General features: G+C 37.9%; 2 protein-coding genes across 2 annotated transcripts; one reads left to right on the top strand and one right to left on the bottom strand.

Annotated features, from left to right (window-relative positions):
* Window positions 1-12,959: 12,959 nt before the first annotated feature.
* LOC122004455 lies at window positions 12,960-35,411 on the top strand. The gene is made up of 7 exons (XM_042559342.1): window positions 12,960-13,168; window positions 14,071-14,415; window positions 31,218-31,305; window positions 31,394-31,447; window positions 34,487-34,556; window positions 34,643-34,721; window positions 35,247-35,411. The coding sequence occupies exons 1-6, from the start codon at window positions 12,960-12,962 to the stop codon at window positions 34,714-34,716; spliced, it is 840 nt and encodes a 279-aa protein (XP_042415276.1). The 3' UTR covers window positions 34,717-34,721; window positions 35,247-35,411.
* Window positions 35,412-36,496: 1,085 nt separating this feature from the next.
* Window positions 36,497-62,277, bottom strand: LOC122006050 (GPCR-type G protein COLD1). The gene is made up of 13 exons (XM_042561374.1): window positions 62,039-62,277; window positions 61,539-61,639; window positions 58,844-58,951; window positions 57,791-57,911; window positions 54,395-54,524; window positions 44,571-44,649; window positions 43,274-43,362; window positions 41,137-41,229; window positions 39,276-39,302; window positions 39,062-39,148; window positions 37,624-37,695; window positions 37,140-37,270; window positions 36,497-36,876 (listed from the first exon to the last, which is right to left on the bottom strand). The coding sequence occupies exons 1-13, from the start codon at window positions 62,254-62,256 to the stop codon at window positions 36,723-36,725; spliced, it is 1,410 nt and encodes a 469-aa protein (XP_042417308.1). The 5' UTR covers window positions 62,257-62,277; the 3' UTR covers window positions 36,497-36,722.
* Between the last annotated feature and the right edge of the window lie 9,812 nt (window positions 62,278-72,089).

The following is a 72,089-nucleotide window of genomic DNA, read 5'->3' as shown; positions in this document are numbered from 1 at the left end:
CTGCTGGGGTGTTCTTTGGCGCTGTGATGCCTTGTTAATTTCTTCGGGGTGGTTCATTTGGCCATTGATAATATCGATGATTGGGAGATGATGAGCACTGATGGAATCCTTGGTTGGTTGCCTGACGCTTCTCCTGATTGTAATGATAAGTTGATAATAATCCTAAGTATTGTGCATTTCTAATCAATGATGGTTGCAAAACTTTGGATCCCACTTGGCGGACTCGGGAAATTGCGTCTAACCATCCCCCACATGTTGCATCACATGAGGTCGAAGCTCATGAACAAGCGGCTGAGGGCCCACTTAGGACCCTATGTGTGGTAGGAAAGGAGGAGGTGCTCGGCTCTCAGGAGTGACTATTGGCACGGCTGTGGCGACCTCCTTGTCCCGCACAGATTGGGTTTCTTCTAGATTAATATACTTGGTCGCTCGTCCAAGTAGATGATCAAAGTCCCTTGGGGGCTTCTTTATTAGTGATCGAAAAAAACTCACTATCTATGAGCCCTTGAGAAAAGACGCCCACCAGAATCTCAGGGGTGCCCGAGGGAACATCCATGGTTACCTGATTAAATTTTTTAATGTAGGTCCTTAGTGTCTCATTTTGTCCCTGTTTGAGCAAGAATAAGCTCAACGTAGTTTTATGGTACCGGGGAATGCACCTGAAGTGATGAAGGAAAGCTTTACAGAAATCCGAAGCGATAGATAGACTCGGCCGGGAGCCGGTTGAACCATCTCTACTCCGAGTCTGAGTGTGTGGTGAGGAACACTCGACACTTCACTTCATCTGTGTGTTGGTGGAGGATGATAGTATTTTTTAACTTAAGGAGGTGGTCTTCTGGGTCAGTTGTCCTTCCATGTTCTCTGATTACTAGGGGTCAAAAGTGGTTCAACAACTTGTCCTCCAGTATTTCTTGAGAGAATGATATGCTGATCTAGGGGAACTGCTAATCATTAGAGTGTTCCCCTTTTGAACATCCTGAGTAGGGAAGAGGGTCCTTGAGACCTTTCTACTCGGCCAACCCTTCGAAGGGTATATGGAACAAGGCCTAATGATGTGGTCTCGAAGACGGGGGTATAGCCGGTAAGATGTTCAGTTATGCAAGTACTTGCACAAATCCCATTGGGGGAAGAGGAGTCGACTGAAATCCAGTTGGCCCTTCCCTCCACGTCCTTTGCTTAGCATGTTGCCCCGTTACGAATGTTGAACCCCGTGGTTGTTTTGATGTGATCAACCAAGTTAGGTTAGGTCTTGCTTGTTATTTGATCCCTGTGTCTAAGTGTGCAGGAGCTTAGGAGCGCAGGAAGTCGAGCGGAAGACGCGGCTAGCGAGACGGATGGCACGGAGAGAGAGCTGACGAGCTCGATGCGTCTGAGGGATGAGGTGACCGCGGAAGAGTACACCGGTGTTGGTTAGTCCAAGGAAAACGTACCGGTTCCACTGTACAAAATTTTTTTGTACAAGTGTCGAACCTTTCCTTAAATAACCTATTGTGTTCTTTAGAAGTTAAATTAGGAATCGCAGACGAAACTTAACATCATTGATTCCAAATTTAACTTATCTGTTCTTAATGATTTAGATTTGAATCGCAAGCGGAACTTAACACTATTGATTCAAATCCACCTATGTTATTAATTTCATTAAATATTAATTACCAAAATTGGCTTCCAGGACTGCATGGCGAGGCACATGACCTTCTTGGATATGGGAGCAACCACCACCGCCTAAACAAAGCCTTTTAAGGAAAGCTAATATTTAATTTCCTTAAATAACTCTAGGTTTAACCAAAAAGAACAATCGAATCACAAATTCGAAAAATAAAACAAAAGAAACACAAATTCAAAACAAATCCGAAAACTCTAGAATCATATGCCTCTTGTGTTTGGTATTTCCAAAAATAACTATACAAAAAAAACTAGTATGATGCGGAAAACAATTACTAGTTATACCTTTCTTTGTAAGCAAATAACCTCTTGATCTTCTACCGTATTCCTCTTCTAACCTCGGACGTTGTGTGGGCAACGATCTTCCGAGATGAGAACCACCAAGCACCTTCTTCTTCCTTCTAGGTTTCGGCCACCACAATTCTCCAAGAGAAGTAGAGGTCCGTCCACCACCACCAAGCTCCAAGGGATGCATGAAACAAAACCTCCTTTCTCTCCTTCTTCTCCTAGCTAGAACCGGCCACCATCAAGAGCTCCAAGAGGGGTTGCCGCCGGCCACAAGAAGAAGAGAAGAGGGAGAAGCTAGGGCCGACCACCAAAGAGGAAAAGAGAGGAAGAATAGAATAGAGTCGTTAGCCATGAAGGCACCTCTACCCCTTCTTTTATAATCCTTGGTCTTGGCAAATAAGGAAATTTAATTAAAAACTTCCTTAATTCTTTTGCCATGAAAAGGAAAAAATTTATTTAATTAAAAACAATTTTCCTTTTCATTATTACATGGTCGGCCATTTATTTCCCCAAAACAAGGAGAGTTTTAATTAAAATAAAAATTAAAACTTCCTAATTTGTTTCCGGAAATTTATAAAAAAATTCACCAATAATTTTTTCCTTCATGGTGGATTATAAAAAGGAAATTTTATAAATTAAAATCATTCTTTTAAACATGTGGATAATTTTCAAAAAGGAAAGTTATCTCTAAAAATTAAAATCTCCTTTCAATCTACAAATAAGGAAAGATATCAAATCTCTTCTTAATCTTTTGTAGAAACTTATAAAAGAGATATTTAATTTTTAAACTCTCTTTTAAATCATGAACATGGTTAAAAAAGGAAAGTTTTCTCAAAATTAAAATCCACCTTTCAATATACAAATAAGGAAAGATTTCAAATCTTTTCTTAATCTTTTGTAGGAAGCTATAAAAGGAAAGATTTAAATTTCAAACTCTCTTTTAAAACCATGATATCCACATAAGAAATAATTTTAATAAAAAACCCTTTTTAATATGATGTGGTCGGCCACCTAAGCTTGGGCTCCAAGCAATTGGCCGACCACCTTAAGGCTCAACCTTTAGGCTTGGCCGACCCTAAGCTTGAGCTTCAAGCTTGGCTTGGTCGGCCCTTATAGGTTGAGTAAGAAGGTGGGTATGTTGTGGGTATAAATCTCTATATACAAGAGGCTACGAAAGGGACCGAGAGGAGGAATTAGTTTTGGTCTCCCGATGAAATTAAGCTTCCCGTGTTCGCCCCGAACACACAACTTAATTCCATCAATAATAATTCATTCCAATAAAGAATTATTATTGAACTACCGCACCAATCCCAAATTACATTTTGGGCTCCTTCTTATTATGGGTGTGTTAGTCTCCCTGTGTTTAAGATGCCGAATGTCCACTAATTAAATGAGTTACTAACAACTCACTTAATTAATATCTTAGTTCAAGAGTAGTACCACTCAACCTTATCATCATGTCGGACTAAGTCCACCTGCAGGGTTTAACATGACAATCCTTATGAGATTCTCTTGGGGACATTATCAACCTAGATCACTAGGACACAGTTTCCTTCTATAATCAATAATACACAATATAATTGATATCATTTCCCAACTTATCGGGCTTATTGATTTATCGAACTAAATCTCACCCATTGATAAATTAAAGAAATAAATATCAAATATATGTGCTTGTTATTATATTAGGATTAAGAGCACACATTTCCATAATAACTGAGGTCTTTATTCCTTTATAAAGTCAGTATAGAAAGAAATGACCTCTAATGGTCATACTCAATACACTCTAAGTGTACTAGTGTAATTATATAGTTAAGATAAACTAATACCTAATTACACTACGACCTTCCAATGGTTTGTTCCTTTCCATCTTAGTCGTGAGCTACTGTCTATAATTTATAAGGTGCTGATAACATGATCCTCTGTGTGTGACACCACACACCATGTTATCTACAATATAAATTAATTGAACAACTACATTTATCATAAATGTAGACATTTGACCAATGTGATTCTTATTTCTAGATAAATATTTATACCAAAAGCTAGGCTTTTAGTATACACTCTAACAATCTCCCACTTATACTAAAAGACTAAGCTGTCATATCTGTTGTCATATATCTGATTCTCAACCCTTCAACATGTCCATCAAAAGTTCTTGCCTTAAGGGCCTTAGTGAAAGGATCTATAGGTCATCATCTGATACAATCTAGGCGACAACAACTTCTCCTCGTTTATACGATTTCTCGTATTGGGTGGTACTTGCGCTCTATTGTGTTTACTTGCCTTATGAACTCATGGTTTCTTCGAGTTTATTATTGCACCACTATTATTACAATAAATTGTAATAATATTTGAACAAACCAGAAATCATATCTAAGTCCATCTTGATGTTACTGAGTCATTCAACTTCTATGGCTGCCTCTGAGGCTGCCACATACTCAACTTCCATAGTGGAGTCTGAAAAGCACCTATGCTTAACACTCCTCCATAGTTATGGCTTTACCTTTTAAAGTAAACACAAAACCCCGAGGTCGACTTACTATTGTCCCTATCCGATTGGAAATCAAAATCCGTACAACCCACAGGAACCAAATTATCCGCCTTGTAAGCTAGCATATAATCTCTAGTGCCCCTAAGGTACTTCAATATATGCTTTACTGCAGTCCAATGTCCTTGTCCAGGGTTACTTTGATATCTGCTGACTATGCCCTTGGCAAAACAGATTTCTGATCTCGTGCATAGCATACATTAGGCTTCCGACAGCCGAAGCATAAGGAACTGCCTTCATTTCCTCTATCTCCTTTGATGTCTACGGAGACATCTCTTTAGATAAAGTTACTCCATGCTAAAAAAGGTAAGAAACCTTTCTTGGAGTTTTGCATGCTTAAAACGAGCAAGGATTGTTTCGATATATGAAGCTTGGGATAAGTTAAATATATTCTTTTCTTGTGATCCCTTTGATCTCAAGAATATAAGCATTCTCCCAAGTCCTTCATATCGAATTATTTGGACAACCATACCCTTATTTCTGACAACACTTTGATATTGTTTCCAACTACCAAAAATATTATCTACGTATAGTACAAGAAATATCACCACGTTTCCTTCACACTTCTTGTATACACAAAACTCATTCGGTTATAAAATAAATCCATAGGTCTGGATTACTTTATTAAACTAGATGTACCAAGACTTTGAAACTTTACTTCAGTCCATAGACTGATTGAGCTTACACACAAGATGTTCTTTGCTCTTTGCAATGAATCCTTCTGATTGCTATATATGGATGTTTTCTTCAAGACTTCCATTAAGGAAAGTTGTCTTGACATCCACTTGCTAAATCTTATAGATAAAAGAATCCGGATAGACTTAAGCATGGTTACCGGTAAAAAAGTTTCCTTTTTCAACAAGCCTTGCTTTGAAAGTTTCTACCTTCCTGTCTATCCCTCTTTTCATATTATAGACTTATTTTCACCCAATGACTTTTACACCATTTGGTGATTTTATAAGCTCACAGACTCTATTAGAATACATATATTCTAGTTATGTATTCTTTGCAAAGATGCTGCATCTTTATCTTGGAGTGTTTCGTCATATGTCCGGAGATCAGGTTCATGTCCACCAGGGATCGAGTCTAAAGACTTTCCCAAAACATGAATCTTTTAGGTTGCCTAACAACCCTCCCACTACGACAAGACACTTTCTGTAATTGTGTATCATTTGTGATACGTGTTGCAGTTTCTTGTGATATTTCATCTTGTACAATTGGTACTAGGTTAGACATGTCCTTAAATTTCCTTAAGAACAATTTTTACTCATGGGCTTGTGGTTCATAGTATAGTCCTTTTCTAAAATCGGGCATTGGTGCCAACAATGACCTTCCGATTTTAAGGACTATAAATCTCCTTTCGTTTCTCTATGATAACTCACAAACAAGTGAACTTCTGCCCAACTTATCAGTGTCTCTCATGTGCTAGACCACCCAAATCCGAATATGCTTCAGACTAGGCTTACGCCTATTCTGCAATTCTATGGGAGTAGAGAGTTCTGACTTAGAAGATACTATGTTCACTTCCGTTTCCAGTGTATATTCTTAAAACGAATTTGGTAATTTTCTGAATAACCCATCATCGATCTATTTATTTCATAAGAGTCTCATACCTTCTTTCCACTACACCATTCTATTGGGGTGTACCAGGTGCAGTTAGTTGAGATTGAATCCCTTCTTCTGATAAGTGACTCCTAAATTCTCCCAAGAGGTACTCGCCACTACGATATTACCATAGTGACTTGATACTTTTACTTTTACGTTTCTCCGCATCAGTCTTGTACTCTTTGAACTAATCAAAGTACTTAGTCTTGCGGTGCATCAAGTAAATGTATCTATATCTCAAATAGTTGTTTATAAAATAGACAAAATTTTCGAACCTACCTCTTGTCTGGATAGTCATAGGACCACACAAATCAGAATGAACCAATTCCGACACATCCTCAGCTCTATACCCCTTAGACTTTAACAGCTTCTTGGTTATTTTTCCTTCCAAGTAAGACCCGCAGGATTGGAAAGATTTCCACTACCAATGAACCTAAGAGTCCATTGGTTTTTATCCTTTGAATCCTACTCAAGTTAATATAACCTAGCCTTAGACTGCCAAGGATGTGATTGGTTCATTTCCGAAGGTTCCTTTCTCTTATTAAAGTTAGAAGATGTGTTATTAATTTCCATTTATTGCATTGTGGGAGTTATTGGATTTATAAATTGTCAACCAACGTACCAGAACAGATATCTTTCCTATTTTTTTGATAACAAGTTTATTATCAAAATAGATAGAATATCTATTCTTTGATAATTTAAAAATCGAAATCAAATTCTTTCTAAACTTGGTATGTAAACATAATTTCTTAAAACCCATATTTTATTCCTACCAGAGGATAAGCATCTCCCACTGCAATAGCTACCACTTTTGTAGCAGTGGCCATATAGACGATGACTTCCCTTCTTATAGTTATCGAGTTCCCTAGAACCTCTGCAATGAATTGCAGATATGATCAGTGGCTCCCGTATCTACACACCAAGTACCGATAGATAACACCATTAATCATGTATTAACTAATGAATGAAATACACCTATTTTGTTCTTAGTTCTAAGAGGACAGTCTACCTAAATGTCCAAGTCCTATTTCCAATCATTACAATTGGGACTACTAAGTCTATTATATAGTATAACAACTAGGGGATTGACAAATATTTTAAATCCTAAGAATCACAAAAATATTTGGTCAAGACCAACACCTTAAAATCCCCATGAATTTTGTATGCCACGATAGTGTGGACGTATACAAAATCAAAGAGGAGATTTTATTCATTAATTTTATTATCTCGTCATCCTAACTTTATGACAAATAAAATTAATAGTTGGTCTTTTAAATATTTGGTCAAAAACTTTGAATTTGAAATAATATTGATTCCTCAAAACAATATCATTTAAATTCACCAACACCTCAAACACCGTGAATTTTACATGCCACGATAGTGTGGACGTATACAAATTCAAGCATTTGTAAGAGGAGGATTTTACCCATTAATTATCTTGTCAATAAGTCTTTATGACAAATAAAATTACCTCATACACCGTGAATTTTGTATGCCACGATAGTGTGGACGTATACAAAACCAAACATTTGTAAGAGGAGTTTTAATTTTATTATCTTGTCTACCTATCTTTATGACAAATTAATAGTTGGTTTTCTTTGATCACACAAATAATAGCAGTGACTCCGATGGGAAGGATACTATTAGACGTGCCTAAGTGTATACCATTACTTGACACTAAGTCCATTAATAAGATTATGCCCCTTCCGATGGGGAAGATCACACGCTCTTAATTAATTTCCTATAGTCATCCTAAATGGAAGTTTGATCTAGTGATCCGCAAACAAACTCATTCGATATGGAGGAAGACACTCAGAGCCAACACGCAAGTTTGTTTGCATCACTTACAAACCAGTAATGGAGACCGTGAAATTTATTAAAATAAATCCCTCTCCCACTTAGTTATTTAAAGTGAGGAATTTTAAGTTATCCTAGCATACATCACATGCATACACACACATCACAGTAAATAAAAGCAATAAATATGGAAATTATTTTCCAACTATTATGGTCTTTTCCTATTACTGTCCTCCATGTGCTCCAACCCTAGCTGCTGACATCTTTAGCCACCGTCATCGGGTCAAGTTGTCGCATCCATCTTGCTTCTTATTCCGCTGCGCCTCTGGTGCTCCAAAAGTACCACGCCTCACAAGAATCCGATTCGCGACAAAAATAGAATTTTACATATATCGATCCTATATTCCACGAGGAAATGTACATGTAATCTAGATCGAAAATAAAATTCTAAAATCCTAGGGCTAATGTAGCTCCTGCTGTATTAGTTACATACAATCATGCACACACAAAATAATGCCCTTGAAATGCCCAAGGGTCCAATCACACACAACATCTATAAGCCATAATAGTTGGAGCCCGCAACCACAAAGTTAGCGCATCCTACTATTATCCTGCCTAAATTATGTATGACATGTGTATAACCTAATTTGAAAACCAAACACACAGAGGCAAACCCTAGCTTTGATACCAATTGTTGGTTAGTCCTAGGAAAACGTACCGGTTCCACTGTACAAAATTTTTTTTTACAAGTGTCGAACATTTCCTTAAATAACCTATTGTGTTCTTTAGAAGTTAAATTAGGAATTGCAGACGGAACTTAACATCATTGATTCCAAATTTAACTTATCTGTTCTTAATGATTTAGATTTGAATCGCAAGCGGAACTTAACACTATTGATTCAAATCCACCTATGTTATTAATTCCATTAAATATTAATTTCCAAAATTGGCTTCCAGGACTACATGGCGTGACACATGACCTTCTTGGATATGGGAGCAACTACCACCGCCTAGACAAAGCCTTTTAAGGAAAGCTAATATTTAATTTCCTTAAATAACTCTAGGTTTAACCAAAAAGAACAATCAAATCACAAATTCAAAAAATAAAAAAAAAGAAATAAAAATTCGAAATAAATCCGAAAACTCTAGAATCATATGCCTCTTGTGTTTGGTATTTCCAAAAAATAACTATACAAAAAAAACTAGTATGATGCGGAAAACAATTACTAGTTATACCTTTCTTTGTAAGCAAATAACCTCTTGATCTTCTACCGTATTCTTCTTCTAACCTCGGACGTTGTGTGGGCAACGATCTTCCGAGATGAGAACCACCAAGCACCTTCTAGGTTTCGGCCACCACAATTCTCCAAGAGAAGTAGAGGTCCGTCCACCACCACCAAGCTCCAAGGGATGCATGAAACAAAACCTCCTTTCTCTCCTTCTTCTCCTAGATAGAACCGGCCACCATCAAGAGCTCCAAGAGGGGTTGCCGCCAGCCACAAGAAGAAGAGAAGAGGGAGAAGCTAGGGCCGACCACCAAGGAGGAAAAGAGAGGAAGAATAGAATAGAGTCGTTAGCCATGAAGGCACCTCTACCCCTTCTTTTATAATCCTTGGTCTTGGCAAATAAGGAAATTTAATTAAAAACTTCCTTAATTCTTTTGCCATGAAAAGGAAAAAATTTATTTAATTAAAAACAATTTTCCTTTTCATTATTACATGGTCGGCCATTTATTTCCCCAAAACAAGGAGAGTTTTAATTAAAACAAAAATTAAAACTTCCTAATTTGTTTCCGGAAATTTATAAAAAAATTCTCCAATAATTTTTTCCTTCATGGTGGATTATAAAAAGGAAATTTTATAAATTAAAATCATTCTTTTAAACATGTGGATAATTTTCAAAAAGGAAAGTTATCTCTCAAAATTAAAATCTCCTTTCAATCTACAAATAAGGAAAGATATCAAATCTCTTCTTAATCTTTTGTAGAAACTTATAAAAGAGATATTTAATTTTTAAACTCTCTTTTAAATCATGAACATGGTTAAAAAAGGAAAGTTTTCTCAAAATTAAAATCCACCTTTCAATCTACAAATAAGGAAATATTTCAAATCTTTTCTTAATCTTTTGTAGGAAGCTATAAAAGGAAAGATTTAAATTTCAAACTCTCTTTTAAAACTATGATATCCACATAAGAAATAATTTTAATAAAAAACCCTTTTTAATATGATGTGGCCGGCCACCTAAGCTTGGGCTCCAAGCAATTGGCCGACCACCTTAAGGCTCAACCTTTAGGCTTGGCCGACCCTAAGCTTGAGCTTCAAGCTTGGCTTGGTCGGCCCTTATAGGTTGAGTAAGAAGGTGGGTATGTTGTGGGTATAAATGTCTATATACAAGAGGCTACGATAGGGACCGAGAGGAGGAATTAGTTTTGGTCTCCCGATGAAATTAAGCTTCCCGTGTTCGCCCCGAACACACAACTTAATTCCATCAATAATAATTCATTCCAATAAAGAATTATTATTGAACTACCGCACCAATCCCAAATTACATTTTGGGCTCCTTCTTATTATGAGTGTGTTAGTCTCCCTGTGTTTAAGATGTCGAATGTCCACTAATTAAATGAGTTACTGACAACTCACTTAATTAATATCTTAGTTCAAGAGTAGTACCACTCAATCTTATCGTCATGTCGGACTAAGTCCACCTGCAGGGTTTAACATGACAATCCTTATGAGCTCCTCTTGGGGACATTATCGACCTAGATCACTAGGACACAGTTTCCTTCTATAATCAACAATACACACTATAATTGATATCATTTCCCAACTTATCAGGCTTATTGATTTATCGAACTAAATCTCACCCATTGATAAATTAAAGAAATAAATATCAAATATATGTGCTTGTTATTATATTAGGATTAAGAGCACACACTTCCATAATAACTGAGGTCTTTGTTCCTTTATAAAGTCAATATAGAAAGAAACGACCTCTAATGGTCATACTCAATACACTCTAAGTGTACTAGTGTAATTATATAGTTAAGATAAACTAATACCTAATTACACTACGACCTTCCAATGGTTTGTTCCTTTCCATCTTAGTCGTGAGCTACTGTTTATAATTTATAAGGTGCTGATAACATGATCCTCTGTGTGTGACACCACACACAATGTTATCTACAATATAAATTAATTGAACAACTACATTTATCATAAATGTAGACATTTGACCAATGTGATTTTTATTTCTAGATAAATGTTTATACCAAAAGCTAGGCTTTGAGTATACACTATAACAACCGGTAAATGAGAAGAACGTACGCGGCGTTCGAGGGACGAGAAATCGGGAAGGAAGGATGCTCGAGGAGAAGATTGGAAGTTGGGTTCGGGTGAGCCCTATTCCGGATAGCGGAGATCACCCAAGCAAACGGAGCTGGAGCAGAAGAGACCCGGACCAAGCCGAGCTGAAATGGAGCAAAAGGCCCGGACGAAATGTCAACCTGATTGACTTCACAGTCCGGGCGCTCGGATCCATTCCAGGCGCTCGGACCTCCGGGCACCCGGGATGCCTTCTTATCTTAATCGCGATCAAACCGCGATATATTCGTTGGGGGATAAAATTTTGTCCCCCCAGGGGCTCCTGGAATCGTTCAGGGCGCCCTGACCAAGGCTACAAATATAGCTTTGGTCCAGATCTAATCAAGAAATCACACAAACAACTCTGTATTTCTTTCTTGCAATAGCTTTGAGCTTCTAGTGTGTAAAAGGCTTCTCCGCCTTCAGAGAATGAGAATCCTCAGAGCTTTTCTACTGCCTTGGATTAATAACCTTTTTGGTTGTAACCAAGTAAATAGCTGAGTCTTTCCTTTTCTGTCAATTTACTTTTATTACTATTGTATATTTTAGAGTTGAAAGAATCGAGGAGGGTGTACTTTTATTTTGGTAGGCAATTCACCCCCTCTTCCCGGCCCCAGCTGCGGCAACAATTGGTATCAGACCCTGGACTGCCAGAAGGTTTAACCGCCGACTGTGCAAAAGAGCTATGATCTGATTGAGCCATGTGAGTACAATATTGACCTCGAACAAATAAAGGGGGGCTCCTATGTTCGGATCAAGAGGACCAGACACCAAGCAGGAAGTCCTAGTTGCGACTAGGCAAGGAAGTCCTAGTAGGTCGGGTGGACCGAGGGGCAGAAAGACCTGGTGGGTCGAGGATCGGACGTGGGAAGCCTGTGGTCCTTTGTTAGATGGTAGAAATCCTAGTGAGTGAAGTTGAGCCTTAGTGAGTGAAGCTATATGGAGGAAGTCCTGGTGAGTGAATCCAGGCCATGGAAGTTCTAGTGAGTGAAGCTAGGAAACCCTAGAGAGGTGACCATAGGTAATGTGTGACCGACTGGTTTTATCTATGGTGAGTGAAGCCGCACGCGTTCGACCGGACCAGCGAATCTTGAAATATATTGACACTATTTTACTTTACTACTTTATCTATTGTACTAAATCAGTGTGTAGAAGTTGACAAGTCTGAGGAAGTCCAGATAAGTCAACGGACCGACCAGATATCTGACGAGAAGTCCAAATAAGTCAACGGGCCGACCGAATATCTAGCAGGAAGCCCAGTTGGGTCTACGAACCGGACAACTGCAAGTTGGTAAGCTAAGGTAAGTCACTGGAGGAGAGTGACCTTGTGAGGACGCATTTCGGTTATGGGGACAATAGGCGTTGGTCCATGTTAGGTCTATTTCGGATCCCTAATCTGAGACATTGACTAGTTCTTGGTCTTGGGAGGACATGAACTAATTAATACTGCTCATTATTATTATACTAACATTTGTCTTGCAGGTTATTATTTTATTTTTTGGACTAACGTTGTTTTACAGGACAAAGGAGCACATTTTCCTTCGGATGAACAGTGTCTGAAGACGCCTTCAAGCTTGATGGAAGGCGTCTTCGTACTGTTCATAGAAGGTGCCTTCCGTAGAATGAAGTTTTGGACGTTGTCGCGGATAAGTGTCGGGTTGTTCGGGATCGAGTTTCCTAGGTTGGAGGCGCCTTCAATGGCCTTGGAAGGCACCTTCTATGCTCTTTATAAGCCTGCTCGCCCAAAGCTTCAAAATATAACTCACATACAAGCTTCTATGCATCCAATTGAGGTTCCGACTACTCCGGCCTATTACTGTGACTATGCTATTACGCTGTTGTACCTGACTACTGCCGAGGAACCGATTAACACCGAGATAAAGCTTGCAATCTTCGAAGGTGTTGGGTAATGAATTGTAATTAATTTTTAATTATTTGCAATAGGACAATTGCAAGGTATTGTACTTGTTCCGTCTTTCTGTGTATTCAATTTCTTCTTTCGGAGGTACTGGAAAAGGCTTTTAATGGATTACCCATCGATAGGTCCGCAGACCTGGGTTTTGGAGTATGAGTCGTTGAAGACTTCGAACCAAGTAAAACCGCTGGTGTTTTTTTGTGTTCTCATTTCACTTTAATTTTCAGTTGCGTGCTTAATTTTTGAAAAGAACGTTATTTTTAAAGACACGTGATTCACCCCCAAGTGCATCTCGATCCAACAAAACGCTCCCGTTGCTCCCTCCTCTACACACATAAAAAGAGAGTAACACAAAACGTTAGAGTGAGAATCAAAGAAGATGTATCCGGTGCAGACATTCCGACACTTAAATCAGTACGATGATCGAGTAAAAAGTAAAGAAGATGAACAATATATACTTGAGCGTAAAATATAATGTGTAATCAAGTGTATCCTTGCCAACGGAGAAAATTTCCCTATTTTTATATCATCTCATAATCTTCGTAATAATAAAATGACAAGAAATATTATTTATCAGAAGATATCGAATAATAGAAGGAATAAAGTTTTTATTCGAGAAATCTTCCAATATAAGAAATTTGTCGGTTTAAAAAAGATATAAGATGCCAGCGATATATACATACTAATTTTGATCTTAAACCTAAGTTTCTATCAAAATTCTTCAGAAAAAATCCATCTACATTTTCCGAATTAATTAAATGTATTGGATCCATCTACATTTTCGTATTAACGTTTTGTGTATATATATATCCGCGTAATTTTGTTTATTCTTAAATCGAAATTTTCTCCAAGTGATCACTTGTTTTTTCCGTTTTATTTTCATAAAATTAAATATTCCTCGCCGAATCCGTCCCTCGCAGAAGCCCTAGCCGCCCTCGCGATTCTCCTCGCCGCGAGCTCCCTCGTCGTGACGAGCTCTCACAGGCGCCCTCCCTCGGCGAAACGAGCTCTCGTTCTCCCCGCCCTCCTGCGAATCTCGGCCCTCTCTTGCCGTGCCCTCCCTCGTCGCGCCCGAAGCTCCCTGCAACGAAGCTCCCCACGACGTCGGCCCTCGCCGCGCCCTCCCTCGAGCCTCCCTCACTTGCAGCGACGAAGCTAGGGTTTCCCCGCGCCTCCCTCGCCGCGACGCGCAACGTCGACGCTCGCCGCGCCCTCCCTCTAGCCGTCCTCACTTGCCGGTAAAAGCTAATCATTTTTAGAAATTGCATGACTACTTGCTTTTTCTGTTGTTTTGATCTGTGTTATACCGGCAGATAACACAGTTCTATTGTTTCTGATCGGATTGTATTGCTTGTGTTGCATATTTCAATTCTCTATGAATGCTTATCTGTGTTATAGCTTCGTACATGCTTTTTCCGGTTAATCATTTTTATAAATTGCATGATTAATCATTGTTAAAATTCCTTAGCAAAACATGATTTGTTTCTATTGTTTTTCTTCTGTGTTATACCTGTATCTACGACAAATCATCTGGTAGATGAATTAGTCTGAAAATCTGGAGTCATATAGGACTAGGAATACTTTTGCCCTTATATTTTTCCGAGTTAGTTCTCTAAGACCAAATATAATTAGTCTTAGATGAATGTAATTGTGTCTTCATTGTAGAAGCACTCTTGCTGATTATTAGGTCATAAGATTTAGTCTTTCTTCTCCTCCATTAGGAAGATGAAGAGGTTGTTTTCTATGACAGAGAAAAAGTGATGCAAGGATAGTAATCCTTGATTATATAGTCTCCTTGGATTAGGTGAATTTAATTGTTCATTTGAGAATATTGTTAAGTTTCTTTCTATATCTACAAAATCTTCTAATTGATAAGTAAAGATACTATTACGTCTTCTAGTTATAATGTTATCTAACCGGGAAGTCATATTTGTTTTTGTTTGTCCTCTCACTGTTAGTGAGGGGCATGCAAATGGTTCAGCTTGAGTTATTGTGAGACTCTTACTAGTCACGTAAGAAACTTATAATTATTTTGGGGTTGTCTTGGGACAATCTTACCAAGTGATAACTTTCTTAAATATTTGTTAATGTTGTCCAATGCTTCCCTCCAATCAGTTGTTTGGATATTCTTTTGTAGATAGTTTTCTATTGGTAATAGCATATTTTCTAGTAAAGTTGTTATATAATGCAAAGTAAATAATGCTAGTATAGTATTATTTTGTTGAACTAAAACTTTGTCTCATTTTCTAGTTAGTTCAATACTACAATATCTATTTTCTTTTGTCTTAGCAAATTGTTTAGAGAAATCTAGGGCTTCTTCGTAATGAGTATTCTCGTTGTGCAGTTTGTTCATTTAAATTTGATTTCCTTAACTGTAGTATGTAAGAGTTTCAGTTTGTTTTCTATCTGAGTTTTATGTATTGTAATTGGATCTTTAATATGAAGTAAAACAGTCTTGGACTAGAGTTCAAAATTTTATATTTACTTTCTTCAATAAGTTTTGAAAGACTAAAGATTTCTTTCTTGGTAGGAATACTAAGTAGATTAAGTTGACTAAATCTTCTGTTTAAAGAATCTTGTGATTCTTTTAGGAAGTCTATGTTTCTTTAAGTCACTTATTATTAGAGTTTGTTGGACTAAAGTATTGGATACTTATTCCATTAAGTTTTAGTCTGTTGTTGGTGAAATTCTACGGTAGTATATTGAGGAGTAAATCTTTGATGGTGTTTAAGTGGGGATCATCATTATGTAAATAATGGGCATATTTCCAAGATTTGATATAGTTCACATAAGTCTATAAAAATTGTTTACATAAGTTTAGAAAAATTTGAAAAGTTAATTTTTCTACCATACTGCGAACATATATTGAAATGCCTTCTAGAATAGTATTGGGGAATCCAGTATCAATTCTGAAGTTTCCTGTTCTGAAGTAGTGATTGCTTTTGGCTTTAAGTTGGGCCAAAGTTAAGTAATTGGGCCTATGGGTGAGGCCTAAAGGTTGTTTGCTTGTTTTTTCATCAGCAATTACTTGCACATGAGTTTTGTCTAACAGAATTTTGTCTGACTAAAGCTTTCCGTCTGCCTTAAGTAAAGTTCTTATAAAGAAATTATGGCCTATTGCTGCCCTAGCATAAGTAAATATTTCATCTAAGGAGTAAAAGCCTTTATAGGATGATTTTTCACATCCTTATATGACTATTTTGAATTTTTCCCAGTCATAGGAAATTCCTGCTTGTGTTCCACAAAAGACTACATAGCACGAAAATTTTATAATGACAATTTTATAGTTGAAACTTCACGGGAATTGTAGGAATATTCCAAATATTGTCTAGAAGGCAATTCTATATACTGTCAAGTTTTTCTCTAAAGAAAAAATAGAATTGAACCTCATGTCTAGTAAATTGTTGTAGTTCCTGATTCCCAAATCTCATTATTTTCATTGCGAACACTCTTACCTTCGTCGGTCTATCCATAGATCCTGTAATATTTAAGTGATGTTAATATAAAAGTCTAGATAAAGCATCTACAAAAGAATTATTTATTCTCTTTAGATATATTCCCAATGAATTTTTAATCCTTTGTTTATGATAGTGTTTGTAAATTGAAGTCATAATTTTGTTCTTAAATTTTTCCTTAAACCATTTGTTAGTTCTAATCGTACTGTTTTTGCTTGTTGTAGATAAAAAAACATAAATACATTAAGGTAATAAATTACTATTAGAATTTTGAAATCTAGGAAAGTTAAGTGACTTTTTTCTTTATATTTTTCTTAAGTGTATCTACATAGAGCTTCACGTGTTTTTGGATTATAATTTCAAGTTTTTCTTAATAACACTTTCCATCTTGAGTCGCACCCATCAATTTCAATTACCATGTAATTAATATCTAGTGGAAAATTAGAACTGGAATAGTTTTAATTAAAAAAAAAAGGGCAAGCCGGTGCACGAAACTCCCGCCATGCGGGGTCCCTGGGGAAGGATCATTGTACGCAATCTTACATTGTGGTCCATTGATTTGTCCTATACTTTTAAGGTAATGTCGAGCATAATTAAGGAGTTCTAAAAATGCTCTAAGAGTTTTTGTTTCTAGAAAGTAAGAATTTTGAAAGTAATATAAGATTGAAGTGAAAATTTTTCTTGTCCGATTTCTGCTTCTAAGAATTATGTGTTTAGTGGCTAGTTACATCTTCTTGCAAGATACTATAAGGCCATGTTTTTTAAATAAGTTGAAGATTATGTGGAGATGCATGTAGTGTTCATTTTTGTTTTTGATAAAATTAGAATGTCGTCAATATACACATATGTGAATAAAAAGACATCTCTAAAAATATTATCTATTTTTCTTTGAAAGGTTTGAAGTGCTATCTCAAGTCCAAATGGTATGAGTAGTCATTCGAAGGTTGTTCATTCTATAGAATTAGGGTGCATTTTCACTTGTCAAAATTTTGATTTCATGTCGAATTTTGAGTAGTGATATGGATATAGGTGAATGGCCTAGGAGAAATTAAGAGGGGAAGAAGGGGCATTTTGATCTTTTCACTGTGTAGGGTGTGTAGGGTTTTAAGGAGAAGGAGGCACTGTTGAGAAGGGGGCTTCCTTCGTTTTCTTCGGTCCACCACCACCACAAACACGGGGAGAAGGGGAACACGACCTCCGTTGCTCATCGGACTACCTACGCCGCCGTCACCACCTTCTCCTTTGTCACCGCCATCGCCGCCTTCTCCTTTGTCGCCAGCAAGCCACCACTCCCTTCTCTCTCTCTCTCTCTCTCTCTCACTCTCACTCTCACTCCATCCTCTTCAGCGTTTTTGGTCACCGTCACCAAGGGATGCACACCTCAACGACCCTCCCCTCGTCGCCGGCGGCAACTGCGTCTGAACCGTCTTCTTCATTCTCTTTTGTCGTCGCCACCATGAGGAAAGCATGCCTCAGCCACCTCGCCACCTCCCCTCTTGTCGGCAGCACATGTACTTGCTCCCCTCCCATCAACAGACCTTCAAAGCCTCATTCCCCTCATCGTCACACGCTCACCTCGATGTCGACGGTTCTCATTCCCTTCTTTCTTCCTCCCCACATGTACTTCACAGGGCCTCTCTCGAACAAGCTTCATCCCTTCTTTCTTCCTCCCAGCGCTGTTGCCTCCGGGGAAAAAGGGGGTTACAGACTCCTTCAACGCGTGCAGCTAGATTGGCGGCATCGCTAGCAGCCCCAGCAAGTAACCCATGTGTCGGCAACCCCCTTTTCCCTCATGTGTGCCACCGACTCCCCTTCGTCGATTTCCTCGCTCCATAACCAACAACCACCTTCCAACGACAGCCATCGGTTGACCCATCGCCTTGGTCGACCCATTGCCTCGGTCTGACATCGATCCAACGCCCTTGCCCTTAGGCCCGATGTCGGTCTAGCCCCTGATCCATGTCGTTCATGCGTTGTTGATGCGTTCCAACCTCCCCCGAGCTATTGTCGTAATGCACCTCGCTAGTGTGTTCCAGTTTCGTGCCAATGTGGTGTTCCGGCCTTCATGCAGTTATTTTATTTCTGCCTGTGTGCCGTTGTCATAGCCCGACCTGCGTGCCACTATCATCTTCCGGCCTGCGTGTCGATATTATAACCCAGCCTGCGTGTCGATGTCATATTCCGATCTACGTGTTGCTGCTAGGTCCCGGCCTACGTATCGTCTTCCGGATCCAAGTCGCATTCGGCTCTGCGCCGCCAAACCCAGCTCCACATCCGCCTCCCGTTCATCTTTCCAGTTCAGGATAACTCGAGCAACGTCCCGACTAGCTCACCGATCCACCCGAGGGCGTTCTCTGGACCAGGGTACGTTCTCCATTCTTATTCTATACGCATTTCATTATTATACGTCTTAGCCTATTTCTTATATATTCGTTGGATCTGCCTCGAGCATTAAGGCACCAGAGACCGGAGTGACCCGGTCGTTGGCTGCAGGTCGTATTGAGTAGAGGATTTTTGACGACTTGGTCAACATAGAAGTCGTCTCAGCGTACCACCCCCCTTCGGGACATCACGATTCGATCAATTTCCATCCACCTCACTCGGTGGTTCGTCTGACTCAGTTTTCGGACGAATCTTCTTCACCTGTTTTGGAACGTGAAGATGGGCGACGTCGGAAGGTTCTCGACCATTATCATAATCCCGGAGGATCCTGACAAACATATTATCTTCTCCTCTTGCTTCATGAATATTCGGAAATCGAGGGATTGACTTTGAGCTTTAGCTGGCCAACAGGTTAGTTTTTCTATTATATTTTTCCCCCCACTCCACGGATATTTGAGAGTCGAGGGATCGAGACAGATTCTCAGCCGATTGGCACGACTCCTCGATCAGGTACATTATTGGCTCTGCTCCCTTTTTACGGTTATAGGATCTGTTATAGCTCCTTGATAAGAGAGTAAGATCCTAGTTCCTTGATCAAAGACTAGGACCTTAGATTTTTGATCGGGCACTAAGGGCATAGTTCCCCGATCAGACATTAGGGGCATAGTTCCCCGATCAGACATTAGGAGCATAGTTCCCCGATCAGACACTAGGGACACAGTTCCCTGATCAGAGACTCGTAGTACAACTTCCCGATCAAGATCTAGGGGCTTCGCTCTTTGATTTTAAGGCCTTACTCTCCGATCAGGGACTAGGGGTCCAACTCTTCGGTCAGGTGCATTATAGGCTCTGCACCCTTCACCATAAGGCTCTGCATCCTCTTACTGCTATAGGCTCTGCACCCTTCACCATGGGGCTCTGCATCCTTTTACTGTTACGAGCTCTGCATCCTCTTACTGCTATAGTCTCTGCACTTTATTACTACTATATGCTCTGCATCCTCCACCTATGGGATTTTGCATCCTCTTACGTCTACAGGCTTTGGTTCCTTCACCCACGGTGCTCTGTTTCCTCTAATTGCTATAGGCTCTGTTCCCTTATATAGCTTGGGATTCACTCCCTTTGACGGTCAGGGCTTAGATTATTCTTTCCCCGACTCTGTGAATATTTGAGAGTCAAAAGGGATCGACACTATTCCTCTCCCCGACTTCATGGGCATTTGGGAGTCGAGGGATTAAGTCAGACTCTCAGTTGATTGACACCGTTCCACGATCAGGTATAATAAAGGCTCTACTCCCTCATATTCCTGTGGGCTTCGCTTCTATGGACTTCAGGGCTTAACCTCTCCCGTTCGAGGTCAAGCTATCACTACCGGTCTCAGACTAGAGTATCTCCATTGGGCTCGGATTAGAGTATCACCACCTGTGTCGGACCCGACTATCGCCACTGGTCTTAGACCAGAGTATTGCCATTGGTCTCGGACTAGAGTATCGCCACTGATCTCGGATCGGAGTATCGCCAACGACCTCTCGGTCGGGTCTCAGATTCTTGCCCCAGCGCGAGTTATAAGTGAGCATGCTCTTACGACCAACGACTTCTCGGTCGACACTCCATACTCTTGTCTCAGCACAAGTTATAAGTGAGCATGCTCTCACGACCAACGACCTCTTGGTTGGTGCTCTAGATTTTCGTCCCAATGCGAGTTATAAGCGAGCATACTCTCGTGACCAACGGCCTCTCGGTCGGCATTCCGGACTCTCGTCCTAGTGCGAGTTATGAATGAGCATGCTCTCACGACCAACGACCTCTCGGTCGGCATTCCGGACTCTCGTCCCAGTGCGAGTTATGAATGAGCATGCTCTCACGACCAACGACCTCTCGGTCGGCATTCCAGACTCTCGTCCCAGTGCGAGTTATGAATGAGCATGCTCTCACGACCAACGACCTCTCGGTCGACGTTTCAAACTCTCGCCCCAGCGCAAGTTATAAGTGAGCATGCTTTTACGACCAACGACCTTTTGGTCGGCACTCCAGACTCTCACCCTAGCACGAGTTATAAGGTAGCATGCTCTCACGACCAACGACCTCTTGGTCGACACTCCAGACTCTCGCTCCAGTGTGAGTTATAAGTGAGCATGCTTTCGTGACCAACGACCTCTCGGTCGACGTTCTAGACTCTCGCCCCAATGTGAGTTATAAGCGAGCATGCTCTCGTGACCAACCTCTCGGTCGGGTTCTCGTGACAAACGACTGCTTGGTCGGGCACAACGACTATTCGGTCATGTATGCTCCTCTGCCTGGCACTCACTGTTCGTGTTTCACTCGCCGCTCTGCCTGACTTGTCACCCAGTTAACACTTGGCCCACTCGTCGCTAGGCTCACGGACTTTGCGCCCACTCGGCTTCCCGGCTTGGCCCCCTCTCGCATTCTCCTTTGATCTCACGGGTTCCACGCATGCTCCGTTCACAGGATTCGCTCCCGCTCAGCTCACAGGTTTCGCTCTCATTCACCAATCTCTGGGTTCTGCTCGACATTCTTTGTGGCTCGGTCGACATTTTCTTTGTCGCGCGCTCGACACCGCTTGCCCATCCTCTTTCGACTCGCTCGGCATTCTCCCTATTATTTGGTCGGTATTTTTCGATCGTCTGGTTGTATTTTACGATCACCTGGTTTACATTTTCGATCACTCGATCGCGGTTTATTGTTGCTCGGTCGACATTTTTTCGGTCGCGCGCTCAACACTGCTCATCCATCCTCTTTCGACCAGCTCGGCATTCTCCCTATTGTTCGGTCGATATTTTATCGGTCGCCTAGTTGTATTTTACGATCACCTAGTAGACATTATTCCATTGCCCGGTCGCAGTTTATTTTCCCTCGGTCGACATTTTCTTGGTTATGCACTCGACATCGTTCGCCCATCGTCTTTCCACCCACTTAACATTCTCTCGAGTGCTTGGTCGGCATTTCTTTGATCTCCCGCTTGACACTACTTGGTCTTTCGCTTTGTTCTGTTTTTAAGTACTCTTGGCATACTTTCGTTCGCTTAAATCCTCTCGGTCGGCTTTCTAAACTCTCGTTGGAGAACGAGATATAAGCGAGCAAGGCTCTCGTGGCCAAGGATCTCTCGGTCGGGCATAACGACTAGTTGAGCGGGTTCTCTCCCTGATCAGGTCCTGGTCTCACTTGTCGCTCTATTCCACTCTCGTCGCTTGGTCGACATTCATCTCATTCATCGCTCGCACCTCATTCGTCGCACTGTCCAGTGTTTATCATTCGTGTCTCACTCACTGCTCTGCCTAGCGCTTATTGTTCTCATCTCACTCGTCGCTTTGCCCAGCGCTCATCGTTCGTGTCTCCCTCTCGGCATCCGATAAATCGTTTGCTCGACACGTGCCCGGAACTATTTTTAGTCGCTCGTTCGGTATTATTTTAGTCACTTGCTCGGCATCGTTATAGCTCTCTCTCTCTCTCGCTCCATTGTCTCTTCTCTTGGCTTGTCACCAAGCAGAGATACCCCTCATGGCTTGCGACGTCACGCCTCTGAACCGCCTTCTTCGTTCTCTTTCGCCGCCACCACAAGGAAAGCATGCTTCCTCGTTGCCTTGCCGCCTCCCCTCTTGTCGGCAGCACATATACCTACTCCCCTCCCATCGATAGTGTCACGCCCCAGAGGAGTCTCTGCTGATAAAATTTCGGCAACATCTTCTTTGTACCAGTGACAATCTGAATCATAAATACATCTATAACTATATACATCAGCCCACACGGTTGGAATATACACAACCACGTAGTTATATACGCAGCCCACACGGCTGGAACAAAATAATCATAACCACGCAATTATATATATTAAATAGCCCACACGGCTGTACTAAAAGAAAAAACATAGCGGAAAATAAAAGAACAAGTCCACACAAACCAAATAAATACAATGCGTACCGACACGACTTAAAACACAAATACAATACTAAAACAATGAAATAGCCACATGGCTAAACACCAATACCTTGCCAAATCAATAAAAAATATATATAAAAGAAAACAAGAGCGAAGTAAAATCATCTTTTGATGTGATGTGGGACCGACAAACCAGATATTCCAAGCGACACAACATATCTATCTGCTAACCTGAAAACAACATGAAAAAAAATAAGGGGTAGTGAGTATAACATACTCAGCGGGTATCTAGCAGATATGCATAGTAAGATGCAACTACCAGTAATAATCATGGAGTACAGTCTCCTGAATAATAACAAGAAATGAACAACTGAACAACAGAAGAACTGTACTCACCAGGACCTCCTATCCTGACATAAGGGTGTGAACCCCACCAACAGATGCAGGGGCATCATACCAAAATCATGTCTCCTGGATGCATGTCAATCATATGCAACCACAAAATGCAACATCCAAAATACAGCAATCACAAGCAATAAATGCAATCCATGCATATTATGCAAATATCCTGGTCACCCCTGACGTCAGTCAATCACCTCACACACGATGGTGAGGTCGAGTGGGTAGGACTGTAACAACTGTGCATTCTGCTATCACTAATTCTGAGTAATCGAGTGGACAAGATGTTGTCGGAGTACACCTATTCTCCTACCCCAAACAGAGTGGGTGAGCTCAATGCTTTCATCTCCTTGTGTCATAATCAAGGGGAGGGATCCCTGTCCGCTACTGTCACGCCCCGAGGAAGTACCTCCCGAAAAATTTCGGCAGCATCTCCCCTGTACCAGTGACAACCGGAAACATCCGTACAAACAAAATACGTCAGCCACATGCGGCTGGAATATTTAGGCACAAAAGAAACACAACCACGCAGTTAAATATCTAGCCCACACAGCTATATCGAAAACACAACGGAAAAACGAATAGGAAACCCACGAGTGCGAAAGTCCACAAAATACCACAGGTATAAGTCCACAATACATGTATCAAACATAGTTCGTTTTCACAACTCTAAATCCAACAAAGTCGAAGTGTAGGAAAAGAGAAACCAAAACCGAAACGGGTCTCCGGATATGACGTGGGAAGGGGGACCGGCCAGCAGCATACTCCAAGCATCTCCATATCATCTACCTACTGCCTGAAACCAACATAATATAAACGGGGTAGTGAGTACAGGGAACTCAGCGAGTATAGACAGGATAAAGCATGGTCTACATAAAGATATAGGAATCAAAGGATACAGTCTCCATAAGCAAAGAATAAGGATATGCTAACATAACGCAACTCATCTATCTATACCTGATAAAATGACTGTGCATGAACATACCAGACATAATAAAGGCATATAACGTAAATGTACATACCCGAAAAGAACCAACCCCCTGATACCATGATCTGTAAACCCACCGTGTCAATAACCTACTCCGGACACCTGTGCAATATATATACGACTGCAAATATATGTAAAGTAAATGACATGTATGCAGCATGACATCCATATGCAGCATACATAGCTCAGACAAGTGCAACAATACACAATCACATGCCGCTAATAGCTAGTAAGCATGTATGCAAAAATATCCCCACCGATGCACCGTGCATCATATGCAAAAGTGCATGCATGCTCCATGGTCACCCCCGCCACCTCTCTAGACACCACGACCCCTGTATGGCCGAGAGGCTTGGGTCTGTGACGACTGTACTACCCTCCAGCCCACAATAGAGTGGTCGAGGCGGACAGTCCGCCAGTAGCTATCTAACTACATAGCATCAGGGTCCCTGACTGCTCACAACGCCGGATCTCACTAAACCTCGTGACCGGGTGGCACAACAGGACAAACGGCGACTGCTCCCGCTACCACTACCCATGAGTGGCCGAAGGTGCGCGCTAAACCAAACCAACTGATGACCCTCTCAACCACAAGGGAGACAACGGTCATCAGATGCAATGAATGGTGAGCATGATATACATATATATAATCATCATCCATGCAACAACCTTCCCCCTCATAAACGCCTCCAATAACCACAACAGACGTAACTACACATACCACTATGCAAATGGAATGGTAAACATGTAGAACCTATAACCCATACCAATCACAACCTAAACAGGTATAGCCCACAAATATTCAATACAGTCCTCCCTACATCACTCTACATGTGTATAAACAATAGAGTCACAAATAACAAGAATAGAGACTGTAACGAAGCAACCCAGATCATATCAAAGATCAAGCAAAAGGGACAAGCAGGAAAGCAACAAATAATAAGATTTAAGGAATGCAACCTAAATATCCAAAAACATATAACCATGCTTTAAAGTTCAAAGAGCTAAATAGAGATTTAGGAAGAAATACCCGCCTCGATATATCCCGAAATCAACAGAACCCCCACGCCACGCGACTCGTCGTCAATCAAGGTCCTGTATCACATATACAAATTTATATAACTATATATGTGTACTCTACAACTAGATGAATAAATCTACAAGTAACTAGCCAACTTCCTAGCAATAGCTGACCACGATTTCTACGCCTTTCTATTAGTAAGTGTAGATTAAATTTCACTTAGCTTACCTATCCATAATTCAAATTCCCTTTTACCGATCTTAGTTATCACTAATCCTTTCTACATCACCTAACAAGAAATGAACCTAAACATCATGGGAAACCATTTCAGCCTTAGGTGAATCCACACTTACCTCCTCAATTATTGAGATGGCACAACAGAACATAACCCCACAACATTTAGGTTAACCTACAATGTATAACTTTTAATTTTCCAACATAATAACACTTACCACTGTTAACCAAGATTGCTCCACCCAATCCACAGTAATTAACTCCACTGGGACAACACATAAAAGAAGCTTCCAACACCTAGACACGCCCAAAACCGGTTACTCCTGCTAGTGATCCAGATCATGGGCTATAAGGATTCAGGAATAACAATCTGTTGGTTACACAGATAGGTCAAGAAAGCATGATTTAAACAATGCATAAATCCCCTACACAGAGGACTACCTTTTATATCTCCACCAATCAGAACAAGAAGGAAAAGCAGCTATAAGTCAACAATAATCTGTTAACAACACAACAAGCTGATGTCCTTACCTCTGCTCCCTTTATCGTCGGAGACGATCACTGATACAGTGGAGAAATCGATCCAACTGGGCTGTGGTGGCCGGAATCACCGCACCTGCCTCTGTTCTCAGAACAACCCATTCGAATCGAGACCAGAAGGAAGATAAGAGGATTGAATTCAAGGTCAAAACCAACTGTTTACCTTCAAGAATCCCCGCTAGGGCACGATCTGTGCTTGTTCTTGCTAACGAACAGAGAAGGAGATCGGGAAGGGACAATGGCTGTTACTTCCTCCACACACGCGATGCCGGCCTGATCCAACCCCGGCACGCTCGATTCTCTCCCAACCGCAAGCGAGATCTACGGATTCGGGAGTCCAAACCTGCCGTTCGCCGAGATCAGGGAAGAGAAAAGGGATCGAGGAGAAGGAGGGTTTCGGCTCTACTAACCTTTCTTCCCTTCAATGCTCCAAGGTCCGCTCCTCGCCGGCGACACCGAGGGAAGAGGAGATTGCCGGTCTCGGTCGCGTGAAGTCCGAAGTCGCGAGCGGCAGGGAACGAACAGAGAAGGGAGTCGGGGGGTAAAAGAAGGGTTTCGGCGCTTTATATTGAGGTTAATCCCAACCTTAGGTTAGCTTAATTAAACCTAAGTTTAACCTTAATCAATTCCCACTTAATTTGGGTATTCCAAACCTGTCTCCAACTAACCCTATCGATATATCCCTCAAAACGAGTCATATGGACTCCGTTTAACTCCAGATAAATTTCTAAAAATTCTTAAAAATTTTCCTAAGATTATTCCACGATAACCCTAAAAATAGTTTCGCATATATTACAGCTACCACGTGCCAATCACACTATCCATGAGTGGACCAGCGGAGCCCCGTCACTGCACACACCTGCCTGACTAACCCATGAGTTGTTGTGTGTATAGATCCATGAAACTGGCGATGTGCTCAACAATAATGAAGTCGACAATTGCTCAGCATGTAATCATGCAAAATGATGCATGGCACTAAGCATGTAACTCCTGAAAATATCAGCCTCCTCATAATGTGTACCAAAAGGAAAATCGAGTCTCTAACAATGATCTAGGTACACATGTCAAGTAATAAATCTAGGTACACATGTCAAGTAATAAACATAGGTACGCACGACAAGTAATAAACCTAAGTACATATGCCAGATAATAACTAGTAGCTAGACCTGTATTCGGTAATGCATTGTATGTCACTACATAAGTACACATGGCAGAATCAAGAGAATATAAACATTAATGCATAACAGATCACAATATGGCATACTACGGGTATCAAGTAGTAACATACCAAGGCATATAAAAATATAACTATTACTACTAGTTATAATCTACTAAGCATATCAGAATCATAATATCAAAAAGATAAGTCAAAGGGTACCTGCCTTTGTCTGTCGAGCATGCTAAGCAATCTCATGTCAAGACACTCGTCTTGAATCAAAGTCATGCGATCACATATATTTTATTTAGCTAATTTCATATGAATTAAATAGATAAATAAAAATCCTCAACTTAATTAGGAAAACCCCTAATCAAACAATCATGAATCCTTTGATCACTCACAACTAATCATATAATAGAACTAATCAACTAACTTGGATAACAATTAATCGAGTTAATCTCTAAATAAAATTTCCGTTAATCTACAGATCTATCAATTAATTCATGCATTATCACAAACCTCAATACATAAACCATAACCCAAACAGAACCCGCAATTCCAATTCATTCATCCGTTAGACAAGAGATTAAATCTCCCTTAATCAGATAATATGCACAACCTAACTAAAATCGAAATCAAATAACCAATCTAACACAGAAATGGAACCAACCCTCAAGTAATCATACACTGATTAGATCTTACCCAAATTCGAGGGCGTTTGATGGTGGTTCACAGCCAACAACAGGGATTTTCTGCTGCTCCCATTCCCTTTACCTGCTAACTTAACACCAAACCATCAGTTAGCTACTGATCAAGTGCAGAACTGAATCAATTCTGTATTAATCAAACACCCATCACAGCTTACCCCAATCTGAACCTGCAAATCGCTCTCAAAGGAAATCTGAATGTCACTGTGGTGGCGTGCCATGGCAGAGAAGGGTAGTGATGACACTAGAGCACCAACTCGAAGGAAATCGGAAGAAAAGGAAGGATCGGTGGTGAATGGTCATCTTTCTCACCAAATCTGGCCAGAGCACAGATCCTTCTTGCTCGTGCTTGATTGGTATTAGCATCGGAGCAGATCGACAGCTAGACGAATCTGAAGCGATCGGTGCATCTTCGTTGGTGATGAAAAGGAGGTGTGGTCGGTGGCGACAAATCAGAGCTAGGGCACAAAATAGGTGAGATCGGGAGAGGCTCAGCACAATCGAAGGGTGTCGGATCTCTTACTTGTGGCCGAAGGAAAGGTCGGCGGCTCGAACGGAGCGATCGGCATGATTGGCCGAGGAAGGGGAATGGCGGCTTCAATAAGGATCAGGAGAGGACCACGACTTGAGGGAGAAGATGATGGAACTGTGGGGTGCTAGGGCACATTGCCAGCCGACGATCGACGCCGGCGATGAGTCGAGGAAGAGGAAGACGCTTGCAGGGTGGGTAGCGGTAGAGATGGGAGAATGGGAATCGGGAGAAGGAAGGGGATCGGGAGGAGTCAGGAGGGGAAGAGAATCGGCGTGGTGAGGAAGAGGGAAATACTTAGGTTTTATATTAAACTTTATGTTAATTCACCTAATCAACTCCTAGTTTAATGGATATTCCAAATAGGCTTTCCCAAAGCCGATAAATTCATCCCCTTAAACTCATCATACGAGCTCCGAAAAATTCTCAGAAAATCCCTAAAATTTTTGTTAAAGTTATTCGTCTATTAAACCTTATTATAGTATTATTATTTTGTCACGGTATTTTACAGACCGACCTTCAACGCCTTATTCCCCTCGTCGCCACGAGCTCACGCCGACATTGACGCTTCTCATTCCCTCACAAGGTCTCTCTCGAACAAGCTTCACCCCTTTCTTCCTCCCAGCGCTGCTGCCTCCCGGGAAAAAGGGGGTCGCAGCCTCCTGCAACGTGTGCAGCTAGATTTTCGGCGTCGCTAACAGCCCTAGGGAGCAACCCATGTGCCAACAGCTCCCTTTTCCCTCATGCGCGCCACCAACTCCCCTTCGTCGACTTCCTCTCTCCACAGCCAACAGCCACCTTCTAGCAACAACCACCGGCCGACCCATCACCTTGGCCGTCCCATTGCCTCGGTCCGACATCGACCTAGCTCCACATTCGGCTCTTGTTCATCTACTATCTCAGATCACAACAATTCGAGCAACGTCCCGACCAGCTCACCAATCCACCCGAGGACGCCCCCTGCCAGGGTATGTTCTCTATTCTTATTCTATACACATTTCATTATTATACGTCTTAACTTGTTTTTTATATATTCATTGGATCTATCTCAAGCATCGGGGTACTAGAGATCGGGGCGACCCGATCGCTGGTTACAAATAACGTTGACTAGAGGACTTCTAACTACTTGGTCAACATAGAAGTCATCTCAGCATATCCCCTCCCTCCTCTCCCTCCGAAATCGCGATTCGGTCAACATTCCATCCACCTCACCCGACGGTCCATCTGACTCAGTTTTCGAACAGTATCAAGTAGCATTTTGAGTTTTGTATTTTATTTAGGAGTTGGTTTTATCTGGTATTTTATATTCATTATCCACCGTTGTTATTTAATTTTTTTATAGTTAAAAACCATCCTAAATTGTCCGCATTTTTGTTTTGACCCTTTGTTTACTAAAGGTTGGACTTCTATGCGTAGAAGTAGATCTTTAAATTGCTCTATGGGCTAGTAATTGTTTGATATGCGTAGTGCATTCTTCCATTTCTCAATTTGTATATCTTAAGTCTTGGGTTTTGATGGTAAGATCTAGGTCTATAATTATTAATTTGCAATAGATCTTTTCTCGTTCCTAATAGTTTATAGGGTTTTCACCTATGATTTTTTTTTTTCTAATTGAGAGATTAGAGAGGCCAGGTATGGTTGGGTATTTATCAAGTGGAGAAAATCCGTGGGAGTAAGTAAATCTTTTAGTATGATTAAATCTGAGTTATCAAGTGGTTTTGTCTGTGCACTGACATTTACTGTTATTAGTGGTAGATGTAGAGATGATATCCTTACTAGTAATTGTAGGAATAGGTGTAGTTGTGGTGGTTTTATGGGTGTCACTACGCTTATACAATAGCATTGTAGAAGGGGTAATCAGAAAAAATTGAGGAGACTATGAGTGTAAAGAGAAAGATAGCATAGTCTTTTGTAAGTAATAATGTTTTATCTTTAGCAATAAAAAAACTAAGTCCTAAGATTAAGGGAATATTTGGATGTACAAGAGGTTTTATCCAAAGCTTAGAGAGGGAAAGAGAGGAACCAAAATTATCGCATTTGATATAAAGTCATAAGTGAGTATTCATTACAAATTTGTTACATGATAGTTGTTGATAATCAAATTGGATACTAATCAATGGTTGAGTAGCAGTTTTGATGAGTCCTGGTGGGACTATTGATAGTATAGTGGTTTCATCAATCATGGAATTGATGACCCCACTATCAAGAAAAGTATGAAGTGTAAATTCATGGACATAAATATTTACTAAAGAGTGAACTCTTATATCTGTGTTCATCCAGTATTACCGATATTGGGGATTATTATGAATACCAAGTATCACTTCATAAAACTTTTTTAAGGATTTCTAAAAATAAACTAAGTAAACTCCATTTAGAATTTAGGAAAGTATTAAAATAGTATTTAAAGTGTTTAAATTCATTATTAACATCGTTTAATTCATCTAATAGATTCTAATAATCTAAATTGAAAGATTAATTTATTATACAAAGGAAAATTAAATTGATAAACTAAAATTTTCAATTTAAATCACGATTTTGGATTCTCTAATAAAACTTAAGGACTTGTATTTGATTTTTAAAAATTATGAGAGTACGTTAAAAAAACAGCGCAAACTATGAAAGGGTGAAATTGAAAATTTCCTGGATTACAAACCCTAAAACTCTAATTGCTTTTTTCTTTACCAAACAACTCCAACCTTCATCTCTCGTTTTGTCTTTTGCTTCGATAGATCAATGGCAGATTCTTCGTCGAGATCTTTGCCTTCCAAGAATAACTCCGTCGCCGAAGAGGAGCCCAAGCTGGAGCTCCTCAAGAAGGTCGTGTTTTTTATTTATTTTCTCGTCTCTTCTGCAGCACTCCGCTTCCTGCTACTTGTTGATGAGCAAATTTTTTTTCCGATTGCAGATTCGAAGGCACGAGGTCGCCATCTCTGAGCTGAACCATCTCCAACCCTCCCGAGTACTTCTCTTCTCTCCCTCGAGTTTTCCCTTGTGCCTTTGTTCTAGAGCAATCCTGATTTAGGGTTTTTATACTTTTTTATTGATGACTGTTTCGATTTGGCATCGATGTTTCCCTGTTGAGAGTATTGAATTGGCTTGCATTCGTAATAAAATCCATAGTGTGCTGATTCAAATTGCTCAAAGATTGTAGAGCTGTATCAAGGTCAGGAATGGATATAGGAATTAGTATTTAGGTGGGCTTGAATGTAATAAATTATATATTATTATTAAAATATAATAAATTATACATATATAACAAAAAAAATCATTATATTACATTATATTGTTCAACAAACAGGATAAAAGAAGTCTCCGGGGCTACGATGCAATGGTTAGACCCTCTAAGTGGTTAACCAGATCACACTGCATGGATTTTCTGGAATGACAACTCTAAGAACGCTAGCCACTTGGATGGGCCTCCGCGCAAGCTCTTCTCGATTTATCTTGGTAGTCGGTAGGAAACTTCGGGGGAGTTGGCCGGTCACTTCTAGAATAGGGGTGCAAATAAGCAAAGCCGCTCGTGAACCAATCACGAGCGACTCGGTCAAAACTCGATTCAAGCTTGAAGTTGACCAAGCTCAAGCCTAATTACCGACTCGATGGTTTATTGAGCCAAACGAGCCCATAATAATATATATTTTTATAGTATATAATATATAATATATTAATTTATTTATAAAAAAAAATAGGAGCTCAAGCTTGAGCCCATAATTAAATATGAAGCTGGAGCTCAACTCGAGCTCAAGCCCATATAAATCAAGTCGAGTCGAGCTCAAGCCTAGGTTGGCTCAACTGGGCTTGTTTACAGCCCTACTCTAGAAGTAGTCGATTCGAATTGTTGGATACTTCGATTACCAAAAAAAACAAAAAGAATGAAAGGAAAAGAAAACAAAATTCTTCCCCTCTTCCGACGATCTTGACTAGCTCCGACTGAAAAAAAAAAACAAGAACTGCTCATGTTGAAGAGGAAGAAGAACTAGGATTGTTGTTGGTTGGTTGGAAAATTACAAAATGAAGGGAAGGAGGAACAGGAAGAAGAAATGAGGGTTGTTGTTGGAGAAGGGGAAGAGAAGGACAATTAAATTACGATTGAAAAGCAAAAAAAACAAGGAGAAGGAATGAGAAGATCATAAGGAGCAGAAGAGGTCAGCACGGGGAGGCTTGTGTATGAGGTGGTGGGAGTGCGGTTGCTTATATGGAAGAGAATAAAAAGAAAAGAAAGGAGAAAATAGATTTATCAAAAATTCCCTAACTCATTTTAAATCGATTGAACCCATTTAATTCAATTCAATTTGGTTTGGCTATAACTTGGTCAAATCAAATCCAAATCAATCTTGATTTTGGCCAACATACTCCCGCTCTCCGTGCCTACCCAATGCATTTTGTTCGATCCCAATCTGATTTTAAATTAGCACCTTCACTTCATGTTAAAAAAATTCAATACTTTATAAAATTTATATAGATAATAAAAAAAATGGACTGGGAATCATACGTGGCTCCATCTCTAATTAAGGTAGCGATCCTTGCCTCCTACTTCCGTCCTCCACAATGCTTCCTCCACAAATAGCTTGCTAGAAGACTCCACATTCTTAAAAAATTGCCAAAAATAAAATTCTATATCTCTTTTTTATCATCGTGTATGCCACCATACACAAATCCTAGGTTCTCATTTTATGCCCCCATCAACAAATCTGGACGTGTAGAGTTTGGTGATACAAACTGTTATATTACCTTCATATGCCTTAAGTCGGTATATAGACTTCTAATAAAACTATAAACCTAAAAGTGTTGATCTAGAACTAAACTTGCTACATAATATATTATTAACTCGATACTCTTCACAATTCTTCTTGAGACTAAGACATGATCATAAGGAGTTAATGAAACACACTGCCAACAATCTATTCGATCTCAAATCAGCAAAGCGTTATAATAGTTGAAGAAGCAAACAAACAATGGTTCCTTCTATGTGAAATCAGCCAACACATCAAAGAGAGGATAAATGGAGATCTAAGAAATTAATCTATGAAGTGAGCTTCTTTGTTGAAGTGGCGATTATAGCAAACACTCAATAGACCAAGCGAAAAGGAAAAGGGTTATAGAGTAAGATGAATAGACAAATAGATAGCACAACTCGACCTTTTGCTAGAGCAATATAAGAATATGATATTTTTTCTCTTTATGTCTTCACTACAGATTAGACCGCACACACAACACAACAATAGGATAGAATAAGACATGCAAACAGAACAAAGAAAGTGAGAAGAAGATGCAAGAGAACAAGATGGATTTGGACCTTGATCGGCGAGCCTGAAATGAGGGAAGATAAGTTCACGCATCTAGATCTGACTTTTCCTACAGATAATAGAGGAAAAGAGAATAGAGATGCACTAGGAGAACATCGAAAGGCTCAATAGAGGGCAAAGGTTGATATACGAGGAGAGAGAGGATCCGAAATCTGCAGTGGGAGTCGAGTGGGTCAGTCATATAAAGGTTGTGATTTGCTTTCAAGAAATCGGTGTAACATCGTCTGTAGATGTGTCTCCACTTGAAAAAACCAGCAAAATGAAAAGGGAAGAAATTTCTTAGTGTCAAAGACAGTGATGCTAGAGAATTGGCCACGTCAACGATTTCTCAGTGACAGATGAAGTAGAAATTGATTAAATGGAAAGGAGTTAGGAGTGTGATGATAAGGGACTTAACAAGGAATTTTATGATGATTTGTTTGTCCACGAATAGAGGACTAATTCTTGCAATGAAAAACTGAACTAAGTTTTGTGTAGTTGCTTGTACCATGATTTCTCCAGGAGAGAAACACTTGAGATACTGATTATATTCATATGACTTACAAATATGATTTATTCTGCATATAACCATATTGTGTTTATATTGTATGATCGATGTATACTTCTTTTTTTTTTTTTTATGAAAATTAAGAAATCATCTCTTCCTTGCAATTTGATAATCTTTTTTTCCTTCTGCCTTATGTTTTTCCTAGACAGTATACCAGCAGAATTGTAATATCTTCTTCCGGAAGACTATCAAGACAGTGATGGCATCTGAACAGAGTAACTTGCCTTGCCAGTCCTGGTTAAGTTCATACAAATCTTTTTCTCTATCTGTTGCACTCATTTTCTTAAGTTATGTTGGTCAGAACATCTTGATTTAGCTAAAGCTCAGTTGCAAGAATTTGATGCTGTTTTGAAGCAACCACAGAAGCAAAAATGATGAAGGTATGTCGTTTCCAATTTTTCCCTTTCTTTCTCATTATCTTGTGAGTGCCCTTAGATAAAGTGATGGCATTGCATTGGTTAAGGAACAAGTGTTTAGTAGGGCGATCTTTGTTCAAAAATATGAACTCCCAGTTGAAGAAATAATAGAAGATAATCAAAGAAAATAATTTCAAAATTGAAAGAAAGAAATAGTAGTCCGAATTGCTGCCTTTGTCTCAAGAGATTTCATACTGGGATCGACATGACGGCGTAAGTTTACTCGGAACTAAACATGCTGGAATAATTGGCACAATTTTTCTAAGTTCTTGTACAAATTACCAATGTATTCAGATTTAATTCTGGAAACTGAGGCCCAGCAAAAACTTCAGACTTGAATTTCTCATTATCTTACAATACTTCCTATATCTTCATGGAACAATTTGCACAATAATGCTGTCGATCTTGCTACGACGACTTAGGAATTACTTAAAAAGTTTTATTAATCTATTTATTTGATTGCTACTTGCCTTTTTCATTCCTTTGCAGATACATGGTGGGTCATAGTTTCTGCCTTCGTCAGTGTATTACAATTCGGCTGTGTGCCCAGTATTTTGTAATATTTTTTTCGTTTTTTTAATGCCTAATGTCTATTATAGTTGTTGAAAAATGTCACATCTGATTCCATCTACGAGTAAAATTTTCATTTCATCCTGATCGCTGCATCACTAATTACCATAACTTCAGATTGGCAAATTATGTTTTGTTTTTTTTTTTAAAAAAAAAATCTAACTCTTATAGAACACGATGAAACAGAACTTACGCATTTCTGGATTGACAAATCATGTTTTTTAATCTAACTCTCAAAGAACATTATGGAATACCATTGAATCTTGTGTATCATTTCTTTCAGTTTAGGTACTTGTAAAGTATATATTAATGTGATGTCTTGCTAATCCAATAACAATGAATCTTTGCATTCTTTTCCTTTGTTTTGGACGGTGGGGTGGTGCAAACGAATGGAGTGAAGGTTTTCATAGCAGCGGTGTTCTTGGGAATATTTATAGAGGGGGAAAAAACTCAGCAAATTATTGAATCACGGGAATTACATAGCTGAAGTTGTCGAATATTTGAATCACTTAGGCCAGTTTTAAAATTATCAAATCATATTTAATATTCATTTTACCTCTTACTGTTCACAATTGATAGATTTACCCATTGATTGTTACACGATTAGTAAATCTGTGAATCGAATTAGATGTATTAAGGAAATTAGATGGGCATATTGGATCAAAATCTATTGATAAATTTTGAGAACTTTAAATCACTCTAAACATAGACTTTTGTACTTATCTAAGTCTCCTAATACATTTATGTTCTCAAATATCAATTTGATATACTATAATGAGAGCAATGATTTTTCTCCATAACCTCCATTTAGATAGATGAAATTATCATCCCTAACCTAGGTGATTTAGATATTCAACTTCGGCTATGAGGTCAATGATTTACCCCCAAAAAATTAATAAACAAACAAATATTGTGAAAACATAGGGTGAATCATTTTCACCATCCATGTGAACCAAAAAAATGAAAAGTTGTAGATGCTAAATTATATTTTTAAATACATTAAATGGCTAATTTATATTGTCATATTATTTTAAAAAGTGAAATTTGAATATGACTAGATTAAAAAAAAACTGTACTAACAAAACTTTACCAGTTATTCTAGATCCATGTGGTAGTCCTTTGATAAACCGCTGAAGCCAAGTAGGCATGTGACCAAAAACAAATAAATATATAAAAGATTAGAAACACAATTAAAAGGGTAGAATGTTGATATGTAATGACTACGAGCTGTAGCCGAGTTCTGAAATGACAGTTTCCTCGTGTATTATCATTTTAACCAACATCATAAACACTAGGGGACTCAAAGATTGAATGAATAATACATGGAAAAGAATGATAAATGGTAACTATGAAGATCAATTGTCACATATTTACATCAAGATGCCTACCAAAATTTCAGTCGATGGGGTGCTTATCTGCTTTACGTGAGGTATATTGTGCAGAGAGTAAAAGTAAAGAAAGAAAGGCGCTGGCCACAAATATTGCGTCGAACCAACGGTGGTAGAAATCAAACTGAATGTCGCCTCCCAGAACATCTGTGATGATCAACCTGCCATCACACATCAAAATGAAGTAAATAGTCGAGCATTTGATGATTATATATCAATCATGCCTAAAGTGTGGCACAGATCTGGGGCTGACGATGTTGTCTGCTCTACAAAGGATGACACTACAAACTCACTGATTCACACTTTAAAATTAGTTTTATAAGTACTGGCAATAAAAGTAGCTGATGAAAGTAAATCTTGAAGGGGCATATGCATATAATGGAAGGAAATATAGAAGGCCCTCAGAAAATGAAGGTAAACATACCTGTATTCAGTTGCTAGACTTTTTCTTATCAGAAGGATAGACGAGACAAAGTACATGCCCATTATTTCAGACAGGAAAAGGACGACATTTGTAGATGACCCGCTTCCAACTCTAGAAACAGCAAAGAAGAACTACAAGTAGAAGGATAATGTGAGATACAATCATATTAAACAACCAACACAATCAACTAGCGAGACAAATGAGCATATTTGAATATTTGTCTTATATAGATGTAAATCCATTTTGCGTCAGCCCTGAACAATTGTGACTAATATGACTTGATGATGATGCATCCATTTTCCAGAATTTCAGAAATAAATTGGCATGTAGAAATCTATTATTGTCATCCAGCATTCTGGCTGAGATATATAACTCCACGGATTGCATTTGGCAAGGACTTTGGAATATAGAGACGATGAGCACTACATGACCATGGTTTGTTCACATACAACATAATCAGTATAACTCAAAAAGACAGCATTACCTTCATGAGATTGGTCAGGAATCCTCGGACAGAAATGACAATCAACATACCGATGAATAACAAAGATATATACTGTTGAAGAAAAGACAAGATACAACATTAATCAATGCTACAGAAAAATGCGCAAGGGAATAAGAAATACAAGTTCCAAATTTAATTGATCTATTGCCTGCCTGCCCTATAAATATTTCACTAAATACTTCATCATATTTTTTTATCACAGAAACAAGCACATTAGTTAAATTTTTGTATGCCAAAAAAAGTTAAGATATACAAGAAGCATTGCAACATTAATTTTAGATATGGGTATGGGATCTATTATACATAATCAAGGTGGCAAAAGACGAATACGCACGTCCCAGCGCCCCCGCCAATCCGTCCCAGGGCCAACACGGAAGAGGTAAATCACAGGCGGCTACTAGCCTTTGGAATACTGACTAGCACATAAGGGAGGCATTTACCTCGGCTTTGCCGAGATTCGAACCCCATATCCCATGGTAACAACACCTCATGTGCTAACCACTAGATCTTTTCCCGAGGGGACCTATTATACATAATCAAGAACTGTAGCATGATGGTAAGTTGCTGCTCATTTATTTATTTATACTTTATGAGTTGGAAGTTACGCAATTAAAGGAAAAAACAATAATTCATTTCGAAGTAAGATAAAGATGAAATCAGTGAATATGCTTAAAATGACATTGATACATTATAATAGGAGATTAGACGTCTCAATTCTCAATTACAGTAAGTGTACTCATGCTGGAAGGAAAAGGAAAAGCGAGAAAGTAGTGGAACAAAAGTAGAATCTCTTGCATGCGATCCAGCAAAGATGAAGCGAGTGTTCAAGATATGAAGAAATTATCTTCCAAAGAAAACTGTCATTCAACATCCAACACCACCATTCATCATTACAAGATTTGATTGATGAGGTGAGCCTAAGACTACAATGGTCATCCAAGGCTCTCAGGATAAAAGTAAACTATCAAATAACTAGGCAAGATCTTTGCTTCATATATCGGGTGCCCATTCAAGAACTCAAGACAAGTCCTAATACATTCTTCAATCTTATGGTAACTCTCGAAAGAAGCTCCCCATCCAAATTCAAAATATCAAATTCATAACTGGAATCAAAAATAACTTTGGCCATGTAGAAGGGGTAAAGAATCATCTGGCGTCTAAGTCTATGAAGCAAAGGAGATATATTATTGAAGATCCTAAAAATACAGTCTCACATGCTGACAGCTTCTTCTCCTTTTTATGTTGCCACAAATTGCTAAATGACTACTAGTGGGCTATGTAATGCAGAGGATTCATGAATCAACAAAATAATCAATAGGTGTAATACTCAACATAATGTTCATAGCATAAATTCATATATCAAGTGCCCAATAAAATTCATAGAGAAATTCTTATTCATAGTTTATAACAGCAAAACCTGTGACAAAAGAGCAGCATTGATTCCTATGTCGAAAAATTGCAAGAATATACTGATTGTCATTGTCACTGGGTCCACAAAACCAGCCTGTAAGAATGCAGGTAAGATGAAAAAAATCAAGTAATCAACCGGAGGCAGTTCAATAAACAAGTATAAATTAGTTAAGTAACTCAGGTGATATTTATTATAGTAAATAAAAAGACACAATTTGTACCTCCTTGAAAACAACACTTTGTAAAGACTGCAAAATTAAACCAAATAGTATCAATTAACAATGATGCCAGGAGCAGAAACAAAAAGTTGAAAGAAAAAATGTTAAAAGAAAAAAACAGATGGCACTCAAGATAATAGGAAGTTAAAAATAATTCATCATGGTGCATACATGGCACTGGGATTGGAGATATAATACATTGAGTAATAATATGTTCACTAAAGACTGCACTGTGATAGCCTCAAAAGTGAGGCCTGGATTTTGAACCGTGCTAATATTTTTTTTCCCCAAAATTCTAACCCTACACATGCATAACAAGTGCATATAATATATGCCTTTAGCCAATTGTACCAGAATGAAGCTCATTATGCATCTCTTCTCTCAGATTAGGCTACTACAAGAAGAGTAAGTTGTGTGGCAAAAAGAAAAAACAGATTCAAATTGTCTATCTACAAAAATCTATTAGTCGTATTTGACATTTTCTATGCATTTTAACGTATTCTTCCCTCATTTTCAAATCTATAGGAGGGATCTACTAGCTCATAAATAATAATATATTCATTTGATTCCTCTTAGTCCCCAGTAATCCATTGCATTCACAATTAACATTTGTTATCATTGCTATATTAAATTAGAGAATCTAAAATATTTATTGTTTGAAATTTGGGAAATTGCAGGTTCTCATTTAAAAACTAAAACTTACATTGAATTATATGTTCAATAATTTGATTGTTGATTGAATTTTTTTAATCCACAATAAATATCAAATAAAACAACATTAGTTTATATATGTCGGCACTATAATTAATTATCTAACATATTCATAACAATGCCATAACCAATAATCATAACTTCAAGCAATTCGAAAACATTAAATATAAGTTCAAAATACCTAAGATTTTATTTAGTGGACATAAAGTCAATACGAAGTACCCATACAGTATGTATGATAAGTCATACAACAACCCTATGAAAATTTTCCTTTATTATCAGAGGCAGCCATACAGTACTCCAAAAAGTTGTTGTATTAAAAAATATCTAGAATTCCATAGATAATTTTTTCATAATTCTTCCTTCACTTTTTTTTGGGGTTTAGATGAAGTTACATTCTAATATTCAGTAAATTTTACTTAATCTAAAATCTTAATTTCTAAAGTTTGTCTCCACAATTTACCTTTCAAATCCAACCAAATGAACTCTCATCAATCAACACAATATCATCCAACTGATAATGAATTATCATATTGATATCTTGATCACTAATAAATTAATAATCCAGTATTAAGTGTTAATGTAAATAAAACATTCATGTTAAATAATAGTAAATCAAGGAGAGAAAACAAATCAAGACACCAATCGGAATCCTATCATTACATGAAACATTCAACCAATATTATGTCGGTATGCCAAGTAATTTCACATAAGCCCTTCAATTAAGGTGCTTATCAATATTGCTAAGAATATAGAAATAAGATTAAGCAAGACAGCTATGTGAATCGTGGTAGTGTTTGCCAATAATTGAAGAAATATAATTTAAGTATGTTGAGCTTGGGCCAATCCAATCTGGTTTGTGTGAAGTTTTAAGAAGATATAAGAAGATATAGAATAAAAGTAGGTTCTTTCTGAAAATCTTATAGGCTTTTGGAATAAGTGGTCACCCAATAAAACTTGACTGATATTATAAACTATAGTTCCTGCAAAATCCTAAAGCAAAAGACAGTACAAGAAAAGGAAATGATGATTTGAATTAGGTAACATATAGTTAAAATTCATATCAGTTTGAATTATATAACATAAAGTTCAAACTCATATCAGAATTCTCATCCTTAAAATTTTATGTAAATCAAATAAAGTGATTGAATACCTTAATCATTTTGTAAACACAATAAACTGACAAAGCATAGCCAAGTAAATTCTGTAAGTGCCCTCTCCAAGTTCGAGAATAAGCAGCTGCTATCTGAAAATAAATTAATCATGTCTAACAAGAAGTGAAAAGGTAATAGGCATGACATCATCAGACATATTAAGATGCAAAAATGATTTAAATTATGACAATTGTAGTCAGCATATGCTTTCAGAAAAATAGAAGTTGTATGCACAGCAATGATATGGAAAAGTTAAGTATTATTAACGGTGTCGTTGAATTTAGGTAGCATTAATCATTTTGATAGATTTTCAAATCATACATTATTGTATAATGAATTGAAAAATTCACAAAAAGCTGTGTAATGGGTTAAAACCATCCCACCTTATTTGGAGTAAATTTTACAGCCTAAAATATATAAAAATGATATTATATCCTATTCATATATAAAGAACCTATGTAATGACAACATAATTAACGAAATACACTAATCTTGATTGGAAACAAGAAATATAGGTACATATCTCACTAGATAAAGTATATAAAATATTGTCTACTACATTCCATTAAATGAACTAAAAGTGAGTAATGATCCATGTCATTAAGATGTGAAATCTAGAGTAGTTGTCCCCAGAGCGTAGCACAGCTGGGGGCGTATGGTTTCGTGGCCGAGAGGTCCAGGGTTCGATCCTCGGGGTGTCATTGTCTGGGGTTAGCGTCCCGGTCATGCGCTTTCAGCTGTGTACCTGCATTTACCTCCCTCCATATCCATGGGACCGGCTCTAAGGGAATCGTTGATGTGGCGATACCACATTTTTTTTAGAGTAGTAAACAAACTGGTTTGAGATTCTACAAATCTTGAGCATGCTTAGTGCAATAAGTTTCCTTTTATTCATGTAGTTGGTTTCAGTAAATACTTATCCATGTTTAGAAGACATTTTTGTTATGTTGAAAAACAGGCTAAGTGGGATGGGACCCTGGGGGTGGGCAGTCAAGTTGAAGATCAGACATGCAATTTGTACCATATGTCACGGGTCAACACAACCATACATATTCCTTGGCCCACATTGGCATGGGGTAGTACTTTAACCCTTGGATATTAGTCTAAGCAAGATTAAATATCATTTTATGACAAGATTTTTGTCAGTCCAGACCTATATGTTTTTGTTATTATGTGTGAGAACACTTAGATACATTTTCACATGTTTCAAACTATGCCAAGATCAACTCAAGCAATTTTTAATCCCTTAATATAAGCTTATACCAACGAGAAAGGCAATTAAATTTAAATTTTAGAGCATCGAATATATATATATATATATATAGATAGAGAGAGAGAGAGAGAGAGAGTTTTGTTACCTTGCACGCCCATCTATCATCTATGGGCAACCCGTGGGCACATAGTGTTTTTTTTTTTAAATTTCACTTCCTTTAGCCTAAACCCTAAACTCTAAAAAAAATTAACTCTAAAAAAATTTAACACTAGGTGCCCACGGGTTGGCCATAGATGGGTGTGCATGGTAACAAAACTATATATATAATTGGAGTTGAACAAACAATGATACATAGATACAGGATATAGATGCATCTCAGTTTTTCTATCTCCAATGTCACTCCTTTTTGTTGTTGATAGTGCTTTTCTCTCTTCCCCTCTCATCTCCTCTTATAGTGTTTTCATCTCCTCGTGACTAATAGATGGTATTGAAGGATTAGTCAAAGGAAAAGGAAAAAGTTTTCTTTTTTCAGTTTGAAACTCTGCTACAAGTTGGATGGCACAGTGATATCTAGCTGTGCCAACATAGTGTAACTACATGTTTTGACCATGCCGACAAATATTGATTCGTATTTAATACCATAAGCGTTTATGTGGAAGTGCCACCTAAAGCATCTAAAACTAAGAAGTTAGAGTAATTAGATTGATCTTTTTGGAAACTATATTGATTTCAAAAGTATCGATAATCTGTATTGTATTCTGTCCTGTTCAACTGATTGAGTATCTAGAGGGGAAAAAAAAAGTAGATATGTGAGTCAATCTATAAAACATTAAGAATAAAAGTAGAAGTGTGAAATAGATTAAAAAAAATGTAATAGCACATTACTAAAACAGTTCTAGGAAGAAATGTATCTTAACACAAACCTTAGCTTGCCTTAGTTCATATATGTCTAGGAACAGCTGCTTTGAAAGCTCTTCCAAAGCTTGTACTTCGGCTTCCCAAGTTTTGATATCTTAAAAAAGAAGACGAGGATTAGTACGGAAAGATTTCTATCAAATACTACGGATGTAATGTAGAACTTTGTTTAAAAAGCCAATATACAAAGATCAATAATTAAATTAGCCAAACAGTGAGAGTGATTGCAATTATTCTCTTCCTTTAGTATGGTCAGAAACATATGCAGGCAAAAGAGAGGCTTATTAAGATGTTGTCCACAAGTAATAAGTCCTCATAAATGGAAGGTTACACAAAACCAACTCATTCATGAAAGAAGAATACATAGGAACTGAATAAAAGCTCATTGCTGTTGTGACAATAAAAAAAACAAACAACTAAATAAAATATTGATCTGGAACACAAATCTGGTCTAAGAGTTACAGGTATTGAATTTTATATATCTAAGGGGCCAAGGGGTGACAATTCGGGTCGGGTTCGGGTTGGCGGGTTGGAACATCAAGCCCAAACCCAACCTGATTAATATTTCGGGTCAAATTGTTCGACCCGAACCCGATCAATTTATCTGTATTTGACCCAAACCCGATCTAAAATGACCCACAACACGAATCCAACCCGAACCCGACCCAAAATAACCCATTTATAAAAACATGTTCATCTTAACTCGAGTTCAACCCAAACCTGACCCGAAAAGACCCATTTTATTAAAATCTACTTATTTTAACCTGAACTCAACCAGAATCTGACCCGAACCCTACTCGACAATATTTATAAATGGATTCGCGGGTTGTAATCGGGTCATTTCAAGTTGACCCGAACCCATGCTGTTTTATTAATCGTGTCAATCAGGTCGACCTGAATCCAATAAAACCTGACCCTAACCTAATTTTTTCGTATTCGGTCGGGTCGTGTGTTTGTGTCGGGTTAGAAATTGTCACCCCTAGGGTCACTGGTACACAAATGAGAATGCAAAATGATAGATACTGGTTGAACATTAAGCAGCCTTGCTTGAGATACTTTTTTCAATTGATTGGGTGGCCATGTATGAATATTCAAACAGAATCAGAATTTGTCTGAAGAAAACTCATTTGACAGTTTATTTCACAAACTACAGTTCTTGCTTATACTCAATATGCCAACTGCCACCAGTCCAACTATGATCCATCACCCAACTGTTGTGGTACTGAGCATACTAACTGATTAGCAGGCTGTTTATTTTGTTTTTATTGAAATGATTATTAGAAAGCAACATAAACAAATTTAAACCTTGCTCCTTTTGATCTTCTTGCACAGATCGAATAACTGTTCCAACTATGCGCCTGATAAAAGAACTAGCTTTTAGCTTCTGCACAGAAAATTTGGAAGATATGTAAATGGGTGACAGATTACTAGAATCAAAGGGCTTAACAACTTCAAGCATCATAAACAAAACAATCTGTTTCATTTTATTAAGTGAAGAAAAATGTCATCACAGGCATACAAAGAAGCACATTTGAACAGCAGTTGTTACACAAGGAAAGAACAGAAGGCAGAAGCTAGAATATGGTCCAATAAGACAACCACATTCTCAAATCATAAAACAACATTGTCAAGTCCTAGAATACTAACAAATTATGTCCCAGTTGGAGTTTTGGATATAGAACTTCTTATGGTGACAAGTGGAGCTTAAATCCATGGAATTAAACTGAAATTGACATACAAAACAGAACTTTAAAATAATGAGCTATTTAAAATGAAAATTAATAAGTTAGTGAAGTGTCAGGATAAAAGATAAGCGAGCGATTTGCGAGGGGTTGGGTGGAGTGAAAACTGCGGATCGAAACAGTAGTTTAAAATAAAAGAGATAAGCAAAGGAGAGTTAAACTTACTCAAAGCAAACTCTTCTTATTAAAAAATTTCAAACTTCCAACTGATTACAAGACTCAGATCCTTCCTAAGTAAGGCTCAAGGTAAGCTTGAATGCCTTGCAAAGGGGACGAGGCTCGTCTTAAATACAGAAAGAAAGGTTCTCCGGGTGCTCTGAGGGCCCCATCGTCAAGAAACCTTTATCTCAGATAAGATCGAATCTCGTGAGGTGTTAGAGAGACAGCACCTAGTACTTATACTTTATAGCTCACACTTTACATAAAGTAAAGATTCCAGCTCACACTTTACATAAAGTAGGACACGTTTACTTATTCTTTACATAAAGTAGAGATTCCCAGTCGCTTCAGACTTTAAAGTTATTCATTCGTCGTACCGCATTACTTAGTAGGTTGGCAGCTTGTTCCAGCTGGTGGTCTACTTGCCTAGTGATAGGGTGCCACCCGGACCACCAATTGTCTTTGGTACTGAGGTGCTGACATTCTTGTAGCTTAAGTTCTTCTCTAATTCGTTCATCTTTATCCAGAGAGATAGGGTATTGCCTTTGCAGTAGTCTATGGTATTGTTTAGTCAACTGGAGAGGTTGTTGATAATCTTCAGAATCTCCTCCTCTGCTTCTTGGCTGGGTTGTGATTGAACTTCCTTCATTGCTTGGGGAATTAGCTCTAGTCCGCCAAGGATTTGTTCCGACCATTCTAAAATAGTAAGAGAATTTATTAGTCTTGATAAGGCATCGACTAGTTGGATATCCTTGCCGTCAATATGCTCAAAGGAAATAGGAATGTCGGTTCTGTGATGTAGTCCGTGAAGGCAAGCCATCGAATTCTGGATGGTTTATTTGAAGCCGTCTTACCGAAGAAGCTTATGATGGCTTGACAATCAGTACGGATGACTAATTCTTTTTTATCCAGATAATAAATTTTTAGGGCTTCCAATATATTCATTACCGCATGTATTTCAACATCTATGATAGATAAATTCTTCTGTTCCACGGAAGCAATTGCCCATTTTTCTCTGAAAATTAGCCGGTGCGTTTTTTAATCCGAATGACATAACTAGCCATTCAAACAGGCCATCAGGACCAGAAAGCGATCCATTCAATAGAATCTGGATGCATTGCAATTTGATGAAAACCACTCTTTAAATCAAATTTTGAGTAAATAGTATTATTACTAACCTTTTGAAGAATAGTATTGATTCCGGGCAGGTTGTATTGGTCTTTATTGGTGAGATCGTTCAGCCTTTTGTACTTAAATACCATCCGCTCTTTACCTTTTACTTCTTTTCCGGTTGTCGGATCAATAGTTGTTCCGGAGTTTACTATAATAGTAGTTGTTCTGTGACAACTCTTGTTGGCCTGATAATTTTTAACTTCAATAAGGCTTCAATGTGCTTCGTGAAGGCAACCTTTTGATTAGGAGTTAGGTGCTTAATGGACCTATCTTCTATGATGAAATCCGGGTTCTTAATATCCAAGTAACATAGCACCTTGTTTTTGGACCAGTGCTGTAGAGGATTTTCCTTTATAAAACCTTGATCCCGTAACTCCTTTAATAATGTGCTAAATTTTTTAGTGAAAGTCCCTGAGGACGTCCCAATAAAATAATATACAATTTCTTTAATCTGTAAATACTCATCCTCTTCCAGATCAAGTTCTTGAATAGCAGAAGCTGCTCCTAACTCTTGGGTTTGTCAGGCTTTCCTAAGGAAAGGTTTTGGAGAGTATACGTGCACAAATCTGAAGAACCATTATTGGTAATCAATTCTAACCAAGTTGATAGAAATTTCATTCAGGAGGAAAGTTTCCAACAATTACGAAGAAGCAAAATGCAATATATTCATATTGGAATCCTCCAAGTTTGAATTCAAGCTCTCCATCAACAAGAAGAAGGCGTCCTAACACTCATAGTATTCCGAGACAATAGATGGCTGGAAGACCAAGCAATCTTAGCCACCATGGAAGTAGACCTGACTAGAGGTAGTCAGATGGTATATGTTATTCCTGATATAATGATGACTGTTAATGATTTTTACAGGAATATACAAATCTCTTTGTTAACAAGAGGTTATGATCAATGGAGAAACGGAGAAGCCAACCTTCTTATCACAAGAGGAATGGTTGGGAGGTTATCTAATACTCCCAACGTTGGCTTTGCTTATGAAATTCAAGGAGTAGTTGATTATCTTGCAAGCCATGGCGTTAATGCTTTGCCAAGAAGGAGATACCCTACAATACCTTTATTAGGGCTTGATTGGGTTATACGGCTGATGCAAGTATGCATTCCAATGCAACCAATGGAGGTAAACAATCGCAATCTAATTGACGACAGAATTTCAATTAGTTTTTCTAACTATACTGCAGCAAGAGACTGTACCCTTGACAAAGAAGAAGAGATGGAACTTATAGCGGTTCTCACATCAAAAATCGGCTATGAAGAAGACTATGTTCCCTCAACTGAAAAGCATCCTGCAATTAATATTAATATTGACTATGAAGAGGACCCTAATCAAATTATTGCAATATTTGAGGGTTTTTCTTATATTCTTGTTCATCGGCTTTCTAGCACATCCAAAATGTTACAGCCAAAATCATCAGGAGCTGCTAGTCTTGATTTAGCAACAAATAAGACCGTTATTATAGAGCCCAGAGAACGAGCCTTAATCTCTATTAGGCTCAGCCTGGAAATCCCCTGGGGAACGTACGGTCGTATTGCAACACGCTCCAGTGCGGCATGGCATCTTGGCCTAGACGTAGGAGCTGGGGTTATTGATAGTGACTACAGAGGAGAAATTATAATAATAGTTTTTAACCATTCGGACAAATAAGTAACTATTATGGAAGGGGCGGCTATCGCTAAAATAATATTTGAAAAAATTATTCATCGAGATATTTATGAAGTTCCACAATTATCAGAAATTACTCGAGGAACTAGCAATTTTGGCTCAACTGATGCATCCTCAAGCACTCATACCCCTCATCCATCACGACATAAGCCAAACTGGGATATATTACTTCCAAAAGAAAAACATGCTTTATCCATGTTTTTTTGAGGACTCACCATCTTCTCTAATAGAGCCATTAGAAGACCTTGCAGGGACTACAAGCCCATGGGCCTCTGTACCCCGCTCCAAGGACCCTTCTATGGAAACTTTAGAGGAGGAAGAGGATGACCTCGCATACATCTAGTATTTGGCAAAATTATCTTCTCCAGAAAACACTGTCTGGGAAAAATATGATGATGATGATGATGAAGACTGGGAAAATCCATTTGCCCAACAATTAATTGCAGTGGGACAAGAGATGCCCTATCCAACACTGAGGCAATTATCTAATATGAATTTACCAGAACAGCAACAAGTATATTCAACAAGTACTGTGATTTCTCCATATCAACCCCCTAATGATACCACTATGGGTCCCCCAGACTACCCACCTGCAATACGGGAGCCAGGCCCATCCAATGGTGAACCCATCCAGCCAAGTGTTCCAAAGGAAGGTACTAAGTTACGGGGAGAAGGAATTAATAATGAAATATGGAGTCTACCTCTAGCCCAACAACAGGGAGGAGCAATCTTTGTAATCCCTGAACAGTTAGGACTATTTCACGACGTCTTCTAAGGTGGGAGTTCATTACTTTAAATCATGTTGCAGCTCAAGGCTTCACAGATCGAGCAGAAAAGATGGAATACATGGAAAACCTTTTGGGTGAAATAGAAAAATTAGCCTGGATCCAATGGCGGATGAATTATACCACGGAATATGAAGCTCTTATCCAAGCCGCAGAAGGAAGACGTGGCACCCAAAATATTATTTCTCAAATGAGAAGGGTATTCTCATCGGAAGATCCTAATCAAGGCTCCACCGTTATACAGGATGAAGCATATCGAAGCCTAGAGAAATTATCCTGTGAAAATGTCAAGAATATAGTCCAATACATGAACGACTATATGAGGTTAGCTTCCAAAACTGATAGACTTTATACACGACCTGAATTATCTGAAAAATTTTGGTTTAAAATGTCTGGTGATCTCGAAGCCAGAATAAAGGCAGCCTTTGAGGCAAAATATACGGGTTTAACAGTAGGCGTTATTCCAAGAGTACTCTTCGCCTATAAGTTCTTAGAACAAGAATGCAAAGATGCTGCTTTCAAAAGATCATTAAATGACCTTTCATTCTGTAGCCAAATACCTATACCAGGGTATTATAAAAATCAAGGGCAAAAAAAGTTCGGCCTCAGGAGAAGCAAAACATATAAAGGCAAGCCGCATGACACTCATGCGCGTATTGAAAAGCGAAAACACTTACTAAAAAATAAAAAGTGTAAGTGTTATCTTTGTGGTCAAGAATGACACTTTGCAAGAGAGTGTCCTAACGACAAACGAAGCTCCAAAAGGGTGGCTATGTTTGAACAGCTGGATATTCCTAATGATTGCGATATATTATCTGTCCAAGAAGGAGAAGATCTAAGCAATGTGTTGGGGTTCAATCAAAGTCCCACATTGAAAAGATTTAGTAAAGATCATGGGGTTAAAAGGATGCATGATATCTCCATTGACATGAGGCCTTTTGGGGAGAGCCCAAGAGCAAAGTCATCAAGGCCTAGGCCCAAAGTGAACAATATCATGCCATTGTGGAGATATGTGGGCATCCTTTCGATCACAACAAATGGTATCAGAGTCATGGTCAGGACTAGATGTCATATGGGGTGGCCTTGAACGAAGTTAAGGGTGGGCTTGGAGTAAGTCAGGATGACTGGATGCTTGCGGGGAGGCCCGAAGTTGGTCAAGGTGACTGGATACTTGCAAGGAGACGAGTAGGTCAGGGTGACTGGATGCTCGTAGGGAGGTCCAAAGCAGGTCAAAGTGACCCGATGTTCACGGATAGGCCTGAAGCAGGTCAAAATTGATCGGATCAAGCTGCTTACGGGGAGGTCCGGAATATGTCAGGATGACCGGATGCTTGTGGGAAAGGCCCCGAAGCAGGTCAGGGTGACCGAATACTCACGGGAAGGCCCCGAGCAGATCAGGGTGACCAGATGCTTGTGAGGAGACGAGTAGGTCAGGGTGACCGGATGCTCACAGTGAGGTCCGAAGCAGGTCAAGGTGACCAAATACTCGCGGGGAGGCCCGGAGTAGGTCAAGGTGACCTGGTGCGGATGCTTGCGGGGAGGCCCAGAGCAGGTTAGAGTGACCAAATGCTCGCGGGGAGGCCCGGACCATGAGAGTAATTGTGGTTCTTCACTTGAGGGGAGGATTGTTGGGGTTCAATCAAAGTCTCACATTGGAAAGATTTGGTAAAGATCATGGGGTTAAAAGAATGCATGATATCTCCATTGGCATGAGACCTTTTAGGGAGAGCCCAAGAGCAAAGTCATGAGGACCTAGGCCCAAAGTGGACAATATCATGTCATTGTGGAGATATATGGGCATCCTTTCGGTCACAACATGATGTAATTTTCAGCATTTCTGAAGGGGAGGAAGATAACGGAGATCTACAAAGGTTAATTCAAACCCTTACCTTTTCTGAAAATCTTTTTATGCTTAGACAAATTGATGGAGGTGACCCCAAATAAAAGTTACTGATGAGCAGTATAATTGCCAACATGAATGGCAAGCCAATGATAATATTTTTCCGCCACAACCAACAATATGCACTGGATACAAGAGGGAGACTCTAAAAAGAGCCAGAATACACTGCGCCAAGTGTTTAATCACTTCATGCAATTTATGTGGCCCTTATTATTTCAGTAAAAAGATACCAGTTCTACCTGCTACTCCTGCACCATTTTTTCAGAAGGATTATGAGAAGCTTAACCAAGATGTTGTCATAACATCAAAAGAGGAAGTCGCTAATATGTTATATTTAGAAATAACTAAGAAGGTATCCTCAGCAGAAAAAGACCCTCGATTGGTGAAAAACATGCTATACAATTTGCATGTGGAAATGGAGATTCCTGGAATTCCAAAATTTCCATTAAAAGCAATATTGGATACAGGGGCAACCACATGTTGTATTGATCAAAACTCTGTTCCAAAAGATGCGCTAGAAGAAAACACTTTCTTAGTACATTTTAGCGGGATAAATTCCCAACAGACAGCAAAGTTCAAAATCAAGCCTGGAAGAATGATGATTGGGGACAATCATTTTCGTATTCCATATACATATAGTTTCCCCATGATTTTGGGAGATAAAATACAAATGATCATCGGATACAATTTTATTAGGGCAATGAATGGTGGTGTCAGGATTGAAGGTAATGTCATCACATTTTATAAAAACCTGACTATTATCAATACTCTCCTTACAGCTTCTGCTATTCAAGAATTTGATCTAGAAGAGGATGAATATTTACAGATTAAAAAATTGTATATTATTCTATTGGGACGTCCTCAGGGACTTTCACTATAAAATTTGGCCCATTATTAAAGGAGTTACAGGATCAAGGTTTTATAGGGGAAAATCTTCTATAGCACTGGTCCAAAAATAAGGTGCTATGTTATTTGGATATTAAGAACCCGGATTTCATCATAGAAGATAGGCTCATTAAGTACCTAACTCCTAATCAAAAGGTTGCCTTCACGAAGCACATTGAAACCTTATTGAGTTAAAAATTATCAGGCCCAGCAACAATCGTCACAGAACGATTGCTATTATAGTAAACTCCAGAACAACTATTGACCCGGCAACCGGAAAAGAAGTAAAAAGTAAAGAGCGAATGGTATTTAATTACAAAAGGCTGAACGATTTCACCAATAAAGACCAATACAGCCTACCTCGGAATCAATACTATCCTTCAAAAGGTTAGTACTAGTACTATTTACTCAAAATTTGATTTAAAGAGTGATTTTTATCAAGTTGCAATGCATCCGGACTCTATTGAATGGACCGCTTTCTGGTCCTGTTTGAATGGCTAGTTATGTCATTCGGATTAAAAAATGCACCGGTTATTTTTCAGAGAAAAATGGACAATTGCTTCCGTAGAACGGAAGAATTTATTGCTATATATATAGATGATATTTTAGTATTCTCCAAAAATGAAGCGGAACATGCCAAGCATCTATAGATTATGCTTGATATATGTAAGCGGAATGGTTTAATTCTGAGCCCTTCAAAGATGAAGATTACAGTTTCAGAAATTGAATTCCTTGGAGCCGTTCTGGGTAATCGAAAAATTAAGCTTCAACCGCATATTATAACAAAGATTACATAATTCTAGGACGAGGATTTAATAACCAAGAAAGATATGCAATCATGGCTAGGAATCTTAAATTATGCAAGGAATTATATTCCCAACCTCGGGAGGTTACTTGGACCATTATATGCAAAGGCTAGTCCTACTGGAGATAAAAGGATGAACTTCCAAGACTGATCACTAGTTAAAAGGATTAAAGAAACAATTCGTAATCTTCCACCACTAGAACTTCCCCAAGAGGATTGTTTTATTGTCCTAGAAACTGACGGTTGTCCAGAAGGATGGGCGGCATCTGTAAATGGAAGAAGTGCAAGTTTGATCCAAAATCATCTGAAAAAATCTGCGCTTATTCCAGTGGAAAGTACTCTCCCATTAAGTCTACCATAGATGTTAAAATACATGCGGTAATGAATACACCAGAAGCCCTAAAAATTTATTATCTGGATAAGAAAGAATTAGTCATCCGTACTAACTGTCAAGCCATCATAAGCTTCTTTGGTAAGATGGCTTCAAATAAACCATCCAGAATTCGATGGCTTGCCTTCATGGACTACATCACAGGAACCGGCATTCCTATTTCCTTTGAGCATATTGACGACAAGGATAACCAACTAGCTGATGCCTTATCAAGACTAATAAATTCTCTTACTATTTTAGAATGGTCGGAACAAATCCTTGGCGGACTAGAGCTAATTCCCCAAGCAATGAAGGAAGTTCAATCACAACCCAGCCAGAAAGCAGAGGAGGAGATTCTGAAGATTATCAACAACCTCTCCAGTTGGCTGAACAATACCAGGGACTACTGCAAAGGCAATACCCTATCTCTCTGGATAAAGAAAGAACGAATTAGAGAAGAACTTCACCAGCTCCAATAGCGAGCAGCGATTTAGGCAACAAACGCCTTACAACAGTTACGAATCCTACACTCACTTAAGCTACGAGAATGTCAGCACCTCAGTACCAAAGACGGTGATCCGGGTGGCACCCTATCACTAGGCAAGTAGACCACCAGCTGGAACAAGTTGCCAACCTACTAAGTGATGCGGTACGACGAATGAATAACTTTAAAGTCTGAAGCGACTGGGAATCTCTAATTTATGTAAAGAATAAGTAAACGTGTCCTACTTTATGTAAAGTGTGAGCTGGAATCTTTACTTTATGTAAAGTGTGAGCTATAAAGTATAAGTACTAGGTGCTGTCTCTCTAACACCTCACGAGATTCGATCTTATCTGAGATAAAGGTTTCTTGACGATGGGGCCCTCAGAGCACCCGGAGAACCTTTCTTTCTGTATTTAAGACGAGCCTCGTCCCCTTTGCAAGGCATTCAAGCTTACCTTGAGCCTTACTTAGGAAGGATCTGAGTCTTGTAATCAGTTGGAAGTTTGAAATTTTTTAATAAGAAGAGTTTGCTTTGAGTAAGTTTAACTCTCCTTTGCTTATCTCTTTTATTTTAAACTACCGTTTCGATCCGCAGTTTTCACTCCACCCAACCCCTCGCAAATCTCTCGCTTATCTTGCTACTGTTGGCAAAAGAATTTCCCAGCTGCCTTATCTCTTCGTTTCATTGAATGGATATGGAGGGAGAGAAGGAAAGGTTTGGGAAGGCTACTTCTACTACATTTGAGCAAGAAAACAACTATACACATTAAATGAAGATCAAATCGAGCAAAAGAAAAAAAAAATCAACCTTTCAAAAACATTTTTTATGTTTTTATTGAATAAATGTTAATAATTTAAAACTCTCTATATCTCTCTTTCTTCCAAGGAACTGATGGGAAAGATTTCCCTACTGATTCCTATAATAAACTAGTAAAAATTTCCTCACCCTTTTCCTGTAAACTTTCCTCTACCTAATTCATCTCTCTCACAATTTCTCTTTCCCAAGGAAACACACTAAAAATCAGTTACCATTAAGGAAATATAAGCATAGCTTCTGTGGATGCTGAACTGGAAATGTTTGATGCATGAACCATCAAGATTCTCTTTAAGGTTGATAATATATGAATGCATGTGAAATTTGTATTGTGTAATACCTCTTCCGACCCCTGAATCCGCTCCATCTCCATCTGCGATAAAATAATTTTCTTTTTCTTCGCAATACAGGTCTCTATTGATTGCATCAATTGCCTCTCTAAAGCTTTAATATCTGATTCTTCAATCTCCCTAAAACATTCAATAGATAAAAAACCAATTCAGTAGCCAGATTCTATGCTTTTTTTTTCACATTGCTAGACATATAGTACACCATGAACACAGGAACAGCAAGCATTGTAATATGAAAAATACAGAGATAAACTAGCTACAACGATATAATATAATTTAATTAATTTGTAATTCATCAAGCCACCGAAAAGGAAATAAAAGAAATAAGGAAATGATAATATATAAGTAGCATAGTTGGCTTGTAAATCTTAGTTCATGCATTTTTTTTTTATTATCCTGACTTTCCAATAGTCTTTCAGATGAGTGTTCATTTTCACAAAAATTGATGAATTGGCATAAGCGCAGTTCCTCAATGGGCCATTCAAATGCATAAAATGTCAGTCGAGCTGAGTACTATTCATGGGCTAAAGTGATATTTCCAGAGGAAAATGAGGAGTGTTAACTAGGTCAATTGTAATGTAGGTATGATACTGGCTCCTTATAACTTTATTAACCCTTACTCTAGAATATCATTACTCCTCATCTTGGGAACAAGACCAACCTTCGATTGCAAAGATAGGGGGCATTATGTCAATGGATCATTCATTCTCTATCATCTACTGAGAAAACTTAAGTCCTAGAGCAGATTAGCTCAAACTAAGAAAAAGGAAATGCCATTCAACATATGAACTCGATACATTTTTGAATTTTTAGATTGAGCTGAAGTTAGGAAGTTAATAAGCATTAGACAAAGGTGCACAATGAATAGCCTAGTTAGGACAAACACCATCTCATGATGGCGCATATTGATCTATCGGTTATAAATCAAGTTTAGCAGGATGCTAGGTTATAACCTTTTGCCTAAGTTAGGAAGTTAATAAGCATTAGACAAAGGTGCACAATGAATAGCCTAGTTAGGACAAACACCATCTCATGATGGCGCATATTGATCTATCGGTTATAAATCAAGTTTAGCAGGATGCTAGGTTATAACCTTTTGCCTATGTACATCTCTGATATTTCTAATTCTATTTTTTTTTGCCAGTCTCGCTTGCTCACAATGTCATTTTAGTAGTATAGATTTCTAATATATCCCCATTCCATTATGGTATTTATTGTTTGCAAGTCATTGCAGTCTGTTATGGGAAAGTATAGCCAATTCAGCAGCCCCATTTTCTACCCCATTTAACATTCAGTTTCATATTATTTCCATTAATATACGACCATGTGAGTGAAACAATGATTATCACATGTATATCTCTTCTTTACTTGGCATCAAATATTGACGGTCAATGACATTTAGCTTGCTAATTCCTTGGTACCTCCAATATCAATATTCTCATTACTACCAATAACTAGAGGAGCCTTAGAAGGGTCAAGTAAAACTCTTCAATATGAAAGAATAAGGAACCATATTGACCTAATGGCTTACACAAACCAGCACTAGCAGAGCCTAGAGTATGGAACTGTCCTCTTTATTTAATAATATTGATTAGCTGTCAGTGAAAAAACATATTTCCTTAAGACACAAGATTTAATGTTACATTATCCCATGATTCTCAAAGGTCTATACAAGATGTGACTAGCCATTGCTGGTTGGTAGCTCTTTAAGTGCAGAACACTTTGGGCTCAAGAAGAATGATCAGTTAATTTCTGTGCAGCAATAAACCATAATTGTTCCTGGAATTAACTTGTGAATGTACAAAACTACATTGCAGTAAAAGACAAAACATCCTCCAAATGAAAAGAAGAGTTTCAAAATTATATAAAAAATGTTGGATAAGCAATAATGGGTTGAAAAGAGGTAACTGATATAATGTCAATACAGTCAATCACTTGTGAATAAGGAAAAAATCAAGGAAAAATGAAGAGACACTGGTTGAAGACACATGCAACTGCCAGTTAGACAACCAACTCAGTGCCCATGTCAGCTGTTATGATTGGCCATCACAACCCGCTCCATTCTCTAGTTGTTAAACAAATTGGATAGTAAAGTAGTGCCCCAAGCAGTGAACGCATCTAAAACCTATAGACACAACATTAAGGTGCATCTTAACTTGTCCTCACTCTTCATATCTCAACCCTTGTCTAATGCACTAGAACAAAGAATCCTCAACCTTGGCCAAGTATTATCCCAGCGAGAATGAATCTCTGGTCCATTTTAAAACTATTGAGTAATACAAGATCATAAGTCAAGACAACTGGACCTCACCTTCCCTATATGATGATTATTGAGTAAATCAGTAACTATTATACTCAGTTTCTTGCAGAGACATCAAGTCTGACCTAGTCAGATATCATTAATGATGTAACACTTGACTAACTAATTGATGCAGAAAAAGAATTTGTAAGCAGTCATAATCAGATATCAAATAAAATGAGAGACACTAGCAAAGTATACATAAAAAACATGACAAAAATCTTCACCAAACCAATTACTCAAAGGTCACTAGAGTTAAACAAACAAACTGGATCACCTTCCTTTAAATTAAGAGATACAGTTCCTCCATTCTACTCATAATACATTCAAGATGACATTTAAGAACAACCAAATCTAGCCCTTTACGAAGCCTTATTTTAAATTTCATCTTTCTGTATAATTAACATCTCATTCAATATGTATAGGATAGCAGCTTGGGTATACTAAAATCAAAATGTAATATAGCACTCCCAATCTAGATACCTACTTGATATGCATGCTTAACATTCTAAACTACTTTATTGGGCTTTTTTATCATCACTTGAATGTTGTGCCTATACCAGGAACTATATCAAATGAACTCCTACATTGGCTCTATAAAATTTTTCCCTAGACCAGCTAATGGTGCATAAGCAGTATACCATGTGCAATCAGACATTGTTACCTATTTTTGCAATAATTTAAATCCATATGTGCTGAAAAAAGTGAAAAGATCAAAGCACACTCTAATTTAATAAATTAAAAGAACCATCATAACCCTAGCCGACTAAGTGTTCATTAGCTTCAGCTAATTTGAGGGCACACGACAATAGGTTCAATTTTTAATTAATAGGTTTCTCAAGATTCAAAATAATGAATGTGTAAATGGTTTTGTAAACTGAACAAGTTTGATCACACTTCAGAAAACTACAGAAGAGAGCAGATGCCTTAAACCATCAAGATAAACATTATTTTGCAGATGTTTAAATACAAAAATAATCATATGCATCTTAAATTCCAATTTTGAAGCAGAAACTTATATCATTCTCTTGAAAATCTTTCATGTAATCGCTTATCATAAAACATAAACACAATTTTTATTGACAACCTGATGAATAAGGATAAATAACTATATGGTAGATTGACAGCTCCAAAGCCAGAGAGAACAGCCATCACAGTAACACCTATCACACCAACTCTGCTAACTAATTGAGGCATTGTGAAGAAACCTGTAAAAAAGAATCACATTACAAAACTATTTGCCAAAGTTGTAACTACAACTCGAAAATACATGTCAATGTAAGAACATATTCTAGACACACCAATCAATACAAAATCCAAAAAATATTTCCAATGAAACAAATGGAGCCTGTTGTTTGGTGGTTTTTGATAGTTTGGCTTGGCTTGAAAATAGGTATTGGATCAAATTATGGCAACCCTTAAAGACAACATACGATTTAATTGCCTTAGGTCATTCTTTACATGGATCAATTATTTGTTGCTGATTTGCAGATGAACCTGTGATGCAGTTACTGCTATAGGGTTCGTGGAACCAGGGAAAAACTTTCCATGCCATTTTTTTCCCCCACAAAGGCCAAAAGAGATGCAACTCCAACAATAGCATAAAAATGACTTATGAGTTCATGGAATTAATTTAAGGACTAGGGTATAAGTAAGCCATATATGAGAGCTTGTCACCTTTCAGCCATAACTCATAAGTTTGATTTGGTTTGTCTCTTTTTCCACCATAAATGAATATATCCTTTCTTCCTCCCTCACTAGCTCATTAACATCCTACCGACTTCACCTTATAAGTGGAATTTTTACAGATGAAGCTAAATTAACAATTAGTTTACAAGTTCCTGACATTATTTGCCATTGGATAATAATGTTATACAAAGCTTTGGTAAGGATTACCTTTATTATAGATTAAGTATATGCCAATGCTTGGATTAAATTGTCAATTACAAGGATATAATTATTAATGTAAGTGTTAGTAACTTAGTATCTTTAGAGCTTCAAAAAAAAAGTTTTAGCTTTCAACTTTACATATCACATGTGAGGTCAAGATTCCATGAGCAAGGAAAACTAGCCTAGTCCAATAAAATGATGGTCCAAGTTATTGGACCTATCATGAAATAGATAAGTTCTCAAATCAAACCTTTTTCTGGAGAAGGCATGGGAAAGTGGATTCCCAAACGCCAAAAACCATATAGGAATGCAAGTAAGAACAAGATAGCTCCAAATGCTGCTCGTTCTCTTCTAACCGCTGTCATAATAACAGAAGTAATGTTGTCTGATTTGTCAATGTCCTTCAACTAATTAACAGAACTAAAGACCTCCATAAAGAGAGCATGATGTTTTTAAAGATAACAAAACCATATACACTGTAGACAAAAGAAAATAATACATGTGAAAACATTCTGCCTGATCACAATAAAATATCTAGAAAGCAAAAATGACCATGTTTCATGCAACAGAGGCAACTTATTAGATTTCATAGACAAGATTTATCATATGCTCTCCTCTTAGGTGAAAAAAATAAATAACAGCTCATTTATATCAAATATATTTTAGCTCATATTTTAGTTGCTGACTCCATTAATGAATAAAATTCACTATAATATGCAACGATCCTAGAACCCATCTGCTGCAAGCAAGAACAAGCGGGCAGCCAATTGGAGTCAAGTGGGTTGTTTGTCAGTCCGCAATGATTCCTGAATTTTGATCATAATCCATACCATCATTAGGTGTAAAGACTTCCAAACTGAACACTAAATATTGACCATGACAATCAAAAGTCAAAACTAGAGGCTCAAATGTTAGATCAGGTCGCAGTATACCTTTGACTTAACCCAAACCACCCCATCCCACTTACCTCAAGGTGCAAAGCATTTGGGCAAGTAGAAAGAGTTGTGTACACGTACAAACACAATGATGACAACCAAGCCTTATTCCACTAGTGGGGTAAACATATTAATTCTTCTTCTTAATGGATCAATTCATTGAACATTTGCCTTAGTTTAACACAACCTAACCCAACTCTTCTCCTTTTTCCGGTCTTGGGACCAACCATGACGGGGAATTCGTCATGGGCGGAGTTACGTACAAACACAATGAAATTGGACAAAATCAAATCAGAAAGGACGAGAAAAATGGGAAATGTTTCTAGGATCTTTTAAACATGTCAAAAACTGCCAATGGCAAATTTAACAATATCAAGTTGTTATCTCATAAAATTGGCTAGTTAGGGTCTAGTTAACAAAAGAGAAATTATAAAAGCAGAGAGTTAATTGCTAGAAGCTAGGAAACAACATGTACAAACAAACAAAAATTAATGTAGTAAATATGAAAATATTATGTGGAGTTACATAGTAAAGATAAATAAAAATAATAGTAGAATATGGAGAAATTAGCATAGCTCCAACAGACAATAGAAATAAAGAAAATAGATTGAAATCTATTAATATGCTTTAAGAGGATTATTAGATTCTATAGTTAAATGAGCTAAGTCAATTACAGACTCTAGTTACATTAAAACTTATTACATATCAATTATTACTAGATCTTATTTTGCTAAAATTGAAAAAATAATTGCAACATACATGATCATATATTTCTCTTTTAACCAATCAAAAACATGGTCATTCAGAATGTTCTAATTTTTTTCATTTATGAACTTAATAAACAAATGAAGGGGAGTTTTGGTGCAATTGTAAAATTATTGTCATGTGACTTTGTGATCAAGGTTCAAGTCGTGGAAACAACCTCCTACAACATGTACAAACAAACAAAAATTAATGTAGTAAATATGAAAATATTATGTGGAGTTACATAGTAAAGATAAATAAAAATAATAGTAGAATATGGAGAAATTAGCATAGCTCCAACAGACAATAGAAATAAAGAAAATAGATTGAAATCTATCAATATGCTTTAAGAGGATTATTAGATTCTATAGTTAAATGAGCTAAGTCAATTACAGACTCTAGTTACATTAAAACTTATTACATATCAATTATTACTAGATCTTATTTTGCTAAAATTGAAAAAATAATTGCAACATACATGATCATATATTTCTCTTTTAACCAATCAAAAACATGGTCATTCAGAATGTTCTAATTGTTTTCATTTATGAACTTAATAAACAAATGAAGGAGAGTTTTGGTGCAACTGTAAAATTGTTGTCATGTAACTTTGTGATCAGGGTTCAAGTCGTGGAAACAACCTCCTACAATGTAGGATAAGATTGCATACAATAAATCCAATGTGGTGCGACCCTTCCCCGGTACTCCACATTGACGGGAGCTTCATGCAACAGGCTACCCTTTAATCAATGATCTTTAAATTCTTCCAAGTCAAATTGTGGTTCAGAAAGGGCCTACACTCTTTCCAATTTCCATTTCATTGAACCTTCTTCGCTCAATCTAAAGTATGTCATCTTATGAACATCATTATCACAAACCACAGGCAATGAACTCTATTTGAAAAGCGCCTTAGTATGTATGAGAAAGAAACTAATAAAACAAAATATTCACCAATATTAGTCAGTACAACTTCATTGGTTTGACCAACATAACTACATAAAATTGTTCTAACTAACCATTTCAACTCCACCGAGAACTTCTTAATCAAGACTATGCTTCTGAAAAGAATTCAGTAGGATTTACTAGATATCAACAAAAAATAGTCATAGCTAATCCAGCAATGAGTTGCAAGGACTGCATCTGAACATCACAGGTAACGAAGAAAAAAAACGAAAAAGGGTTCCGCGAGATGGTATCAATGTCTTGCAATAGAGGACCAAAAGGATTGCAAAGGGACTGCAAAGGATGAGCGTCTATATGACATACCGCTGTTGCGAAGAATCAAATAACAATGGTAATATGGCAATACAAAGACCAGCAACATGATCAAACAAAACAGGTCGATCTTCCAATTGATCCATCTAGCCCTGCAACGATAACCAATGTGACAAGTTTAAACCAAAATGCTAAACTAACATCAACTGAAGTTCACGAAAATCACAAATCCATATGTACGAACTTCCATAGTCAACTGCAACAAACTCAGCAAAACTCAATTCAGAGGGAAACCCTTAACGCGGCAGAGTAAAAGGTAGTGAATTACATATCTCAAAAGACTACAGCCAACACAAATTCGAAAGTAAACGGCTTAACTAATACGATCCGAATATCACTGACAATCCTGCAAAAAAAAAAAATCGAATCTGAAGACAAAAATCGACAAACTTTTGGATCGAGAGATGAACCGATTCCCGAACCCTAAGCATGAGGCTACGAGTGATTTCGATAATAAAATAAATAGGAGGATATGGAATGAGAGGGCAAACTTCTTAGAGAGAAAGGGGAGGATCTCGAAAAGCACGAGCTGGAAGAGGTTGCAAGAGAAGGCGAAGACGAGGCTGAAGAGGATCTGGACGAGGGCGCGCTTCTCTTCGTACTCCTTGTACAGCCGCCTGTTCAAGAACCAGAGCCCACCCCACCCTAGCAGCGAGAGCGAGCCCGCCACCACCGCCCCCTCGTACATCATTCTCCACCCCGATTCCATCGGCGTCGCCCGCCCGCCCGCCCTCGCTCTCCGGTGGATCTGCAGAGCTGAGATGTCTTCGCTTTGCTTCGTTTCCCAAAATGCATTTAACCAAACTTGAACCACGTATAAATTTTAGCCCATTATTAAATAAAATTAAGAGTTTATTTGGGAATAATAATTAATAAAGAACTAAGACGCTCAGACCCTTTCTTTAACAATTCCCAAAGATAAATATGTATCTTCTAAGTGTCAAAATGAGAATTCAAACGCATAATTTATTGACATTAAATTAATTTTAAAATTATTCAGTTTTCAAAAAAAAATTATTTACTTTGTACATAATTCATAATTTTCTCATTTTTCAGACATGTTACATTGTTATATAGAATATGTTAATTAATCCGATTTCGGGTAATGGTGCTATAGATAGTTAGGCCGTTAGAGTCTAACGGATAATTAAAACATTTAAGATTTAAATTTCAACTATGTATTATAAAAAAGATTTCTAATAAAAAATGAATCTAAAAGTATTGATCATTTTGATGGATACACTTTCTAATTTATTTTTGATGATAGATAGAAAATTTATATAGGACAGATCATCATCTCCAGGATTACCAACGGGATAACTGGAAAAAAACAAAAGTTAGTTAATCCGAATACTGGTAAGCCATTCGTAATTTTAAAAAAAAAAACCATGCATCAATTTTTATTTTTATTCATAATTTATAAAAAAAATAAAACTATCACATTGAAATATGATTTGTTGCAATAATATACAAATTTTATATGAATTTAAAGTATTTTTTAAGTTCACAATAAGTATATCATTTACATCGATTAATCTAAAAAATGATTAATCCAGTCTATAGAAATTAAACTCATCCGTTTAATATTTTTATATCAATTGTTTATTAAGAATAATTTATTTGTTAATTAAAAATTGAGAATGTATTAATAAAATATTAAAATTGGGAATAAATAAAAATAAAATGAAAACGTCAGGCTTGCCACGCAAAAAAAAACAATTCTTTAATAAAAAAAATTTAAAAAGACTTAAAGTTAAGGGCAAAAAATTATATAACAAAAATCTTTACTTCTAGAATTATAAAAAAATATTTTTTAATCATATTTTTATTCCAAAAGTACTTTTATTCTAATATTACTACAACTTATCAAAATAAATTATTGTTCTTTTCATTTCAACTTAATAAAACTACTATACATAAATCACAAAACTTTTATATTTCCTCAAAATTATTTAAATTTTATTAAAATAACTTCCTTCGATATGATCAAAACCATCCAAAATCTTTTGTAGTAACTATCTATCTAATACAATAATTTAACAACCATTTATTGATTACAAACTATTAAATGGTCTAGCTTAATAATTGCTAGAATGATTTTGACCATATTAAATTAATTTTAATTAAGTTAATGATGAATCTTTTTTATATATAATATTTTTAACTAATTTATTTTAACAAGTTATAATTGTTGGTGCCTTTGGAGGCCGGTAAGAGGAGGGGTGAATTGTCCTGAAAAATTAATTTGACCTTTCTCGGATTTTCAACTAAATACAGAACACTTGTAATTAAAAAGATAAAGACTAATAAAGAAAATAGATGCAGAGAAGTTACTTGATTTGCAATCAGAAGATTGCTAATTCAAGGAGAATAAGGCGCACTATCTAAAGATCTCTTTCGGGCGAAGTAGTCTTTTACAACGTTAACAACACAGAAAAAAAAAGTAAAGCATAGGGAAATGGATTACAAGTAAGTTGGTCTAACTGTGAAAATTAGCGCTATATTTATAGCACTGTTCGGGGCGCCCCGAAGGGTTCCGGGCGCCCTGGGGGATAAAACTTTATCCCCAACACGTCGGTCAGCGTCCACCTCATCGTGGATAAAATATTGGTTCCGGGCGCCCGGACCACATAAGTCAACCCAGTTAACTTTTTGCGATCCAGTTCTTCTACTCCGGTTCAACTCGTCTTGGTCCGGGTCTTCCGCTCCAGCTCCGCTAGCTTGGATGATCTTGGCCATCCGGAATAGAGCTCACCCGAACCCAAGTTTCGACCTTCTTCTCGAGCAGCCTTCCTTCCCGATTTCTCGTCCCTCGAACGCCGCGTACGTTCTTCTCATCCACCGGTGTACTCTTCCGCGGTCACCTCGTCCCTCGAACGCACCGAGCCCGTCGACTCTCTCCCTGTGTCGTCCTTCTCGCTAACCGCGTCTTCCACTTGACCTCCTGTGTTCCTAAGCTTTTGCACACTTAGACACAAGGGTTAAACCCAACATGACCTAACTTAACCTGTTTGATCACATCAAAACACCTTGGGGTTCCAACAATCTCCCCCTTTTTAATGTGAGCAACACAGGTTAAGCTAGGGTAAGACAGACATAATATAAAAACAAATAATGTTGCAAATATGTGTAAGTAAGATTTTTCAATGAAAGAAATTTTAAAGACACCTCCCCCTAGACTTAACATTCTTCTTCCCCTTTGATCACATAAAAAATGAGGTTCTCTTAACAAGTCCAAGGTAATTTAAAAAAAAAACATTAAAAAAAATAAAAAATTTTATGCAACGGAATAAGTAACTTAAAAATATTTTTCGAAATTTGAAACATATTTCAAAATTTTCAACAGAACAAATTTTTCATAAGTGTTGAAGCCAAATTTTCTAAGGTAAAAATATATAAGGCAAAACAATTTCCTAACTTTCCTAACCAAAAAAAAAATATATAAGGTAAAAATTTCTAAGGCAAAAATATATAAGAAAAAATTTGTAACAGAAAGATTTCCTAATTTAAAAAAAAATTCCTAAGTTTTCGTAAACATGAATATTTTTGAAAATCTTTTATAAAATAGATTGAGTAATCCTTTAAAGCATTAAGTAATTTTAATTTTAATATTTTTCAGTTAGTCAATTAAATTGTTTATTTCAATACTTGCTTCCAGACAGTGGCGAGGCACTAGGCCTTCTTGGTTATTGGAGCAATAACCATTTTCTTAGACAAAACCTTATAAAGAAATTCACTGTTTAATTTTCTCGCTGAAAGCGCTAAATTTAATTAACAGTTCAAATTAAACACGACTTTGGAACCTAATATAGATTCCATCCTATAGGGTTAATCAGATATTTTCTAGGTACATAAGCTTTTGATATTTTTCTAATCTGACATTTATGAAATCTAAAGTACCAGTTTAATCTTTTATAATTTCTAAAAACAGAAATATTTGAACAACCAAAATTTTTCAAATTTTCTATTTCTTCTTTTAATTTAACATTTTCAAGTTTAATTTTATCAAAATCCTCTATCAGACAAGATTTTGCTAAAGTTCTTTTTATTTCCAAGTTTCCATTTTTTAATTTAGTATTTTCATTTTTTAATTTATACATAGACATTGTCATAGCCTTAATACTGAAATAAAGCTGATCAGAAGGTAAGAGACATACCTCACTTACCATATCAGACTTGAAGTCTGACTCTCCCCCTCCTTCGATGCATTCATCTGAGGTCGCTCCTCCTTCATCGATGCTGGGTTCTGATGTACTTTGCCCTTTATAGCTTGCCATTAGTGCTAACACGACATATTCTTGTATCTCAGACTCAGATGATGAACTATCGTCCCAAGTAGCTTTTAGATTCTTGTACTTCTTGGGCATCTTCACTTTGTCCTTCTTGAGTTCTGGGCAATTCTCTTTTAAGTGTCCTTCTTTTTGACACTGGTAGCAACGAACCCTTCTTCTATTTCTTGGATTCTTCTTATTATGCATTTCTTTAAATTTATTAGATCGAAAGAATTTTTTAAAATTCCTTACCATATACGATTCTTGATCTTCTTCTGAGTCTGACTCGGGTTCATCCTTCTTGGTTGCGCTTAGCGTCATTATCTGACTTGATTCCTTTGTTGTCCCTGCACATTTGGTTTCATGTAATTCAAGAGTCGAAAATAACTCCTCTAGGGTACTTACCTCCAGGTTCTTTGAAATGTAGTAGGCATCGATGATTGACGTCCATTCTGGAGTTCTGGGAAAAGCGTTTAGTGCATAGCGTATGGTGTCTCGGTTAGCTATCGTTTCACCGAGATTCTCGAGTCCAGTAATTAACTCTTTTACCTTTGCAGGTAGATCGGCTATTTTCTCACCTCTTTCCAAATAGATGTTAGTCAGTTTGTTCCGAAGTATATCTCTCCTTACGAGTTTGGCTTCGGATGTCCCTTCGTGGAGTTCCAGGAATTTTTCCCAAAGTTCTTTGGCCGACGAGTAGCTTCCGACGCAGTTCACTTCTTGAGGCGGAAGCACGCTCAGCAAGTGATATTCCGCTCGGTTGTTTGCAATGGAATCATTTTGTTCCTTCTTTGTCCAAAGGCTATCTTTTTTTTCTTCTCCATTCTGATTCGTAAGAGCTACAAAACCATATTTTATAATTAGACGAATTTCGAAATCGATTTTCAGAAATACCTTCATACGACACTTCCAGTGTGCGAAGCCCCCCTCGAATTTTGGTGGAACGATACTTGGTTCGGCCATTGGATGCTTGCTTCGGTCGACGGTTAGTCCTTCTGAAGCGTCCTCACTCTAATACCACTTATTGGTCCCTTTGGAGGCCGGCAAGAGGGGAGGGGTGAATTGCCTTGAAAAATTAATTCGACCTTTCTTGGATTTTCAACTAAATACAGAACACTTGTAATTAAAAAGACAGAGACTAATAAAGAAAATAGACGCAGAGAAGTTACTTGGTTTGCAATCAGAAGATTGCTAATCCAAGGAGAATAAGGCGCACTATATGAAGATCTCCTTCGGGCGGAATATGTTAGCTAGAGCCCTAGAGCCAATCATTTGATGATTGTATTTTGGACTTGTTGTATCATATTCTATATAAATAAAGGCATTGGTTTTTGGTTATTATACTTACTTGTATTGGTGCCAAATAAACTAAGTATAATAACGTCCTTGAGTAGAAGGTTCTTACCTATATCAATCGATTGGTTGAATCGATAGTGAGATGATATAGGGAACACTACTCTTAATCATTCTTAGTCGAGTATTAACATTCAGGGACAATGTTAATGCAATAAGACTAGCATGTAGGTCAACTCGATGACTCGATCTCACAAGTCATGGATATGGAGATATCAAGTTGACACATGTGTATGCATTGGAGAATGTATACTGAATGACCCGCCATGAGAAAGTATCATGAATCGTTATATGAGTGTCAAATACTTTCTCATGTAGCTATTAGTATGACTACTAGTCCTTAGACCTGAAGTCACCATGGTTCCCTACATAAGGAGTTATGTACTTTGGTTTCGTCAAACGTCACCCGTAACTGGGTGGACTATAAAGGTGATTACTAGGTATGTAACAAATTATGCGGAGGGATGTAAGTGATGTAGATGGGATCTATCCCTCCTATATGACGGGAGAGACATCGATATTCTTGATAGAGTGAGACCACGAAGTGTATGGTCATGCCCAAATGAGTCAATATGAGATATTGAACTCATTTAATTGAGTGAGTCTACTTGGAGTTCAAGATTTAGATTGATTAGAGGATGACACGGTCTATGCCTCACATTAATCAATCTAGATGTCTAGGATAGAAGGACACTTGTCATATATTGTGAGAAGTCACAATTAGTAGTCACAAGGTGATGTTGGATCTCAACATTCTTGTAACTTGGGTAGTAATGATGTGTTGCTAGATACCGCTCATTACTTATGCTCCTAAATGGGTTTAGGGGCATTGCCAACGTTACAAGAACCTATAGGGTCACACACTAAGGATAATTAGATGGAGATTAGGTTCATATGATGAACAAAGAGGATTAGATTCATGTGATGAATCAAATTAGATTAAGAGTAATCCTAATTGGGCTAATTGAGTTGGACTCAAGTTGATTCATATGTTCAATGAGTCTAATTTAGATTATGACTCATTAAATCAATTTAATTAAATGAATTAGATTCATTATATTAAATTGGCTTGAATTAAATGGTTGGATTAGATCAACCATGAGAGAGATTAAGTCAAGTTTGACTTGACTTGAGAGGAAGAGTCAAGTTTGTCTTGACTATTTGCCACATCATTAGTGATTTGGCATTAGGAGGACTAATGATGATGTGCCACATCATCAAAGTGTGCCACCTCATAGGGGTTACAAATCTATTCTCTTTAATGGCCACATTTAATGAGAATGGGGGTTACCTTTTTGGTTTTGAATGAGAATGAATTTTTCATTCACTCACATTCACATCATCTTCTTCCTCAAGCTCTCTTTTTGCTCCTTCTCTTCTCTTGGTCGTGGGTTTCAAGCAAGGGAGAAGAAAGGAGAGTGAGTCTAATCCAAGAAGAAAGGTTAGTGAAAGTCACATAGAGATTTTAGAGGAGTGTGTTCTCTTCTTTTCTTTTCTTCTTCTTCCAATCCCATCCGAGAGCATCAATAATTGCTAGCACACTTGTGGTGTTCTCTTATCCATCCTTGTGTGTTAGAGAACACATCTTGTTCGTGTGGATACTACTAGAGGTGTGTACATTTGAACACACTCGAGATCCGGCGTACCTTGGACGAGCAGAATTTGCAAAGGGCACGCAACAAGGGTAACCTTCTAAACATGTAGATCTAAGTGTAGATCTAGTTAGTAAACTCGTACATGTAAATTTTGTTTTATATTCTTCGCACGGATCCGTTGGCTAGGGACTTTCGGGGTTTCCGCGACGCGAAAAAACGGTTTTCACGGCCCGAAAAACCCAACAGTGGTATCAGAGCCACGTGCGAAGACATGTACGAATTTATTTTGTATTTTTATGAAAAATATAGTTTCTGTGAATATCTGTAATTTCATGAATTTTATAGTTTTAAAGGGTATTTTTCTCGTAGAAGCGGAGCACAAGTGTTTAGACACTTGTAGGCTTCGACTACCGAGAAGATTTTTCCGTAACGGCAATGTTTTTACCCAAAACCTTTTGGGACAGCGGGCTAAGGCGCTGTAGGATCGCTTAGGAGTAACTCGCGATGGTTAGATCGCGGGTAGGGGTACTGCCTCTAACCCCGCAAGGGGATTTGCTCCGCGATTGCGCCCGAAATCGCTAATCGGGATCGCCGGGAAAAATTTACTCATAAAATTATAAAAATTATGAAAAAATTACAGAAAGTTATGAAAAATATATAATTTAGAATTATATATTATTTTTGTGATAGTCATGGCCCAAAAAGACCCAATATGATTGGATTTGTGTTGTAATTTATAATACGACATACGTGCCATCATGTGTTTATGTGTGCTGTATTTGATACGCGACCTGCGCGTCGTGCCTCCCTATTTATATTCTGGTTGTAAATTAGATTTAGACTCGAATGTAACTCGAGTTTCAAAATTGTAATGTAAATTTTGAAGCGGTGGAAGGTCCACTCAAGACGGAGTTACGAGGAAGGCGCGAGCAACACAAGGTGGTCAAAAGGAAGGCGCTTGAGAAGTTGTTGACCTTAGGTTGACCATCCGATCTTCTCATTGGCTTGAGAAGATCATAGTAGGGCCATGACATAATCATAAAATTATTTAATTAATTACTTTTATGTGTATGTGATGCATGCTAGTTAATTAAATAATTAATTAGTGCCTAACGATTAGATTAGATCTAAGTCGTGCACATGATGCACCCTTTGATTAGATTAGATCTATCGAGTATATGATACGCATCATCGTTTAGATTAGATCTAAATCACGACAACTCATAATGCTTACCATGCCGTGATACCTACCACTACCTCGATCGCATGTTGTTGTTGAATCTGCTAAAGCAGAGCAACACATACTATCTTAGTAGGGTACGGAGGGACAATCTTGGTCCCGCCTATCAATGCATGGGTGAGTACAACTCAATTAGATTGAGTAACTAGTTAACTCAATTGGATCGAGTTTAACTATAGACATTATCCAATGGTTGGTAGATAGGTCAAAATCACGTTTATATTAACTCTTGGGCGTATTAGTCAAAGTTAACTCGAGTTTTAATATAAATGCGGATTTTGATCCTATAAACAAGAGTTGCATAGAGATGTAATTGGTAATCGTTACCTACCGATCATACTAAATCTTGGGCGTATTAGCCAAAGCTAACTCAAGGGTTAGTATGATGTGGATCTTGGCCCACATGAATTATAGAATTCAGTGGGAGCATCATTTAGTTAAAGGCCTAATTAAATGATTAAGAATATGATATTTATTTCTGCATTTATTTCTGTTGTAGATTACCATGACGTCAAACACGAACAATTTCTCCCTGCATTTTGTCCTTAAGAAGGACAAGCTCAACAGAGCAAATTTCCTGGACTGGTATAGGAACTTGAGAATAGTTCTCACTCAAGAACGTAAACTGTACGTTCTGGAGTAGCCCATTCCGGAGGCTCCTCCTGCCACTGCCACGCGAGCAGACCGAGATGCTTACAAGAAGCATCAAGATGATGCATTAGATGTGTCCTGTTTTATGCTCGCGACCATGAACTCTGAGCTTCAGAAGCAACATGAGTTGATGAGTGCTTATGATATGATTGAACATCTTTGTCACCTATATCAAGGACAAGCAAGGCATTGGAAGAGGAACTCCAAAGAATACCTAGAAGATCTTAAGAAGAAGAGAAATAAGATTTCTACTTCAGGTATACATATTATAGAAGTCAACCTCTCTATTTCTTCATCGTGGGTATTAGATACCGGATGTGTTTCGCACATTTGTACTAATGTACAAGCGCTGAGAAATAGCAGGGCATTGACGAAGGGTGAGATAGACCTACGAGTAGGCAATGGAGCACGGGTTGCTGCTGTTGCTGTAGGAACTTATCATCTATCTCAGCCCTCTGGGCTTGTACTAGAATTAGATGATTGTTGTTATGTGCCTGCATTAACTAAGAACATTATATCAGTTTCTTGTTTGGACAAGAAAGATTTCTCGTTTACAATAAAGAACAAATATTGTTCCGTCTATTTAAACGATATGTTCTATTGTAGTGCACCTCTGATAAACGGACTCTATATTCTAGATCTTGAAAGCCCTATTTATAACATAAATACCAAGAGGTTTAAGTCAAATGACCTGAACCAAACCTATCTCTGGCACTGTCGCTTAGGTCATATAAATGACAAGCGCTTATCCCAGCTCCATAAGGATGGTTTGTTGGACTCATTTGATTTTGAATCTTATGAGACGTGCGAGTCATGCCTACTAGGCAAGATGACCAAGCCACCCTTTAGTGGGCACAGCGAAAGAGCGACTGATTTGTTAGGACTTATACATAGTGATGTATGTGGCCCTTTCAATGTCGCGGCTAGAGGCGGTTATAGGTACTTCATCACATTTACTGATGACTTCAGTAGATATGGTTATGTGTACTTGATGACACATAAGTCTGAATCCTTTGAAAAGTTCAAAGAATTCAAGAATGAAGTACAAAACCAGCTTGGCAAGAGTATTAAGATACTTCGATCAGATCGAGGTAAAGAATACCTTAGCCATGAGTTTCGTGACTATCTAGCTGAGTGTGGGATTCTATCCCAACTCACTCCTCCTGGAACACCACAGTGGAATGATGTATCCGAAATGAGGAATCGTACCTTATTAGATATGGTACGGTCTATGATAAGTTACACAGATCTCCCGACATTCCTTTGGGGCTATGCTCTAGACACGGCAGCTTTTATACTCAACCGAGTTCCATCCAAGGCCGTGATAAAGACACCATATAGGATATGGACTGGGAGAGATGCCCAAGTGTCTTTCATGAGGATTTGGGGATGTGAGGCCTACGTTAGATGTCAAGTCTCAGATAAATTAGGA

Source organism: Zingiber officinale, chromosome 7B (assembly GCF_018446385.1).
Source record: "Zingiber officinale cultivar Zhangliang chromosome 7B, Zo_v1.1, whole genome shotgun sequence".
Taxonomy (NCBI): Eukaryota; Viridiplantae; Streptophyta; class Magnoliopsida; order Zingiberales; family Zingiberaceae; genus Zingiber; species Zingiber officinale.
Note: the sequence above shows the minus strand (reverse complement) of the source record. Positions and strands in the feature narration are given on the sequence as shown.

Excerpts from the sequence above, each read along its gene's own strand:
- LOC122004455 (XM_042559342.1), top strand. The coding sequence starts at position 12,960 with ATGGCCTTGGAAGGCACCTTCTATGCTCTTTATAAGCCTGCTCGCCCA. Across the intron at positions 13,169-14,070 it reads GCAATCTTCGAAGGTGTTGG|ATTCCTCGCCGAATCCGTCC; the intron begins GTAATGAATTGT and ends ATAAAATTAAAT. Across the intron at positions 31,306-31,393 it reads AGCTGGAGCTCCTCAAGAAG|ATTCGAAGGCACGAGGTCGC; the intron begins GTCGTGTTTTTT and ends TTCCGATTGCAG.
- LOC122006050 (XM_042561374.1), bottom strand. The coding sequence starts at position 62,256 with ATGGAATCGGGGTGGAGAATGATGTACGAGGGGGCGGTGGTGGCGGGC. Across the intron at positions 57,912-58,843 it reads CATGCCTTCTCCAGAAAAAG|GTTTCTTCACAATGCCTCAA; the intron begins GTTTGATTTGAG and ends TCTTTTTTACAG. Across the intron at positions 41,230-43,273 it reads ATGAACTAAGGCAAGCTAAG|ATAGCAGCTGCTTATTCTCG; the intron begins GTTTGTGTTAAG and ends ATTTATTTTCAG.